The sequence below is a fragment of the Ranitomeya imitator genome, chromosome 4 (assembly GCF_032444005.1).
Source record: "Ranitomeya imitator isolate aRanImi1 chromosome 4, aRanImi1.pri, whole genome shotgun sequence".
NCBI lineage: Eukaryota > Metazoa > Chordata > Amphibia > Anura > Dendrobatidae > Ranitomeya > Ranitomeya imitator.
The window spans coordinates 687,671,505-687,743,593 of NC_091285.1; the positions used below are offsets into that span (position 1 = coordinate 687,671,505).

General features: G+C 44.7%; 1 long non-coding RNA gene across 1 annotated transcript; it reads left to right on the forward strand.

The window, feature by feature from the left end:
• Positions 1-16,339: 16,339 nt before the first annotated feature.
• Positions 16,340-36,154, forward strand: LOC138677356 (uncharacterized). Its single transcript, XR_011320879.1, has 3 exons — positions 16,340-16,561; positions 26,789-27,849; positions 34,192-36,154. It is a non-coding gene; the product is annotated as an uncharacterized lncRNA (long non-coding RNA).
• Positions 36,155-72,089: the final 35,935 nt, after the last annotated feature.

A 72,089-nucleotide genomic window follows, 5' to 3' on the forward strand; every position in this document is an offset into this window, starting at 1 on the left:
TAGTGGTCTACAAATATCTCAAGGGCTGTCACATTGTAGAATGATCATCTTTATTCTCATTTGCACAAGGAAAGACGAGAAGCAATGGAATGAAACTGAATGAGAGGAGACACAGATTAGATATTAGAAAAAACTTTTTGACAGTGAGGGTGATCAATGAGTGGAACAAGCTGCCATGAGAGGTGGCGAGTTCTCTTCAATGGAAGTCTTCAAACGGAGGCTGGACAGACATCTGTCTGGGATGATTTAGTGTATCCTGCTTTGAGCAGGGGGTTGGACCAGATGACCCAGGAGGTCCCTTCCAACTCTACCATTCTATGACTCTATGATTCTAACAGAGAATACTCTATACTCCTCCTTTTAGACTTGTCCTCTGCTTCCATACCTTTGACCACTGCCTCCTACTACAGATCCTCTCCTCCTTTGGCATAAAAGACCTCGCCCTATCCTGGATCTCCTCGTACCTTTCCAACCGCACATTCAGCGTCTCCCACTCACACTACCTCCTCATCTAACTCTCTCTCTGTTGGAGTCCCCCAAGGCTCGGTTCTAGGACCCCTACTCTTCTCAATCTTTACATTTGGCCTGGGACAATTCATAAAGTCCCATGGATTCCAGTACCACCTTTATGCTGATGACACCTCTCTGCTGTCCAGAATCCCGGAGTGTCTATCAGCCATATCCTCCTTCTTCTCTTCTCGCTTCCTCAAACTCACTGTGGACAAATCTGAACTCATCATCTTTCCTCTATCTCATAGATCTTCCTTATCTGACCTATCTATCTATCTATCGCAATTAATGACATCACGCTTTCCCCTATACCAGAAGTCCGCTGCCTCGGAGTAACTCTTGACTCTGCCCTGTCCTTCAAACCGCACATCCAAGCTCTTTCCACTTCCTGTCGCCTCCAGCTCAAAAATATCTCCAGAATCCATCCTTTCCTCAACCGTCAATCTACTAAAATGCTTGTCCATGTCCTCATCATCTCCCGCTTTGACTACTGCAACATCCTTTTCTGTGGCCTCCCTGCTAACACCCTTGCACCTCTCCCGTCCATCCTTGACTCTGCTGCCCAACTAATTCATCTCTTTCCTCGCTACTCCTCCGCTTCCCCTCTCTGCAAATCTCTTCACTGGCTCCCTTTCCCTCAGCGTATCCAGTTGAAATTGCAAATACTAACCTACAAAGCCATCCATAACCTGTCTTCTCCATTTTTCTCTGAACTAATCTCCCGATATCTTCCCTCGCGTAATCTCCGGTCTTCCCAGGACCTCCTTCTCTCCTCCACACTTATTCGCTCTTCACCCAACCACCTCCATGACTTCTCCTGAATATCCCCCATCCTCTGGAATTCTTTGCCCCAACACGTCCGACTATCAACCACATCCAGATCCTTCAGACGGAACTCAAAAACTAGTGTTGAGCGATACCGTCCGATACTTGAAAGTATCGGTATCGGATAGTATCGGCCGATACCCGAAAAATATCGGATATCGCCGATACCGATATCCGATACCAATACAAGTCAATGGGACATCAAGTATCGGAAGGTATTCTCATGGTTCCCAGGGTCTGAAGGAGAGGAAACTCTCCTTCAGGCCCTGGGATCCATAGGGATGTGTAAAATAAAGAATTAAAATAAAAAATATTGATATATTTACCTCTCCGGCGGCCCCTGGACTCAGCGCGGGTAACCGGCAGGCTTCGTTGTTCAAAATCAGCGCTTTTAGGACCTGAGAATCACGTCCCGGCTTCTGATTGGTTGCGGGCCGCCCATGTGACCGCCACGCGACCAATCACAAGCCGCGACGTCACCGCAAGCTATTAGCGCGCTCATTTTTAAAAATGAGCGCGTTAATAGCTTGCGGTGACGTCGCGGCTTGTGATTGGTCGCGTGGCCGCGACCAATCACAAGCCGCTACGTCTTTGAAAGTCATTAACGCGCTCATTTTTCAAAAATGAGCGCGCTAATAGCTTGCGGTGACGTCGCGGCTTGTGATTGGTCGCGGCCACGCGACCAATCACAAGCCGCTACGTCTTTGAAAGCCATTAACGCGCTCATTTTTAAAAATGAGCGCGTTAATAGCTTGCGGTGACGTCGCGGCTTGTGATTGGTCGCGTGGCCGCGACCAATCACAAGCCGCTACGTCTTTGAAAGTCATTAACGCGCTCATTTTTCAAAAATGAGCGCGCTAATAGCTTGCGGTGACGTCGCGGCTTGTGATTGGTCGCGTGGCGGTCACATGGGCGGCCCGCGACCAATCAGAAGCCGGGACGTGATTCTCAGGTCCTAAAAGCGCTGATTTTGAACAACGAAGCCTGCCGGTTACCCGCGCTGAGTCCAGGGGCCGCCGGAGAGGTAAATATATCAATATTTTTTATTTTAATTCTTTATTTTACACATCTCTATGTATCCGATACCGATACCCGATACCACAAAAGTATCGGATCTCGGTATCGGAATTCCGATACCGCAAGTATCGGCCGATACCCGATACTTGCGGTATCGGAATGCTCAACACTATCAAAAACCCATCTCTTCAGGAAAGCCTACAGCCTACACTGATCCCGCTGCCTCCTCATCACTACCGGAGCTACCGCCTCACCAACACCGGAGCTCCTGCAACCCTCTACCTATTGTCTCCTTCCCCACCATCCTGTAGAATGTAAGCCCGCAAGGGCAGGGTCCTCGCCCCTCTGTACCAGTCCGTCATTGTTAGTCTGCTTACTGTAAGTGATATCTGTAACTTGTATGTAACCCCTTCTCATGTACAGCACCATGGAATCAATGGTGCTATATAAATAAATAATAATAATTATTGCGGTTGGTGCCTTCTCTGTTACAGTATACACAGATGGCGTGTCCTTCCTCATGTGATCACTGTGTATAGGGAGGAAACCGGAACTACTGAATCATAGGAGATCCAGATAGCTCTGCTGTTCAGTCAAGCTGCTGCATTTCCTCTGTAACTGGGGCTAATATACCAGCCCCAGTTACAAAGAAACTAATACTAATACTAATTTCATCAGCTGACATGTGCCCCTAACAGCCGATTTAGTCAGCTGACATGTGCCCCTAACAGCCGTGGGTGGAATCACGATCCACCCGAGGCTGTTAACCTGTTAAATTTAGCTGTCAATCTCTGACAGCGGCATTTAACATGATCGCGCCAGAAGCACATCATTGGCTCCACCCTTTGGTGCCCTTGACACATGATAGCGGGTGCAATTGGGTTGGCATGACAATCCAGAGTCTGCAGGAGACCCTCGTATTTGTCATTGCCAATCTGCTATGAGTGCCACCCCATGACCAGCGTTCATAGCAGATGATCAATTCTGCTACACATAGCAGGGCCTAGGTCCTGCTCTATATAGCACAGGCAATGAGATGATTGCAACTTCAAGTCTCGCATGGAGACTGTTGTAGCAAGTGACAAGTAGAAAAAAACTGATTTTAAAAATACTAAAAAATTACAAAAATATGACAGTTCATGTCACCCCCCTTTTGCCCCATTCAAAATAAAATAAAAAAATAAACATATTTGGTATCATCGAGTTCAAAACCATCCGATCTATCAATATATAAAAAGAATAAATCCAATTGGAAAGTGGCGTAACAAGAAAAATATCAAAACGCCAGAATTACGTTTTTTTTTTCGTTGCGGCGACATTGCAATGAAATGCAATAATTGGTGATCAAATCATCGTATCTACCCAAAATAAAAACGCTTCAGGTCTTGGAAAATGGCGCAATTTTTTTTTTTTAAACAAACTTTGGATTTTTTTTCACCACTTTAATAAAAAAGAACCTCTACATATTTCGTATCTGCGAAGTCGTAATGACCTGGAGAACCAAAATGGCCGATCAGTTTTAACATTTAGTGAACATGGTTAAAAAAAATATAAACAACTGTGGAACTGCTCTTTTTTTTTACAGTTCCACCACACTTGGAATTTTTTTCCCATTTTTCCAATACATTATATGGTAAAGTCAATGATGCAGAGCTCAGAGGCGCGGCATTCTTGTAAGCAGTAATTTTTTTCCCCCTAACTTTATGTGTACACATTGTGGCTAGCCAATCAGGGCGCAGGAAACACCCACATTGCCCTGACACAACGGCGTGTATCATTGGCTGCTGAAATCACATGTCCCTCTCCATATAAATAGCGGACATCTTGTTTTAGCGCCATTTTCACACTGCAACAGCGCAGAGAGGCTGCTCCTGACGCCGGCATTGTTTGCAGCAAGATTTTAGCTAGTTAGCTAGGTGGTTGTATATCGGTCAGATAGGGTAGATAGATAGTGTCCAGCGTGGCTGTTAAATTTACCTTCCAGTACTTTTTTTTTGCCCATTACTGAGGTCCACAGACAAATCCAGCAGGGCACATGTCCTACAAGTGTGTTGTGCACTGCTTCTATTGTGCTCCATGCACCAGTATAGCATTCTAAATGATATTATTTTAGTAGCTAAATGTGAAACAGCTTGCTGTATCCCACCTTGTCATTTTGTTGTGTTGAAAATAAACTGTAGAGGCCTGATCCAGAGGCCACAAAACTTCTTCTGTTCCTAGTGTCATACAGTAAGGGACCAGATTTTCAAATTGTTTGTAACATAACTTCTTTGTCATACAGGCCTCATCCATGCTCAAACTATTATTTTTTCTGTGACTAACGCGATACAGCATGCCATATTTCACCTTGGAATTTACTGTCGCTGAAATTCAGCTGTTTGCAGAGGTGGTGCAGAGTTTAAAATCTAATATTTTTTTTCTAATACTGTGCTCCTACCACACTATCTGAGCAATATGACTGGGAATAAGTGAGGCCGTGGTGGAAGGGGAATAAGGCTTGAAATTCAAGGTATACATGAGGTAGGTGGTAATATTGATGAAAGCACTAGTGAAGCAACATCAGGTCCTATGCAAAGACAACTGACAACTTCTGTTACTGGACGGCTACTCCACTACTTTCTTTGGCAGAGGCACAGTGGTACGCCTTGTCGATGATGCCCAGAAAGAGCATGCACTCGAGTGGATTGCAAGTGCAGTTTCAAATGGAATCTCCTCACCTTCCTCCACCTCAACATCACACCCTGTACAGTCCACAGAGGTGGCACCCAAATTCCCCTTGCTTACCCCCAGTGTCCAAACTATCCAAACGTTCAACTGACTGTACAGAGCTACAAATGGGTGAGGTCTGAAGAGCTGTTCACACATTCTACGCCATGGTCATCAGAAGTGTACTCAAAAGCTTCACAGAGTCAATAGGAGGAAATCAGCACACATACCATTTTTTTTTTTAGCTTGGATCCGGGGCAGGACGTAGTATGGTCCGAACAGCATCCTGACCCTCATCATCGGATGTTAACCCCTGGTGGGAAGTGATCCTGAAGAGACTCAGATATCTAAGGCGGCTTTCACACATCAGGTTTTTTGTTTCAGGCTAAATCCGGCTCTCGGGAGAAAAACCGGAACCGGAAAAAATAAAAACCGGTTTTTCCCCCAGTGACTTGTATTAGCGCCGGATTGTGCCGGATGGCCCAGCGTTCCTTCCGGTTTGATGCCGCATCTGGCGTACACTCGATTCCGGTGTCTGGAAAAAAAGGCCAATGTAACGTTTTTTGTCTCCGGCGAAAAAGCCTGAAGCGCCGGATGCAGAAAATGGCGGATCCGGCGGCCTGATCTGGTTTTTTAAACTGAGCATGCTCCAATTTTTTTTTTTATCCAATAATCTAGATAGGCTAGCCGGATCCGTCAAAAAAATGGATCTGTCGCATCAGTTTTTCACAATCTGCACCGGATCCAGTTTTTCCAACATTCGCCGCATTTAGCCTGAAACAAAAAAAACCTGATGTGTGAAAGTAGCCTAAGGCTCACGTGGACTGTACTGTGCTGTCAGGACAAGAAGAGGAGGAGGGTGACTCCAAGGGTGAGGAATGTGATAACACAGAGGATGATGATGATGAGTTGTTAGATCCCAGTTGGCGTGAACATAAAGGCACACAGCTGAGTAGGTCATCTGCGGAGGAAGACAAGGAGATTACGTTGCGCCGTACATCGCAGACATGTAGTAATACAGCCACGATGAGCAATGCATCCTCAGCCACGATGGTGGCTGTGACTAGCAGCGTCCGTGGGTCTGCAGCTAACAGGGGTGGCAAGGGTTGCCTAGCCTGGGCCTTTTTTGACACTGCAAAGGATGAGCCATCTCACGTAATCTGCCAACTTTGCAAAATAGTCGAGGTAAAATGTGCAATAATTTGACTACTACATGAATGAACCTTTACATGTGCAATCAACATGCTTTAGTGTGGGAATCCCACTGCGCAAAAATGCAGACCAGCAGACCTCAACAACCATCAACTGCCCCATCAATCACATCGGCTGCCTCTTCCTCTGTTACCCTGCCAACTATTGAGACGCAGGTCTTCAACCACAGAACCTCGGGTTCTTTACCCGCTCCAGTCACGATGTCTGAGAGCCCGCTGTCAGCTGTAACAGAAGCGGACATGCCTGCTGTTTTTGTCCAATCTCAGAAAATGAGCACACCACAAGTTTTTTCGATCCACTGTAACATCTCCGTCTGCACCTCTTTCTTGGTCCAGCAGTCCAGAAGTTTGTCCGGTTCACCGTACTCCGCTCTCTCGGCACTGCAGCCATCCCACGGTCCCGAAGTTGTGGTCACATAACAGATTGATTCCTCCTACACATAACAAAGCTAAGAGGTTGAACTCCACCATCTCTAATCTGTTGGCCACGGAATTGCTGCTTTTCCACCTGGTAAACACAGACGGTTTCTGAAAGCTGATGGCCATCGCAGTCTCCAGTTCCAATTTCCCAGTTGTCATTACTTTTCTAAGAAAGCTGTGCCTGTGCTACACCAGTATGTAGCCGAGAACATCACCCGTTCCTTGACTAAATCTCTGTCTGCAAGGGTATATTTCACCACAGACACTTGGACGAATAAGCATGGCCAGGGGCGTGACATCTCGCTGACTGGGCACTGGGTGACTCTGGTGGCTGTGGGGACAGGCGCTGCTCCACAAGTCAGGGAATCCCCAAAGCTTGCAGGACAATACTCTACATTTAACACTTCCTCCACTGCTTCTGCCTCCTCCTCTATCTCCTCTAGGGCCTCCACCTATGCCCTCAACCTCTGCCTTATTGGGATACACTTTCCAACAGTGCAGAGCGATCTCCCACCACCTCTGTACTGTGCAGCCAGGGCTTACCGCAATCAGGCAGTCTTAAAATTGATATGCCTTGGATAGCGCAGCCATACAGCTGAAGAGTTGTGGACAGCTCTCCAGGCTGAGTTTGAGCAATGGTTGTCTCCCCTGAACCTACATCCTGGGAAGGCTGTGTCCGATAGCGATGCAAACCTGGTGACAGCCCTACGGCGAGGCAAGCTCTCACACGTTCTTGCTTGGCTCACGTCCTCAACCTGGTGGTACAGCATTTTCTCCGCCACTATCCTGGACTTTGTGAGCTGCTCCAGAAAGCACGTAAGCTGTGTGCTCACTTCCGCGTTCGCACCCCTCTGCTTATCGACTTGCATTGATACAGAGGTCTTTGTCCATGCCAGTTAACAGGTTGATATGCGATGTGCTGACATGGTGGAATTCCACTCTGCACATGTTGCAGCGACTGTGGCAGCAGCAACGAGCCCTGATGCAATATATTATGTCGTATAGCCTGGGCCAACGCAGTATGGACGTGGTGCCTATCACGTTTACAAAGTGGGTACAGATTAAGGACCTCTGCACCCTTCTGCAGTTTGGAAATGGCTACTAAGATGGTTAGCACTGACGACGCGGGCATCAGCATCACTATTCCGGTCATCTATATGCTGGAACAGACTTTGAATAGCCTGAGGGAGGAGATGGTGGTCCCAGAAGAAGAGGAGGAAGCAGGGGAGGATATGGAAGGGATATCATTGTCTCAAAGTTCAAGACTGTCGTCACCCAGGCGGGTGCCGAGGGTGGATTACTGCGATCGAGGGGGGCTGGTGATGATAACAGACAAACTGCTATTGAAGGCGCAAGGTCCGAGGAACAAATGGAGGAGGAAGAGGTGATGGGCGAGCAACTGTCAGATGAAGAGGATAATCCTTCCCTCTCTGTTGTTCGGGGTTGGCGGTAGGGGACGGAGGAAATGAGCCTCATTGTTACTCAGCCACCAACACCGCATGGGCTTGGACCTCATGGTAGATCCCGATGTATGAGTGCCTTCTTGCTGCACTATCTGCAACATGATCCCCGTAAAGTTATGATTAGGAATACTGCTGACTACTGGGTTGCCTACTTTGTTAGATCCACAATGTAAAACCAAAATTTGACAGATGATTCCCGCCCTGGAAAGGGACCCGTGAATGCTGGAGCATCAAAACACGCTTGTATACAACCTTAAGGGTATGTGCACACGTTGCAGATTTGACTGTGGAATTTTCTGTGTAGATTCTGCATTTCTTGGCAGAAAACGCAGGTCAGAATCTGCGCCTTTTTTTGGTGTGTGCACACGTTGCAGATTTTTGTGCAGATTTCTTCCTTTAGCAGATCTGCACAAAGAATTGACATGGTCCTTTTTATGAATCTGCTGCGTTTTCGGCGCAGATTTTTCCGCACCACTAGCACAGCATTTTTTTTTTTGCCATTGATTTACACTGTACTGTTGAATAACTTGCTGATCTGCAGCGTTTCTGCGTGGAAAAAAGTGCTGCAGAGCTGCAGGAAATCTGCAACTTGTGCACATACCCTTAGGCTATGTGCACACATTGCAGATTAGCCTTAGGAATTTCTGGTGCAGATTCTGCCTCACCTGGCAGAAAACGCACCTGCGGATTTGTCGCGTTTTTTGAGCGTTTTTGCTGCGGTTTTCTTGCGGATTTGCTGCATTTTTTACCCCTGCGGTTTTCTATAATGGAATGGGTACAAAAAAGCTGCAGATTCATGAAAAGAAGTGACACGCTACTTCTTTTAAACCGCAGCGTTTCCGCAGCAGATTTTCCGCAGCAGATTTTCCGCAAAGTGTGCACAGCATTTTTTTCTCATTGATTTACATTGTAATATAAACCAATTGTGGATATGCAGCGTTTCTGCACCGCAAAAAATGCTGCGGATCCGCAGAGAATCCGCAACGGTTGCGCATACCCTAAGAGGGCTTTTCCCAAAGACAGCAGTGAAGCACACAGTTTGCATCACAGCTGTAGACTTCCAACCTCAGGCACGTCAATTCATCAATGCCAAAACATTAGCAGCAGCAGCAGTGGTGGAAGGGGAAGAAGCAATTTCTGCGAGTCCTTTGACACTGTTTTTAGACCAACTCGTGCACCAGCACAACAGAGTCCAAGTCTTACAGGTGGTGGACGAACGGAGAGGATGGTGCAGGAGTATCTAGAGCTGAATATCAATTCCATCAGGGCGGGTTTGGACCGTTTCACACTTTGATCTTCCAAATCAGATAAGTGGCCTGAGCTCGCCTCACACGCCTTGGAGGTTTTATCTCTCAGAATATGTCCTCAGTAGGGTTGAGCGAAACAGATCGGCACTTTTTAAAAGTCGCCGACTTTTTGCAAAGTCGGATTTCGTGAAACCCGACCCAATCCCTCTCTGGGATCGGGTCGGCGGTCGGCGATCTCAAGTGAAAAGTCGGGTTTCGTTTTATATATATATATATATATATATATATATATATATATATATATATATGTCATTCAGACACATATATATATATAATATATATATATATATATATTTATATTAACTTCAGCGCGATATAGCAGAAAAGACGGTAATTCAATTACCGGCTTTTCATTTCTCCTGCCAAAACCCGACATGATATGAGACATGGTTTACATACAGTAAACCATCTCATATCCCCTTTTTTTTGCATATTCCACACTACTAATGTTAGTAGTGTGTATATGCAAAATTTCAGCGCTCTCTTAAATTTAAGGGTTAAATCGCGGAAAAAATTGGCGTGGGCTCCCGCGCAATTTTCTCCGCCAGAGTAGTAAAGCCAGTGACTGAGGGCAGATTTTAATAGCCTGGAGAGGGTCCACGGTTATTGGTACCCCCCCCCCCCCGGCTAAAAACACCTGCCCCCAGCCACCCCAGAAAAGGCACATCTGGAAGATGCGCCTATTCTGGCACTTGGCCACTCTCTTCCCATTCCCGTGTAGCGGTGGGATATGGGGTAATGAAGGGTTAATGTCACCTTGCTATTGTAAGGTGACATTAAGCCAAATTAATAATGGAGAGGCGTCAATTCTGACACCTATTCATTATTAATCCAATAGTAGTAAAGGGTTAAAAAAACCACATTATTAAAAAGTATTTTAATAAAATAAACACACCGTTTGTTTTAATATTTTATTGTATGCTCAATCCACTCGCTGAAGACCCTCGCTCTGTAACAAATAAAAAATAATAAACCAACAATATACATACCTTCCGTAGATCTGTAACGTCCCACGTTGTAAATCCATCTGAAGGGGTTAAAATATTTTACAGCCACGAGCTCTGCTAATGCAGCGCTGCTCGTGGCTGTAAACCCCAGCGAATGAAGGTAATGTAGGTCAATGACCTGTAGTTACCTTTATTCGCGGTGATGCGCCCCCTGCTGGATGTCCCTGGAGCGTGGGAAAAGTTCCCAGGCTCGAGGTCATATGAGGACATCCAGCAGGGGGCGCATCACCGCGAATGAAGGTAACTATAGGTCATTGACCTACTTTACCTTCATTCGCTGGGGTTTACAGCCACAAGCACAGCTGCATTAGCAGAGCTCCTGGCTGTAAAATATTTTAACCCCTACAGATGGATTTACAACGTGGGACGTTACAGATCCACGGAAGGTATGTATATTGTTGGTTTATTATTTTTTATTTTTTACAGAACGAGGGTCTTCAGCCAGTAGATTGAGCGTACAATAAAATATTACAACAAACGGTGTGTTTATTTCATTAAAATACTTTTTAATATTGTGTGTGTGTTTTTTTTTAACTCTTTCATACAATTGGATTAATAATGGATAGGTGTCATAATTGACGCCTCTCCATTATTAATTAGGCTTAATGTCACCTTACAATAGCAAGGTAACATTAACCCTTCATTACTCCATATCCCACCGCTACACGGGAATGGGAAGAGAGTGGCCAAGTGCCAGAATAGACGCATCTTCCAGATGTGCCTGTCCTGGGGTGGCTGAGGTCAGATGTTTTAAGCCAGGGGGGGGCAATAACCATGGACCCTCTCCAGGCTATTAATATCTGCCCTCAGTCACTGGCTTTACTACTCTGGCGGAGAAAATTGCGCAGGAGCCCACGCCAATTTTTTCCGCCATTTAACCCTTTAATTTAATAGCTAGAACGGCCAAATTTTGCATATACACACTACTAACATTAGTAGTGTGGAATATGCAAAAAAAAGGGGGATATGAGATGGTTTACTGTATGTAACCATGTCTCATATCATATCGGGTTTTGGCAGGAGAAATGAAAAGCCGGTAATTGAATTACCAGCTTTTCTGCTATATCGCCCTGAAGGAAATGTAAAAAAAAAAAAAAAAACCATAGACTTACATTGGGTTTCGAGTTTCGGCCGATCCCGACCCCGACTTTTCAATAGGATCGGCCAATTTCACTCGACCCGACTTTTGAGAAAGTCGGGTTTCGTGAAACCCGACTCGACCCTGAAAACCTAAAAGTTGCTCAACCCTAGTCCTCAGCACTGCTGGTGGTCTCCTTCTCCTGGTGGATATGTGCAGCCAGCTGCCTGACTTTCATCAACATGGACAAGTCATGGATCTCCAAGGACTTTTGCACCCCAATCGCAGACTGTGCAGACTAGGTGATATTGTTAGTGTGATGCATTAATGTCACGTAACTGCACTCTGTGATATCTTCAATGTCGCTTCTGTGCCTGCTGCTAACACAAATGTGAGGAAATGTGACAGCCATGGTTGGTGCCCATCTGCAGGGCTTGCTGGAGTGGAAGACCTGTTGGTCCCTATCAGGGGTGGATTAAGGGTAGCCAGGGCCCCGGGCTGTTCAGACACTGTGGGCCCCCCGGGTCATGTGACGGGGGTCATGTGACGGGCGTCATGTGACGGGTGACCGGGGTCATGTGACGGGGGTCATGTGCCATACCCGAGCCAGATTATTCCAGAAAAATGGCCGGGCCCTACTCTACTGTAACCTATTAAATATTTGTTAAAATCTGCAATACAATTTAGGTATATTTTGACCAATAATATCACATACAAGGAACAAATACCACCGTACCATGACCAGACCACAAATTACAACCACAGTGATCGAATAATATCACATACAAGGAACAAATACCACCGCACCATGACCAGACCACAAATTACAACCACAGTGATCGAATAATATCACATACAAGGAACAAATACCACCGCACCATGACCAGACCACAAATTACAACCACAGTGATCGAATAATATTACATACAAGGAACAAATACCACCGCACCATGACCAGACCACAAATTACAACCACAGTGATCGAATAATATCTTATACAAGGAACAAATACCACCGCACCATGACCAGACCACAAATTACAACCACAGTGATCGAATAATATCTTATACAAGGAACAAATACCACCGCACCATGACCAGACCACAAATTACAACCACAGTGATCGAATAATATCTTATACAAGGAACAAATACCACCGTACCATGACCAGACCACAAATTACAACCACAGTGATCGAATAATATCACATACAAGGAACAAATACCACCGCACCATGTCAATACCACATATTACCATTTGGTGACCAAATAGCACATACAAGGGACAAATACCACAACACCATTTCCAGACCACATATTACCACCACATAGTGACTGAATACTACAATACTGATCAGTAATAAAAAAGAAAACAAAAAACAAACAAACACAATACTATAACACTATAAGTGCCAGTATTCACAGGAGATCTGTACTTAGTATGCAGTGTCTGTGTAGAGGTAATACAGAGATCACTGGTGGTATTATACACAGGAGCTCTGTATATAATGTATATGGAATACAGTGATCACTGGTGACATAGTACACAGGAGCTCTGTATATAGTATACAGTGTATAGTGTCAGTGTATAGGTAACACCAGTGACGTCTCTAGGTGAAGTCCTTCATCTTTCATCCAGCAAAGACCGCCATCATTTTTTCTAGCCAGGACTCGTTTCTGCAGGAAATAACACAGTTATCTCGAGCTCCGCTTGCAGAACACATTACTTAATTTTTCACAACTTCTACATTACAACACGAAGAAAAAAAGGCGACAGTGTCACTCTGCACAGTAACAGGACCGCCCCCCCATTTAAAACAGTATACTCAAAAAAATAAAATAAATACATCACTGCAGTAATAATATCCCTTAATTAGCCCCTATGGTAATAATATTCCCCACCCTGGCCCCGTGTGTCTCATTCCTGGCTCCAGCCATATGTTCTCCCATCCTGCCCTCATGAGTATCCATTCTACACCATATGATCTCCCCATCCTGCCCCACCAGCCTCCATCGTATCCATCCTGCCCCATGATCCAATCCTGCCCCGTGTCTCCAATCATGCCCCGTGTCTACATTCTGCCCATGCCTCCAGTCCTGCCCCCAGTGTGTCCAGCAATCTGCCCCAGTGTGTCCAGCATATTACCCCTAGTGTGTCCAGCAATCTGCCCCAGTGTGTCCAGCAATCTGCCCCAGTGTGTCCAGCATATTACCCCCAGTGTGTCCAGCAATCTGCCCCAGTGTGTCCAGCATATTGCTCCAGTGTGTCCAGCATATTGCTCCAGTATGTCCAGCATTGCCCCCAGACAGTGTGTCCAGCAATCTGTCCCAGTGTCTCCAGTATTGCCCCCAGTGTGTCCAGCAATCTGCCACAGTATGTCCAGCATTGCCCCCAGACAGCGTCCAGCAATCTGCCCCAGTGTATCCAGCATATTACCCCCAGTGTGTCCAACATATTACCCCCAGTGTGTCCAGCATATTACCCCCAGTGTGTCCAGCATATTACCCCCAGTGTGTCCAGCATATTACCCCCAGTGTGTCCAGCAATCTGCCCCAGTATGTCCAGCATATTGCCCCAGTGTGTCCAGCATTGCCCCCAGACAGTGTGTCCAGCAATCTGCCCCAGTGTCCAGCATTGCCCCCAGTGTGTCCAGCAATCTGCCCCAGTGTGTCCAGCAATCTGCCCCAGTGTGTCCAGCAATCTGTCCCAGTGTCTGACTCCAGCATATTGCCCCCAGTGTGTCCAGCAATGTGCCCCAGTGTCCAGCAATCTGCCCCAGTGTGTCCGACAATCTGCCCCAGTGTGTCCAGCATATTACCCCCAGTGTGTCCAGCATATTACCCCCAGTGTGTCCAGCATATTACCCCCAGTGTGTCCAGCATATTACCCCCAGTGTGTCCAGCATATTACCCCCAGTGTGTCCAGCATATTGCCCCAGTGTGTCCAGCATTGCCCCCAGAAAGTGTGTCCAGCAATCTGCCCCAGTGTCTCCAGCAATCTGCCCCAGTGTCTCCAGCAATCTGCCCCAGTGTCTCCAGTATTGCCCCCAGTGTGTCCTCCAGCAATCTGCCCCAGTGTCTCCAGTATTCCCCCCAGTGTGTCCTCCAGCAATCTGCCCCAGTGTCTCCAGTATTGCCCCCAGTGTGTCCTCCAGCAATCTGCCCCAGTGTCTCCAGTATTGCCCCCAGTGTGTCCTCCAGCAATCTGCCCCAGTGTCTCCAGTATTGCCCCCAGTGTGTCCTCCAGCAATCTGCCCCAGTGTGTCCAGTATTGCCCCCAGTGTGTCCTCCAGCAATCTGCCCCAGTGTCTCCAGTATTGCCCCGTGTGTCCTCCAGCATTGCCCCAGTGTGTCCTCCAGCAATCTGCCCCAGTGTCTCCAGTATTGCCCCCAGTGTGTCCTCCAGCAATCTGCCCCAGTGTCTCCAGTATTGCCCCGTGTGTCCTCCAGCATTGCCCCAGTGTGTCCTCCAGCAATCTGCCCCAGTGTCTCCAGCATTGCCCCAGTGTCTCCAGCATTGCCCCCCAGTGTGTCCTCCAGCATTGCCCCCCAGTGTGTCCACCGTAACCGTTAGCTTATCAAAAAGACAAAACAAAAAAAAAAAACAGTCTCCTCACCTGTCCGCGCTCCAGGCGGCGAGCTCCTTCCAGCAGCGCACACTCGCTGGCGACTGACAATGACGTCAGACGCCGGCGACGTGTGCGCTGCGGCCGACATCAGCTGCCAGCCTCCAATTGTCTGGCGGCTGTTGTTGTTAACTATTGACGTGCGGGGGCGCGCCCGCACATCAATAGGAAACCGCCGCAGCGCAGGAAGGGGCCCGGTGAGCAGATGAGAAGGGGCCCAATGCGGGCCCCCTCTCTCTGCCCACCGGGTCCGGGGGCACATACATGCCGGCCCGGCGGTGGGCATTCACAGACGATTAGTGGAGGGTCAATCTGTGCGGCAGCCCAGGGCCCCCCCAGACCACTGGGCCCTGGGCTACCGCCCATATTGACCCTCTGCTAATCCGCCCCTGGTCCCTATTAGGCTATGTGCACACGTTCAGGATTTCTTGCAGAAATTTCCTGAGAAAAACCTGAAATTTTCTGCAAGAAATCTGCATGCGTTTTTTGCGCATTTTTGGTGTGTTTTTTTACGGATTTTTCCGGACATTTCCCAATGCATTTTATAGTGGGAAATCCGAAAAAAAAAAGCAAAATTAATGAACATGTATGCTTGTTTTTTTTTTAGGTTTTATAGCGTTTTTATCGTGAAAAACCGCGAAAAATCACCGTGTGCACTCAGCCTTAGACTATTTCTATTGTTGATGCCACTTTGATGGCGTCTGCCAGTAATTTTTGGAGACGTGAGCACTCATGGCTGATTTCTGCGGTGCCATGCTACAATCTGTACTGTGGGTGAACTGAGGCCACTTTCCTGGCGTCCGCCCCTCATCTGATGCGTTTTGCCAGCATTTGGGGCCGTTATAAGGTGTTGAAGAATTAATCTGCGACTATTGCAAATTCCGCGAACGTCATCCCAGCCGAACATTGCACTATCCGCTCATCTCATTCTAACGCATGCGCTCTAGTACACTGCAGCCGCGGTGCTGAGGCACGCCGCTATTTATACACTTGCAGGACCTTCGAGGTCACGTGTCTAAGGTCCTTGCAGGGTAAAAGTCATTTCAAAACGTTGCAGAGATAAGAATTAATTGCTGGCGCCGCAGGTCCTGGCAGATGCACGTTAAACGTGATGAAAGGAACTTTTATCTGCCAGGAGCTGCGATGCTAGGAATTCTCTGCACGTTTTTGAAGTGACTTTTACCCTGCAAGGACCTTAGACACGTGATCCGGAAGGTCCTGGACCTGCATGTGTTCTGTCTCTGCCCGTGTGAACAGCCGCCGCCATCACACAACTTGGAGAACCGTCAGTGGGACATACAGGAGGAGTGACGGCTGTGTGTGCGGTGGTACTACAAGTCCCAGCCTCACCTGGCCAGGCCCGGCTCTGTGGAGGGATGGGCGGAGCTGCAGGTGAGAACTCTGCTTGCTCATTAACCCTTGCCAGGTGTCATTGTCTTTTATCTCCTTCTTCCAGGATCTTTCACCTTTTTAGGGGGATTTTTTGCCTGACTGGTTGTGGTTTGTTTATTTTACTGTGCCATAAACAGGGAAAGACGGTGAAAAAGACCCCAGAATGCGGCTGCCGGGGGGTGATTGTGCTGCGCCTGTCATGCGTCGTCTCCGGGCAGATGATGGCTGTGATATGGCGCCATCATCTGCCTCTAACTGTGCCAGGGGGGGCGCCAATGGGTTACCATGACAGCCAGGTGTCTGCGGAAGCCCCCCGCGCTTGTCATCAGGGTCATCCTGTGAAGGCTGCCCTGTGGCCGACGTTCGTAGGGGATGATGATTGCTGCTGTGTACAGGATCGGTGATCGCAGCTTCAATCCCCCTAAGGGGACTATCGACTACTAAGAAAATTAAAAAAATTTACCAAAAAAATCTGAAGAAATTAAATAAAAATGTACAAAAGTTCAAATCATCCCCCGATTAAATAGTATAAAATAGAAAAAAAAAACACATTTGTTATCGCTGCGTTCATAAAAATCCTTTCTATCGAACTATACAATAAATCCGATCGTAAATAAAATCAAATCTCCAGCATTGGGTCACACAAATGTAGATAAAACATCGTCTCAGGGCGCAAAAAAAAAAAAACCCTCACAGCTCCAGAAAATCGGAAACGGTCCGGCTCTTGAAAAATGAAGTCACATATATATATATATATATATATATATATATATATATATATATATATATATATATATATATATATATATATATATATTTTTTTTTTTTTTTTTTTATTTTTTTTTTACAAATTTCAAAAAAAAATTTCACCCCCTAAATAAAACAAAACCTAGACCTGTTTGGTTTGAGGACTCGCCCTGAGCCGGGGAATCAGGCCGTCCGGTCGGGTTCATTGTAAAATCAATAATGTAAAGGAACAGAGAAACAATCGCTGAACGGCACGATTTTTTTTTTTTTTGCTGCACTTGTCATTTTTTTTTTCCGCTTTCCAGTATATGGTAAATGGTAAAATAAAACGGTGCCATTGGAAAGTACAACTCGCCCCGCCCCCAAAAAAAAAAAACACATCCAGGGACAGGTTATTAAAAATGCCACTTTTAGGTTATGTTCACATTATGTTTTTTTTTTTTTGTTGTTTTTTTTTAAGCAATTGGACAATCACAGGTTCAAGTCCCCAAAGGGAACTAAATAGATTTAAAAAAAAAAACATCAATATAAAAATTCTGACTCCCCTTACCCCAATTAAAACTAAATAAAATATATAAGCGTATTTGGTGTAACCTGTAAGCAGCGATCAAGACGTGGTATCTGCTCCAAAATGATTTCTGATAAAAACACATAAAAACGCCTGAGCCCTCGCACAGCGCTCTCAACAGAAAAAGTAAATTGTTACGGGTCTAGGAAAATGGCAACGGAAGGGAATTATGTCGCGTGTTTTATTATTATTTTTTTTTTTTTTTTTACAAACTTCCAGATCATTTTTTTTCACCACTTAGATAAAATAAAATGCTGTGATGATGCTGACCCGGAGTATTATGTTTCCTGGTAACTTTTTAAAAACATTTTTTAACATACAATAAGCGCTGTAAAAACAAAATAAAAACGACAGCGTTTTTTTAGCTCGATTTCAGGGTTTTTTTTCCCGGTAAAATGATTGGATTCAAAAGTACAATTCGACCTGCAAAAAATACAAAGCATTGTACGGCTGTGTGTTCAGAAGAATATAAACGTTGTGACTAGTGCTGGGTAAAGTTCGGGGTCCGTACCCAACAGCTGGTGTCCGTGCACAGACCCCCGATCACGGACTTATCCAGGATATCCATGTTACTGTTTAGGTCATCTGTGCGAGAAACATTGGCGATAAGTTCGTTACTGCCAGTTAGGCCGGGATCACACGTACGTGAGATACGGCCGAGTCTCGCAGGTGAAATCCCTCCTCTGGCGCCGGCACTCCGGAGCGGAGTGTGCAGCCGCACAGCAACACATGGAGCTGCCAAGTGCCGGCGCCAGAGGAGGGATTTCACCTGCGAGACTCGGCCGTATCTCACGTACGTGTGACCCCGGCCTTAGAGCGCTGCTGATCCTACACTGTCAGATGACTACTTCAGCTGTGACCAGCGGTAAAAAGGTTACCGCGGGTCACAGGCGTCTACGCTCAGTATCCTACACCCGGTCTCGCAGATCACCTCAATGACATCACAGGCAGCTTGTCGCGCTCTGCTCAGTGTGTTCCAGTTGGCGAGGAGAGCGGTCGTATCTTTGATGTCACTGCTCTCCACACCATCCGGATTGTCGTGGGACAGATATGGATTATGTTCTCGTCACACAGGTGAGGAATGTGGTGTTTTTCTGTTTTGTTTTTTTTATTTTACAATAATAAATAGGTCAAAGCAGGTGGGGAGTTTTATGTCATATAAAGGACTTTATTCTTGCTGCCTCCTTATTACAATCTTACTATGAGGTTCTTATAGTCGTCTCTCCATTACTTACCTGTGGGCTTGAGGTCGGCTGACAATACAAAGGTGACATCAACCCCACAACGATCACCCCATTTGCCACCGCACCAGAGCAGGTGAGAAGAGCGAGGCTAAGCGCCTAAACTGGTTCCTCTAATTGATGCGCCATTTCTGGGGCGGCTGAGAGCTGATGTTTTTAGTCTAAGAAGGGACCAATATCCATGGCCCCCTCCTACGCTGTTAATATTTGTCCACAGCTGTTTGCCTAGTCTTTGCTGGTTATTGATTAACTATAGTGGGGACCCCACATCATTTTTTTTTTTGGGGGGGTGGGGAGGTCTCCCCTATAATAATCAGAAAAGGCTAAGAAAATAGCTGTGAGCTTATGTTAATAACCTGGGAACCTTTTTGGCTATTGGCTCATTCCCAGAATATTAAAGGGAACCTGTCACCTGAATTTGGCGGGACTGGTTTTGGGTCATATGGGCGGAGTTTTCGGGTGTTTGATTCACCCTTTCCTTACCCGCTGGCTGCATGCTGGCTGCAATATTGAATTGAAGTTCATTCTCTGTCCTCCATAGTACACGCCTGCACAAGGCAAGATTGCTTTGTGCAGGCATGTACTATGGAGGACAGGAATGAACTTCAATCCAATATTGCAGCCGGCATGCAGCCAGCGGGTAAGGAAAGGGTGAATCAAACACCCGAAAACTCCGCCCATATGACCCAAAACCAGTCCCGCCAAATTCAGGTGACAGAGTCCCTTTAACATTATCCTCTAGAACAGTGTTCCCCAACTCCAGTCCTCAAGAGCCACCAACAGGTCATGTTTTCAGGATTTCCTTAGTATTACACAGGTGATGGAATTATTGCCTGTGCAGGTGATGCAATTATCAGCTGTGCAATACTAAGGAAATCCTGAAAACATGACCTGTTGGTGGCTCTTGAGGACCGGAGTTGGGGAACGCTGCTCTAGACGTTGGCTTTCCATCAGCTGGTTATGAAAATGTCGGGAGACCCCACACCGTTTTTTTTTTTCGTTTATTTTTTTTAAGTGCTCACGCACAGCTTGTGATGGCTATTCTTTAGTTTTCTGTGACATCATGTAGATAGAGCATTTCCTTCTTTTCCGCTCTGTCGATGGGGCATCTCTGCCAATGCCATGTCTCAGATTGACAGATTAATCTGCATATTTCAAGGGAACCTGTCAGCAGATTTTGCCGCTATAAGATGTGGCCACTGCCTTTCAGGGCTTGTCTACAGCATTCTATAACGCGGTATATAAGGCTACGTTCACATTTGCATTGTGCGTTGCGTCGGCGACGCAATGCACAACGCATGCAAAAACGCATTGTTTTGTGACGCATGCGTCCATTTTTGGCTTGATTTTGGACGCAAAAAAAGTAACATGCAGCGTCCTCTGCGCCCTGACGCTTGCGCCAAAAATGACGCATGCGTCACAAAACACAAGACAACACATGTCCATGCGCCCCCATGTTAAATATAGGGACGCATGCGTCGCTATGCGTCGCCGAACCTGCGCCCGACGCAACGCAAATGTGAACGTAGCCTAAGCCCCCGGTCCGACCTGTAAGTGAAGAAAAATAAGTTATATTATCCTCAACCGAGGGGGGGCGATTTGGTCCGATTGGTGTCGCAGGTCCGGGTCTGGCACCTCCCATCATCTTGCGACACCGCCTTCCTTCTTCCTTGCTCCCCGTCATCGGCGCTCTTGCGCAGGCGTACTTATCTGCCCTGTTGAGAGCAGAGCAAAGTACTGCAGTGCGCAGGCGCTGGTCCTCTCTGACCTTTCCCTGCACACTGCAGTACTTTGCTCTGCTCTCAACAGGGCAGATAAGTACGCCTGCGCAAGAGCGCCGATGACATGAAGCAAACAGGAGGGTGGCGGCGTAAGAAGATGGGGGGTGCCAGACCTGGACCTGCGAGACCCATCGGACTGGACAGCACAGGACCGCCTCCCAGATGAGTATAATAAAGCTTATTTTTCTTCTCTTGCAGGTCAGATCGGGGGTTTATATACAGTATTATAGAATGCTGTAGATAAGCACTGAAAGGCGGTGGTCGCAGCTTATAGTGGAAAAATCTCCTGACAGGTTCTCTTTAACATGGCATCGACAGAGCAGAAGAGAAGGAACTGCTCTGTCACCATGTTGTCAGAAGTGGTTCATGACTTCCCTGAGGCGAGAGAAATCGTCCCACCGCAGAACAGGCAGGTAGTTTGCAGCTACCTGGCAATACAGTGGGTACGGAAAGTATTCAGCCCCCTTTACATTTTTCACTCTTTGTTTCATTGCAGCCGTTTGGTAAATGCAAAAAAGTTCATTTTTTTTCTCATTAATGTTCACTCTGCACCCCATGTTGACTGAAAAAAAAACAAATGTAGACATTTTTGCAAATTTATTAAAAAAGACGCTTTGCTCAGCATTGAGTAGAATTTACCAAAGGGCTGCAATGAAACAAAGATTGAAACATTTAAAGGGGTCTGAATACTTTCCGTACCCACTGTGAGTGCTTTGCCCATATAAAAACAAAAGTCCCACGTGACCCCTTTAATAACCCCTCCTTTCTTGAGAGCAGAGAGGATTTTTACCAACGGCATGTTCACACTGAGCTTTTTTTAATTTTATTATTTTTAGCAGGAACACCCACAATTCTCCACAAATACTGAAACCTCCAACTTTCCGTACCAAAAAATCAAGTAAAGAGACGAAGTGTGAACGTAATCCAAGTGGTAAAGTTACTTGATTTTACTCTGTCTTGTGCTGATCTTTTCTCAGCTGATTTATGACCGCATCAAAGTTGAGCTGAACTTTTATGTGATGATAAATCGGCTAAGAAGAGCTCAGTATAAGATGGATAAGGGTAGAAAAAACTTGACCGCTATGAGCTGGGAAAGATGATCCAAGACAGTGCAGGCAGGTAGGGGCAGGGGAGTACCCGATAATCCCTTTAATTCTGTTGATTACATCTCAGGGGTGGCTAGTTTCTTTAACAAGGAGCGTACACTTATAAGCAATGCTCTGACGCTCCCTGGTTCCAGCCGGCTTCAGTGCTCCGCCAGAGGTAACGTCTCTGCCAGCGTCATGGGAGCAGAGGCCATCATCATCCCTCCATCATCATCATCCCTCCATCATCATCATCCCTCCATCATCATCATCCCACCATCATCATCATCCCTCCATCATCATCATCCCACCATCATCATCATCCCACCATCATCATCATCCCTCCATCATCATCATCCCTCCATCATCATCATCCCTCCATCATCATCATCCCTCCCTCATCATCATCCTTCCATCATCATCATCCCTCCCTCATCATCATCCTTCCATCATCATCATCCCTCCATCATCATCATCCCTCCATCATCATCATCCCTCCATCACCATCATCCCTCCATCATCATCATCCCTCCATCATCATCATCCCTCCATCATCATCATCCCTCCATCATCATCATCCCTCCATCATCATCATCATCCCTCCATCATCATCATCCCTCCCTCATCATCATCCCTCCATCATCATTATCCCTCCATCATCATCATCCCTCCATCATCATCATCCCTCCATCATCATCATCCCTCCATCATCATCATCCCTCCATCATCATCATCCCTCCATCATCATCATCCCTCCATCATCATCATCCCTCCATCATCATCATCCCTCCATCATCATCATCCCTCCATCATCATCATCCCTCCATCATCATCATCCCTCCATCATCATCATCCCTCCCTCATAGTAACATAGTTAGTAAGGCCGAAAAAAGACATTTGTCCATCCAGTTCAGCCTATATTCCATCATAATAAATCCCCAGATCTACGTCCTTCTACAGAACCTAATAATTGTATGATACAATATTGTTCTGCTCCAGGAAGACATCCAGGCCTCTCTTGAACCCCTCGACTGAGTTCGCCATCACCACCTCCTCAGGCAAGCAATTCCAGATTCTCACTGCCCTAACAGTAAAGAATCCTCTTCTATGTTGGTGGAAAAACCTTCTCTCCTCCAGACGCAAAGAATGCCCCCTTGTGCCCGTCACCTTCCTTGGTATAAACAGATCCTCAGCGAGATATTTGTATTGTCCCCTTATATACTTATACATGGTTATTAGATCGCCCCTCAGTCGTCTTTTTTCTAGACTAAATAATCCTAATTTCGCTAATCTATCTGGGTATTGTAGTTCTCCCATCCCCTTTATTAATTTTGTTGCCCTCCTTTGTACTCTCTCTAGTTCCATTATATCCTTCCTGAGCACCGGTGCCCAAAACTGGACACAGTACTCCATGTGCGGTCTAACTAGGGATTTGTACAGAGGCAGTATAATGCTCTCATCATGTGTATCCAGACCTCTTTTAATGCACCCCATGATCCTGTTTGCCTTGGCAGCTGCTGCCTGGCACTGGCTGCTCCAGGTAAGTTTATCATTAACTAGGATCCCCAAGTCCTTCTCCCTGTCAGATTTACCCAGTGGTTTCCCGTTCAGTGTGTAATGGTGATATTGATTCCCTCTTCCCATGTGTATAACCTTACATTTATCATTGTTAAACCTCATCTGCCACCTTTCAGCCCAAGTTTCCAACTTATCCAGATCCATCTGTAGCAGAATACTATCTTCTCTTGTATTAACTGCTTTACATAGTTTTGTATCATCTGCAAATATCGATATTTTACTGTGTAAACCTTCTACCAGATCATTAATGAATATGTTGAAGAGAACAGGTCCCAATACTGACCCCTGCGGTACCCCACTGGTCACAGCGACCCAGTTAGAGACTATACCATTTATAACCACCCTCTGCTTTCTATCACTAAGCCAGTTACTAACCCATTTACACACATTTTCCCCCAGACCAAGCATTCTCATTTTGTGTACCAACCTCTCGTGCGGCACGGTATCAAACGCATTGGAAAAATCGAGATATACCACGTCCAATGACTCACCGTGGTCCAGCCTATAGCTTACCTCTTCATAAAAACTGATTAGATTGGTTTGACAGGAGCGATTTCTCATAAACCCATGCAGATATGGAGTTAAACAGTTATTCTCATTGAGATAATCCAGAATAACATCCCTCAGAAACCCTTCAAATATTTTACCAACAATAGAGGTTAGACTTACTGGCCTATAATTTCCAGGTTCACTTTTAGAGCCCTTTTTGAATATTGGCACCACATTTGCTATGCGCCAGTCCTGCGGAACAGACCCTGTCGCTATAGAGTCCCTAAAAATAAGAAATAATGGTTTATCTATTACATTACTTAGTACTCGTGGGTGTATGCCATCCGGACCCGGAGATTTATCTATTTTAATCTTATTTAGCCGGTTTCGCACCTCTTCTTGGGTTAGATTGGTGACCCTTAATATAGGGTTTTCATTGTTTCTTGGGATTTCACCTAGCATTTCATTTTCCACCGTGAATACCGTGGAGAAGAAGGTGTTTAATATGTTAGCTTTTTCCTCGTCATCTACAACCATTCTTTCCTCACTATTTTTTAAGGGGCCTACATTTTCAGTTTTTATTCTTTTACTATTGATATAGTTGAAGAACAGTTTGGGATTAGTTTTACTCTCCTTAGCAATGTGCTTCTCTGTTTCCTTTTTGGCAGCTTTAATTAGTTTTTTAGATAAAGTATTTTTCTCCCTATAGTTTTTTAGAGCTTCAATGGTGCCATCCTGCTTTAGTAGTGCAAATGCTTTCTTTTTACTGTTAATTGCCTGTCTTACTTCTTTGTTTAGCCACATTGGGTTTTTCCTATTTCTAGTCCTTTTATTCCCACAAGGTATAAACCGCTTACACTGCCTATTTAGGATGTTCTTAAACATTTCCCATTTATTATCTGTATTCTCATTTCTGAGGATATTGTCCCAGTCTACCAGATTATCATCATCCCTCCATCATCATCATCCCTCCATCATCATCATCCCTCCATCATCATCATCCCTCCATCATCATCATCCCTCCATCATCATCATCCCTCCCTCATCATCATCCCTCCATCATCATCATCCCTCCATCATCATCATCCCTCCATCATCATCATCATCCCTCCATCATCATCATCCCTCCATCATCCCTCCCTCATCATCATCCCTCCCTCATCATCATCCCTCCCTCATCATCATCCCTCCCTCATCATCATCCCTCCCTCATCATCATCCCTCCATCATCATCATCCCTCCATCATCATCATCCCTCCATCATCATCATCCCTCCATCATCATCATCCCTCCATCATCATCATCCCTCCCTCATCATCATCCCTCCCTCATCATCATCCCTCCCTCATCATCATCCCTCCCTCATCATCATCCCTCCCTCATCATCATCCCTCCCTCATCATCATCCCTCCATCATCATCATCCCTCCATCATCATCATCCCTCCATCATCATCATCCCTCCATCATCATCATCCCTCCATCATCATCATCCCTCCATCATCATCATCCCTCCATCATCATCATCCCTCCATCATCATCATCCCTCCATCATCATCATCCCTCCCGAGCTCACACTGCAGTCAGCGGGCCATACGGTGGTAGAACAGTGCTGTCCTGGGTGTGTGTGTGTGGATCCGGGCTAAGGATGTGGAGTTTCAGCCTGAAATCATTATGTAGGTTTTTTTTTTTATTTCCACTTTTTAAAAGTCAGAACTTTTTTTTTTTAACATATTTGTCTTTCTTGCTTGATGAAGGCTTGTTTACTTTCAGAATAATAGGGTCTAGTGTAGAGTCGGTGTCGCTCAATTCACAAGGCCCGGTCCATTGGCCACGTTGGTAATCTGTGGCCTGTGGAAGGAGCAGTGAGAATCACCATGTTGACAATCTGTGGCCACAGGACCACAGCCGCCTCTTACCCGACGTCATCCGCGGCTCTTCTTTTGATTAGCCGGCCTGGCACGATGTTATGTTTGCGACTCATCTAACAGTGCGCCTGGCTTAATAATCAAAAAACGCTGCTTGTTGTTCACATGCACGGTTGACCAGTCATTTAGGTGACCGTACATCCAGTGGGGTTCAAGCTGCCATTATCCCCCACAGCAGCTTGATTGACATGCTTGCTCAACACTCACCTCTTCCGGGCACACTAATATACAAGTAGCTTTTTAACAGAGGAAGAGGACAGGATCTCCTGCAATTCAATATCGACCCTTTAAAGCACCTTGCTAGAAGACTTGGGTTATAAAGCCAAACCAGAAACCCATTTGCAGACGTGTTTCAGAGATTTACCCTTCATCAGTAGAAAGCAGGAGAATTGGCTGGCTGGGTATGATGCCTTTTCCAGGTGGCCTGAGGGATTTAGTTTCTACTTGTAGATAACATCAAGTTATAGGCAAGGCAATATTCTAAGTCACTTTTCACCAACTTGGATAAACTATACCCATCAGATCTGATGGGTGCACGGCACTAATGTCCGGTCAGGACACACCGGCACTGGACGCGCGTCGGGGCGTGTTTCTCAAAATGTGTTTTCTCTGAAATGTTGTAGCATTTCGAAGCAAAACACAGATGTTTGTAATGAGAGTGCCGGTCTCTGACTCATGTGACAAGTGACCTCTAAATATATGAAATATGATATTTCCAAAAAAAAACATACGTTTTATTGCCTATAAAAACAATATTTTTCCAGATTTGTGGACCAACATCAAGGCTTTTTTGTTGTTGTTTTTGATTCCAGATAATTGAACCGCCGATAAAGATGCCGAGTTGTCTGATAAACAGCTGCAATAGCAGCACGGGAAGAGACGACCATGTCATCCTGCATTCTTTTCCGTCAGACATTGCCAAAATTAAACTTTGGCTCCTGCAAACCGGTCAACAATTTAACAACGTGGATGAAATCGCTCGAAAGATCCACCAGGATAATAAAACGAGGAAATTTCGTTTCTGCTCCAAACACTTCAGCGGAGACTCCTACATAATAAACCATGGAACTCGCATCTTACGAAGCGACGCCTGCCCTTCCATCTTCCCTGAATTAGAAGAGGGCGAACTCCACGTAGAAGAGTCACTAAAGAAGGCGAGACCCAAGAAACAAAAAAAGCCCTGCGATAAGATTAAGATCGCCAACGTCAAAAGTATTTCTGCAGAAGAGTTCAATGTTTCCAAAGCCGAAGTCGTACGTGCAAATTATTGCAGCGTAGGAACTCAGACCATCGCCAATCTCTTGAACTCTGACCTGATATATTAAGATGCGCGTCGTACCTGTTCATCAACTCCAAGCTTGGATGTCCAATAAAAATTTACGCGACTTCTCAAAATCTATTTTACAAGTGTGCGTTTAATTAGTTCTCTATGCTTGGACCCGTCCTCCACTGTATTTCTAGACGACTCGCACTTAATAAATGTGATTCACCAATGAAAAGCTTCAGCCATGACGCTCAAGATTTCTTGTGCTTCCTTGGACATCCTAAAACTCTACTCTGTTCATTTGGTGATAAGCAAATCTGATGAAATTTGCTGAAATTGGCCAAGACATTAGAATTCGCATGGTAGTTACTCTATGAGAATGAAATGTTTCTTGGTATGATCCGAGCTCAGTCGGCTCCGGATGTCGTGACGCGCGTCGCTGCTTAGGCCTCAGACGATGCACGCTGCGACATTGGTGGTCTATTCTCCACCAGAAGCCCAGCCACTGAGGGAAGATGCTGGAAAAGCCGAAGAGGACATCATGGATGCTGTGCCGAAAGACGGAGGAGGTCAGAGGGGGATGTGCAGAGGACCGGCTGGAGGAGACAGGTGAGCAGTGAAGTGTTGAGGTTCTTACCCCTTTCCCGACCCTTTACAAATCGGATAAAATGGCAGCCAGTCAAGTTGCTGAATTTGTGCAAAAAAAAAGAAAATTTGGATCCATGGAAATATAACTTTTTTTTTTTTTAAATTTTGAAGCCTTTAATTAACAATCAGTCTCAAACCGATTTGCTCATCTGTAGTTCCACAGTCCTTATTTAATTTATTTAAAGGGAACCTGTCAGCAGGATTGTGCACAGTAACCTACAGATGGGGGTCTTCATGTGGTGCTCTGATTAGGTGTTCATAATGCAGACTGCTGACAGGTCACTAATCCCTCACTGACCTGCTCCCTAGTTTACATAGTTTTTATCGCCAGGTATCATTGTAATCCGTATAACGGCGCCGACCTGACACTGTCTGTAGGTTACTGTTCACAATCCTGCTGACAGGTTCCCTTTAATGCTACTGTAAATTTTTATCAGAATCAACAATGTTGTGCGAAATGGAATTCACTGTCAAAAATAGTTGATATAAATTCCACTTCCCACACGAGTTGTCATGCTATCACTTTGGTTAAACAGCTTAGAGCAAGTTTCTCAATGTGAGATGTATGACAGAGAGCTCTGATCTCCTGGTCTAATCGCCCACATGATTAACACCTTTCAGATAAGGTTCTTGTGGTAGAGGGGCAGCACAGCTGAGTTTAGATGTGTCGCATAAGAAGCACAGTTGTGCTCAAAAGTTTACATACCCCGGCAGAGAATATGAATGATAACACCAAAACTTTTTCTCCACTCATGGTTAGTGATTGGGTGAAGCCATTTATTGTCAAACTACTGTGATTTCTCTTTTTAAAATTATAATGACAACCCAAAACATCCAATGACCCTCATCAAAAGTTCACATACCCCATTTCTTAATACCGTGTATTGCCCCCTCTAACATCAATGACAGCTTGAAGTCTTTTGTGGTAGTTGTGGATGAGGTTCTTTATTTTTTCAGATGGTAAAGCTACCCACTCTTCTTGGCAAAAAGCCTCCAGTTCCTGTAAATTCCTGGGCTGTCTAGCATAAACTGCACGCTTGAGATCTCCCCAGAGTGGATCAATGATACTGAGGTCAGCAGACTGAGATGGCCACTCCAGAACCTTCACTTTGTTCTGCTGTAGCCAATGACAGGTGGACTTGGCCTTGTGTTTTAGATCATTGTCATGTTGGAACATCCAAGTACGTCCCATGCACATCAAATACTAATCGCTCTCTGCTCCAGCTTTCCAGCAAGCGTGAGCTGAGCGTCATACTATTGTGCTCTGATTCTCTCTCATGATAGGTGCAGAGGACAATATACAATAGTATGATTATGACACATCTGTGGACAGGCAGTGCGGAGGAGGGGGAACTTACAGTTCTGACAGTACTATAAGAGGAAGTGACCTAATAAAAAAGGTTTGTAATGTGACACAGCTAAACTCAGCTCTGCTTCCTCTCTCCCACACAAGGACCTTATCTGAAAGGTGATAGTCATCTTTGCTGTCTAATCATGCAGGAGGTGAGACCAGGAGATCAGGGCTGTATCATTACATCTCACACTGAGAAACCTAAGCTATGTTCGTCTTTTCTTCCTGTGTTGCTGCCTGCTAATGATTGGTCAGCATCAAAACAGGGACGAAGTACACACCCCCAGTGAAAACGGTCTGTTAAAACCCACCTGGAATTATTAAAAGTTAACTCATTGGGAGCCAAATACTTTGATTGCTAATCTCTGCAACAGAGAGGCGAAATTTGAAACAAAAAGCATGAAATCTGTGGTGAAAGTTCGTCTATAAAGAATGCAATGCCTTGTTTGTTCTATACATAAACTGTGTGATGTTGCTGCAGTGCAGTGTAGTGCAGTGAAGCGAGGCCGCACACTCACATCACAGCAGCACTGAGCAGCCGCACAGGTGTCAAAGGTAACGAAAGAGTGGTCAGACGGGCTAAGTCAGAACCTGTCAGGAGCAGAAGTAACATAGTAACATAGTTAGTAAGGCCGAAAAAAGACATTTGTCCATCCAGTTCAGCCTATATTCCATCATAATAAATCCCCAGATCTACGTCCTTCTACAGAACCTAATTGTATGATACAATATTGTTCTGCTCCAGGAAGACATCCAGGCCTCTCTTGAACCCCTCGACTGAGTTCGCCATCACCACCTACTCAGGAAAGCAATTCCAGATTCTCACTGCCCTAACAGTAAAGAATCATCTTCTATGTTGGTGGAAAAACCTTCTCTCCTCCAGACGCAAAGAATGCCCCCTTGTGCCCGTCACCTTCCTTGGTATAAACAGATCCTCAGCGAGATATTTGTATTGTCCCCTTATATACTTATACATGGTTATTAGATCGCCCCTCAGTCGTCTTTTTTCTAGACTAAATAATCCTAATTTCGCTAATCTATCTGGGTATTGTAGTTCTCCCATCCCCTTTATTAATTTTGTTGCCCTCCTTTGTACTCTCTCTAGTTCCATTATATCCTTCCTGAGCACCGGTGCCCAAAACTGGACACAGTACTCCATGTGCGGTCTAACTAGGGATTTGTACAGAGGCAGTATAATGCTCTCATCATGTGTATCCAGACCTCTTTTAATGCACCCCATGATCCTGTTTGCCTTGGCAGCTGCTGCCTGGCACTGGCTGCTCCAGGTAAGTTTATCATTAACTAGGATCCCCAAGTCCTTCTCCCTTTCAGATTTACCCAGTGGTTTCCCGTTCAGTGTGTAATGGTGATATTGATTCCTTCTTCCCATGTGTATAACCTTACATTTATCATTGTTAAACCTCATCTGCCACCTTTCAGCCCAAGTTTCCAACTTATCCAGATCCATCTGTAGCAGAATACTATCTTCTCTTGTATTAACTGCTTTACATAGTTTTGTATCATCTGCAAATATCGATATTTTACTGTGTAAACCTTCTACCAGATCATTAATGAATATGTTGAAGAGAACAGGTCCCAATACCGACCCCTGCGGTACCCCACTGGTCACAGCGACCCAGTTAGAGACTATACCATTTATAACCACCCTCTGCTTTCTATCACTAAGCCAGTTACTAACCCATTTACACACATTTTCCCCCAGACCAAGCATTCTCATTTTGTGTACCAACCTCTTGTGCGGCACGGTATCAAACGCTTTGGAAGAATCGAGATATACCACGTCCAATGACTCACCGTGGTCCAGCCTATAGCTTACCTCTTCATAAAAACTGATTAGATTGGTTTGACAGGAGCGATTTCTCATAAACCCATGCTGATATGGAGTTAAACAGTTATTCTCATTGAGATAATCCAGAATAACATCCCTCAGAAACCCTTCAAATATTTTACCAACAATAGAGGTTAGACTTACTGGCCTATAATTCCCAGGGTCACTTTTACAGCCCTTTTTGAATATTGGCACCACATTTGCTATGCGCCAGTCCTGCGGAACAGACCCCGTCGCTATAGAGTCCCTAAAAATAAGAAATAATGGTTTATCTATTACATTACTTAGTTCTCTTAGTACTCGTGGGTGTATGCCATCCGGACCCGGAGATTTATCTATTTTAATCTTATTTAGCCGGTTTCGCACCTCTTCTTGGGTTAGATTGGTGACCCTTAATATAGGGTTTTCATTGTTTCTTGGGATTTCACCTAGCATTTCATTTTCCACCGTGAATACCGTGGAGAAGAAGGTGTTTAATATGTTAGCTTTTTCCTCGTCATCTACAACCATTCTTTCCTCACTATTTTTTAAGGGGCCTACATTTTCAGTTTTTATTCTTTTACTATTGATATAGTTGAAGAACAGTTTGGGATTAGTTTTACTCTCCTTAGCAATGTGCTTCTCTGTTTCCTTTTTGGCAGCTTTAATTAGTTTTTTAGATAAAGTATTTTTCTCCCTATAGTTTTTTAGAGCTTCAATGGTGCCATCCTGCTTTAGTAGTGCAAATGCTTTCTTTTTACTGTTAATTGCCTGTCTTACGACTTTGTTTAGCCACATTGGGTTTTTCCTATTTCTGGTCCTTTTATTCCCACAAGGTATAAACCGCTTACAGTGCCTATTTAGGATGTTCTTAAACATTTTCCATTTATTGTCTGTATTCTTATTTCTGAGAATATTGTCTGTTGTGAATTCTGTGGCAGAGCTCCCTCCTGTGGTCACAAGTGGTACTTCGGCTGGTTCTCTCTGTGAGCTTCCGTTAGTGGAGGAGAGTGGTACTGCGGCTTCTGAGTTTCCTTCCTCAGGTGATGTGGTGAAGTCGTTAGGTGCTGCTCTATTTAACTCCACCTAGTGCTTTGATCCTGGCCTCCAGTCAATGTTCTAGTATTGGACCTGTTTCCTCCTGGATCGTTCCTGTGGCCTGCTGCTCTGCATAGCTAAGTTCCTCTTTGCTATTTGTTTGCTGTTTTTTTCTGTCCAGCTTGTCATTTTGTTTTTTTCTGCTTGCTGGAAGCTCTGGGACGCAGAGGGTGTACCTCCGTGCCGTTAGTTCGGTACGGAGGGTCTTTTTGCCCCCTTTGCGTGGTCTTTGTAGGGTTTTGTGTTGACCGCAAAGTTACCTTTCCTATCCTCGCTCTGTTCAGAAAGTTGGGCCTCACTTTGCTAAATCTATTTCATCTCTACGTTTGTCTTTTCATCTTACTCACAGTCATTATATGTGGGGGCTGCCTTTTCCTTTGGGGTATTTCTCTGAGGCAAGGTAGGCTTATTTTCTATCTTCAGGCTAGCTAGTTTCTCAGGCTGTGCCGAGTTGCATAGGGAGCGTCAGGCGCAATCCACGGCTGCCTTTAGTGTGGTTGGAGAGGATTAGGAATTGCGGTCAACAGAGTTCCCACGTCTCAGAGCTCGTTCTTGTTTTTTGGGTTATTGCCACGTATGTGCGCTGACCTCTATGTCCATTGTGGTACTGAATTACCTTTCATAACAATTGTCCCAGTCTACCAGATTAAGGGCATCTCTAAGCTGGTCAAACTTTGCCTTCCTAAAGTTCAGTGTTTTTGTGACTTCCTGACAAGTTCCCCTAGTGAAAGACAGGTGAAACTGTACAATATTGTGGTCGCTATTTCCTAGATGCCCGATCACCTGCAGATTTGTTATTCTGTCAGGTATATTAGATAGTATTAGGTCTAAAAGTGCTGCTCCTCTGGTTGGATTCTGCACCAATTGTGAAAGATAATTTTTCTTGGTTATTAGCAGAAACCTGTTGCCTTTATGGGTTTCACAGGTTTCTGTTTCCCAGTTAATATCCGGGTAGTTAAAGTCCCCCATAACCAGGACCTCATTATGGGTTGCAGCTTCATCTATCTGCTTTAGAAGTAGACTTTCCATGATTTCTGTTATATTTGGGGGTTTGTAACAGACCCCAATGAGAATTTTGTTACCATTTTTCCCTCCATGAATTTCGACCCATATGGACTCGACATCCTCATTCCCTTCGCTATTATCCTCACTTAAAGGGGACTTTAGACAAGACTTTACATAGAGACAAACCCGTCCTCCTCTCCGATTTTTACGATCCTTTCTAAACAGACTGTAACCCTGTAAGTTAACTGCCAAGTCATAGCTTTCATCTAACCATGTCTCGGTCATTCCCACTATGTCAAAGTTACCTGTAGATATTTCTGCTTCTAGTTCTTCCATCTTGTTTGAAAGGCTTCTGGCGTTTGCGAGCATGCAGTTTAGAGGATTTTGTTTTGTTCCAGCAAAGCAACAGCAAAGTAACAGCAAAGCACGTAGTCAGAGACAAGCCAGAAGTCAGAGCCAAGCGGGAGTTTGGTATCCAAATAGTGAGACGTACGACAAAGTCAGGGTACAAGCCAGAGAGTCAAAGCCAGTCGGGAAACGTGGTATCAGAGACAGGAAAAAAAGAGGCAGGGTTCAGAGATCAGGCCGAGTCATACACGGTAGGGAAACAACCAGACGAACACTGAATCAGGGATAGGGAACGGGTCTCGCACAAATACTGGAAGTCAGAGGCAAAAGTATCGCCAGGGTATACGGGTCAGCTGCTCTAGCCTGGAAGCATGAACTATCACTGACACTGGCCAGCAGACTGCAGAGGACTGAAAAAGCCCAGCCAGCTCCAAAACGAGGCCGATGGGATTAACCCCCGCATGACCAGTCCAGAGAGAGGAAAGCAGAAAACAAACACCGAACTGGATCATGACAAACCGGTTTTAACCAGATTCACTGTATCACACTTTCCAATCTTTCTCTAACTCTAAAACACTTAATTAAATATCAAAGTGGTCATCCTTCATAAAGAACGATTCTATATTTTATTCATATAATTAACATCGTCGTCATGTCTTCATCTTTTTCTCAGGTAATCTGGTGACCTGTATCGGCATAACAGAAAAGTCGAATCATGGAAATCTTCATACCCTGCAGCACAATGGCTACATTCCAAGATTTAGTAATCCACCAAAATTAGCATATTGCCTTGTAAACCTTTCACTACTCAACAGGAGAGAATGGGATCAGTTATCCACTTAAAGCGTGATTCCTCCTATATTTTATTTTCAAGGATAATTTTATCGTAAATTTGCACAGGTTACAGTGGGGGGAAATAAGTATTTGATCCTTTGCAGATTTTGTAAGTTTGCCCACTGACAAAGATATGAACAGTCTATAATTTTAAAGGTAGGTTAATTTTAACATAGATAGAATATAAAAAAAATCCAGAAAATCACATTGTATACATTCTATATATTTATTTGCATTTTGCAGTGAGAAATAAGTATTTGATCCCCTACCAACCATTAGTTCTGGCTCCTACAGACCAGTTAGATGCTCCTAATCAACTCATTACCTGCATTAAAGACAGCTGTCTTACATAGTCACCTTTATAAAAGACTCCTGTCCACAGACTCAATCAGTCAGACTCTAACCTCTACAACATGGGCAAGGCCAAAGAGCTTTATAAGGCTGTCAGGGAGAAGATCATAGACCTGCACAAAGCTGGAATGGGCTGCAAAACCATAAGTAAGACGCTGGGTAAGAAGAAGACAACTGGTGCAATAGTAAGAAAATGGAAGAAATACAAAATGACTGTCAATCGACATCAATCTGGGGCACCATGCAAAATCTCACCTTGTGGGGTATCCTTGATCATGAGGAAGGTGACAGATCAGCCTAAAACTGCACAGGGGGAACTTGTTAATGATCTTAAGGCAGCTGGGACCACAGTCACCAAGAAAACCATTGGTAACACATTACACCGTAAAGGTTTAAAATCCTGCAGTGCCCACAAGGTCCCCCTGCTCAAGAAGCTGAAGTTTGCCAATGAACACTTGGATGATTCTGTGCGAGATTGGGAGAAGGTTCTGTGGTCAGGTGAGACAAAAATTGAGGTCTTTGGCATTAACTCAACTCACAGTGTTTGGAGGAAGAGAAATGCCTATGACCCAAAGAACACCATCCCCACTGTCAAGCATGGAGGGGGAAATGTTATGTTTTGGGGGTGTTTCTCTGCTAAGGGCACAGGACTACTTCACCGCATCATGGGAGAATGGATGGAGCCACGTACCGTAAAATCCTGAGTGATAAACTCCTCTCCACCAGGACATTAAATATGGGTCGTGGCTGGGTCTTCCAGCAAAACAATGACTCAAAACATACAGCCAAGGCAACAAAGGAGTGGCTCAAAAAGAAGCACATTAAGGTCATGGATTGGCCTCGTCAGTCTCCAGACCTTTATCCCATAGAAAACTTATGGAGGGAGGTGAAGCTCCGAGTTCCCAAGCGACAGCCTCCAAATCTTAATGATTTAGAGATAATCTGCAAAGAGGAGTGGACCAAAATTCCTCCTTACATGTGCGCAAACCTCATCATCAACTACAAAGAACGTCTGACTGCTGTGCTTGCCAACAAGGGTTTTATCACCAAGTATTAAGTTTTGTTTGCCAGAGGGATCAAATACTTATTTCTCACTGCAAAATGCAAATTTATGTAATGTATACAATGTGATTTTCTGGATTTTATTTCTGATATTGTATCTCACAATGTTGAAATTAACCTACCCTTAAAATTATAGACTGTTCATGTCTTTGTCAGTGGGCAAACTTACAAAATCAGCAAGGGATCAAATACTTATTTCCCCCACTGTATATTTTGCCCTTATTGCTGAACTTGGGCATTTTATGAGTATCCGGTGAGGTTTTGATGTTTCAGTTGTTTTACAGCATTTCTGAATCTATTAGTTAAATTAGGTTACTCATGATTTTATCGTCTTGTTATTTTTTCTATCTTTGAATGTCATGTTTTAAATAAAGCTGTTTTGTTTTTGATACTTTGTGATATTTGGCTTTGTAAAAACTCTAGTCATACAGCGAATTAAATGGTTTTTTTTACCTGCAGATTTTCTTCATCTAATACAATTTTTTGTGGGAAAATTTGCACAAATCTCAATGTAGCCACAGATCAGTTTACACAGTGAAAAAAAAAAACAGCGGGCGTGATATTTTTTTTTAGAAATCCCATCCACTTTGCTGGAACTGTAAGATACCGCATTTAATGCACTGCGAAATTACTCAGCATCAAAAACTCATCTTGGGAACGTAACTAAGTTTATACCCTGCACACAGAATAACTATTACTTATAATTTCAAGTGTCTGAAGCAGGAGAACAGAAAAATAATAATAATTTACAGATGTGCATGCACGTCTACAGACCTTCATGTGCTTGGGTACACACACATATAAACTATAAATAAATAAAAAAAATGGTCTACAAAAGATACCCCTCAACAATGTCAGCTCCTGTTATAAAAAGCTAGATGGTGGCCCGATTGTAACGCATCGGGTATTCTAGAATATGTATGTAGTTTATTTATGAAGATTTCAGAATAATGCAATTTATACAAAGGATTCGGCCGGCCGCACCCAATCAGCGAAACGTGGTTCAAATTCCACGCCAATTCGCGGCCGGACTGCGCCTGTCGCTGATTGTTCGCGGCCGGGCGTGAACAATCAGTGAAGCCAGGGCCGGCTCCAGGTTTTTGAGGGCCCCGGGCGAAAGAGTCTCAGTGGGCCCCCCTCTTTAACACATACCACGACTCATGATGCACGGATACAGCAGAGAAATATAGCACAGCCAAGTAGCGTATAACACAGCCCACGTAGCATATAACACAGCCCACGTAGAATATAACACAACCCATGTAGTATATAACAGCCCACGTAGTATATAACACAACCCACGTAGTATATAACGCAGCCCATGCAGTATATTGCCTAGCCACGTAGTATATAGCACAGCCCCTGCAGTATATAGCACAGCCCACGCAGTGTATAGCACAGCCCTAGTAGTATATTGACCAGCAACGTAGTATATAGCACAGCCCCCGTAGTATATAGCACAGCCACGTAGTATATAGAACAGACGTAGTATATAACAGCCCATGCAGTATATAACACAGGCCACGTAGTATAGAGCACAGCGATGTGGTATATTGCCCAGCCACATAATATATACCACAGCCACGTAGTATATAGCACAGAGGCGTATGTTGTGAATTCTGTGGCAGAGCTCCCTCCTGTGGTCACAAGTGGTACTTCGGCTGATTCTCTCTGTGAGCTTCCGTTAGTGGAGGAGAGTGGTACTGCGGCTTCTGAGTTTCCTTCCTCAGGTGATGTGGTGAAGTCGTTAGGTGCTGCTCTATTTAACTCCACCTAGTGCTTTGATCCTGGCCTCCAGTCAATGTTCTAGTATTGGACCTGTTTCCTCCTGGATCGTTCCTGTGGCCTGCTGCTCTGCATAGCTAAGTTCTACTTTGCTATTTTGTTTGCTGTTTTTTCTTTCCAGCTTGTCTTTTTGTTTTTTCCTGCTTGCTGGAAGCTCTGGGACGCAGAGGGTGTACCTCCGTGCCGTTAGTTCGGTACGGAGGGTCTTTTTGCCCCCTTTGCGTGGTTTTTGTAGGGTTTTGTGTTGACCACAAAGTTACCTTTCCTATCCTCGCTCTGTTCAGAAAGTCGGGCCTCACTTTGCTTAATCTATTTCATCTCTACGTTTGTCTTTTCATCTTAACTCACAGTCATTATATGTGGGGGGCTGCCTTTTCCTTTGGGGTATTTCTCTGAGGCAAGGTAGGCTTATTTTCTATCTTCAGGCTAGCTAGTTTCTCAGGCTGTGCCGAGTTGCATAGGGAGCGTTAGGCGCAATCCACGGCTGCCTCTAGTGTGGTTGGAGAGGATTAGGGATTGCGGTCAGCAGAGTTCCCACGTCTCAGAGCTCGTTCAATGTTTTTTGGTTATTGTCAGGTCACTGTATGTGCTCTGACCTCTATGTCCATTGTGGTACTGAATTACCTCATCATAACAGGCGTAGTTTATAACAGAGCCCACGCAGTATATAACACAGCCCATGCAGTATATAACACAGCCCACGTAGTATATTGCCCAGCCACGTAATATATTGCACAGCCACATAATATATAGCACAGCCACGTAGTATATAACACAGCCCACGTAGTAAATAGCACAGCCTACGCAGTGTATAGCCAGCCCACGTAGTATATTGCACAGAGACGTAGTATATTACACAGCCCATGGAGTATACAGTTGTGGCCAAAAGTATTGACACCCCTGCAATTCTAGTATCAAATATTAATAGTAAAGCCGCACCCTATAATGGCAATGTCTCTATGGACAGCAGAGTGCACGTCCTCACCAGGGGATCCATCCCAGTAGGTAAATCCAGAAGCACATGAAGAGAAGGACAGCACCACAGCAATTGTGAAAAAACAGCTCCCGTGGCAGAATAAATACGGGAGCTGTTTTTTCACAATTGCTGTGGTGCTGTCCTTCTCTTCATGTACCCCTGCAATTCTGTCAGATGATACTCAGTTTCTTCCTGAAAATGATTGCAAACACAAATTCTTTGGTATTATTATCTTCATTTATTTTTGTCTTAAATGAAAAAACACAAAAGAAAATGAAGCAAAAAACAAAACATTGCTTTTTGAAGTGTGGTTTGGGTCATTGTCCTGCTGGAAGACCCATGACCTCAGGGAGACCCAGCTTTCTCACTCTGGGCCCTACATTATGCTGCGATATTTGTTGGTAGTCTTCAGACTTCATAATACCATGCACACGGTCAAGCAGTCCAGAGGCAGCAAAGCAACCCCAAAACATCAGGGAACCTCCACCATGTTTGACTGTAGGGACCATGTTCTGTTCTTTGAATGCCTCTTTTTTTCTCCTGTAAACTCTATGTTGATGCCTTTGCCCAAAAAGCTCTACTTTTGTCTCTTCTGACCAGAGAACAATCTTCCAAAACGTTTTAGGCTTTTTCAGGTAAGTTTTGGCAAAATCCATCCTGGCTTTTTTATGTCTTGGGGTAAGAAGTGGGGTCTTCCTGGGTCTTCTACCATATAGTCCCTTTTCATTCAGACGCCGACGGATAGTACGGGTTGACACTGTTGTACCCTCGGACTGCCTATGCAGCCTCAATAGTAAAAAGATCTAATGTTAAAAATAATAATAAAAAAATCATCATACACTCACCCTCCGGCACCTTTCCCGCTCCTCGCGACGCTCCGGTGACCGCTCCATGCAAGCGGCAGGTTCCAGGGCCAAGGATGGTGTGCGACAAGGACCTGCCATGACGTCACGGTCATGTCACCGCGACCTCATCACAGGTCCTGCGCTCATCCAACCCTGGGACAGGAAGCTGCCACCTGCACCGCACACAGGTGACAGGATTACAAGGGGCCCTCGGAAGGTGATTATATGTTTCTTTTTTATTTTAAGTCTTTTTTAACCTGTTGCATACATGTCTGGGCAATATACTACGTGACTGGCCAATATACTACATGACTGCTGTGTACTACGTGACCGGGCAATATACTAGGTGACTGGGCTATATACTAGGTGGCTGGGCAATATACTACGTGGCTGGGCAATATACTACGTGGCTGGGCAATATACTACGTGGCTGGGCAATATACTATGTGACTGGGCATTATACTACGTCGCTGGGCAATATAGTACGTGGCTGGGCAATATACTACGTAGCTGGGCAATATAGTACGAGACTGGGCAATATACTACGTGGCTGGGCAATATACTACGTGGCTGGGCAATATACTACGTAACTGGGCAATATACTATGTGGCTGGGCATTATACTATGTGACTGGGCAATATACTACATGACTGCTGTGTACTACGTGACCGGGCAATATACTACGTGACTGGGCTATATACTAGGTGGCTGGGCAATATACTATGTGACTGGGCAATATACTACGTGGTTGGGCATTATACTACGTCGCTGGGCAATATAGTACGTGGCTGGGCAATATACTACGTAGCTGGGCAATATAGTACGAGACTGGGCAATATACTACGTGGCTGGGCAATATACTACGTGGCTGGGCAATATACTACGTAACTGGGCAATATACTATGTGACTGGGCAATATACTACGTGGCTGGGCAATATACTACGTAACTGGGCAATATACTATGTGGCTGGGCAATATACTACGTGGCTGGGCAATATACTACGTGGCTGGGCAATATACTACGTGGACATGCACATTCTAGAATACCCGATGCGTTAGAATCGGGCCACCATCTAGTATTATATAACAGCCCATGCAGTACATAACACAGGCCACGTAGTATAGAGCACAGCGATTGTAGTATATTGCCCAGCCACGTAATATGTACCACAGCCACGTAGTATATAGCACAGAGACGTAGTATATAACAGCCCATGCAGTATTTAACACAGCCCACGTAGTATATAGCAATGTGGGCATCATATCCCTGTTAAAAAAAGAATTAAAATAAATAGTTATATACTCACCTTCTGTCGGCCCCCGGATCCAGCCCAGGCGTTTACCAATTCTCCTCGCGACGCTCCAGTCCCAAGAATGCATTGCACTACGTCATCATCTCGCGAGACCGCAATGCATGAACCGGAGCATCGCGAGGAGCAGCGGGAAAGGCAATGGAAGGTGAGACTATAATGATTTTTTGTTTTGTTTATTATTTTTAACATTAGATCTTTTTACTATTGATGCTGCATAGGCAGCATCAATAGTAAAAAGTTGGTCACACAGGGTTACACCGCGACATAACGTGGTGTAACGCAGCCATTAACCTTGTGTGAGCGCTGACTGGAGGGGGCACTGACCGAGAGAAGGAAGGGACAAATTCGCGGCCGGACTGTGCCCGTCGCTGCTGCCTGGTGGCTGCGACCAATCAGGGACGCGGGATTTCCTAGACAGACGGAAGTGACCCTTAGACGATAATATATATAGATATGGTGTAGAATTGTAGAGTTTATAACAATAAGGTAAAGATCTGACCAAGTGCTTGGTTTGTGGACCGCTGTGTTCTTAAGGATTGCAATTGGAATCGCTGCTCCGTTGCTAAAGATACAGAGAGTTACGAGAACTTGATGCAGAGCTAGTGCGGGCAGCTGATACCTTGCTATCCAGGCTGCAAAATCAACATTTTCTCCAGGAATTTTATTGCCATGTTTCACACATTCAGGAATAGAGCAGTCAAGACTGTGATCTCCCACAGTAATTGGGAGCTTATGAAAAGGTGTTTGGTGGACTGTGCAGTGGTAACATGACAGGAAAAAGAAAATAATTTGAGAATGTGCCTCTTACCAGACAAAGTGTAACGAGAAGGATTGAGGTCATTACGGGGAATCTGGAGAAAACAACAGAGTGGACTATTTAGACTTTTTCTCCTTGGCATTGGATGAGAGGCCGGCCGGGAGCGCTAGTTAAATGCCGTTGTCAGCGCTTGACGGCGGCATTTAACTAGTTAATGGGCGCGAGCGGATCGCGATTCCACTCGCGCTCATTGCGTGCACATGTCAGCTGTACAAAACATTTCAAAAACCTGACCGTCACATCCAAACATCGACTAAGTGTGAACAGGTGCTGAACCTACCAGGCAAGTTTAGGACCTGGTGTAAGAGAGATGCCCTAATGTGGCTACCAGGTACACATAAAATTGGCCATTTTTATGCGCTAAACGCTCTCATTTTTCATATTTCTAGTGCAGTAATGCAGTTCAATTTTCGTATTTCATGTTTGCATGTTCTAGCGCTGCAGTGTGCTGCCTTATTTACTTAGCTGTACAAAACAGCTGACATGTCGCGGCATTGAGGTGGGCTCACCGCCGGAGCCCACCTCAAAGCGGGGGATCTGCCAGCTGACATACTATTCCATCAGCTGGCAGAAAGGGGTTAAACATGGACCATGCGTGTGACTTGCGAGCAATACCACAGACATCTCCAGGTGCAAGGAATTGTGCCAAGCCCTCAATCTGGAAGCTCAGACATGCTAATTAGCTGAAAAAGCCAGACAGACATCCCGGTAGTCTGCCGCACGCCTCCACGGAGTTGCAAGCAGCATGGCCAGCATCATATATGTGGATATGCTCCTGGTCCATGAAAGGCCCGAAATCTGGGACCAATGTGATTCCAACTACGCTATCCGGGCCAGGAAAGAGGCTGCCTGGAGGAACATCTGTGGGATCCTTTTCCCAGATTATGAGCAGCGGCCACGTGAGGGACAGAGGCAAATAAGTAAGTACACTCATGTTTATCAATTAATATTGTAAACTGCAGTAAGAACAATATTTTGACACTATTATTATCTTATTCTGATTTTGTATGTATATTGCACCATTTATTTAATGGTGGTGGACATGAGAAAGGGGTTACGTAGAGCATTTATAGATGTCGCTTACAGTAAGCAAATTCCCAGTGACAGACTGGTAGAGAGGGGAGAGGACCCTGTCCTTGCGGACTTACATTCTATGTGGTTCCCCTTATATCCTATTATGCTATTTGTGTGTTCAATTTGATTACTGAAGATAATTATTAAGAAATGCAGCTTACTATGGCACATTAAAATCTGTTCTATCACTGACACCTTGTGGGTGGTACCACTGTGCACAATGGCCTTATACATTATTTGCTTCTCTGTCATCACAGTGGAAGATGTTATGAGACGTTGGCGCAGCATACGCGACCAATACAGGAGGGAAAGGCAGCAGCGGGCAAGGAGTGGGTCATCGGCTCCAGCAAAACGAAAGTATATATTCTTTGACCGGCTATCCTTTCTGGATCCCAGTATGGATCTCAGACCGTAAGTACAAACCTCACACCACATTACACATATGTTTGGAATGCTCATAGATGACTTATCAAATTACATTTTTCAATTTTCGTAACAGAACACAATCCAACCTCACTGAGAGGGAGACAGGGTCCGAATCAGAGCCATTGATCGGTCCTGTTGTGGAAGGAGAAGAGGTGGCTGGCCAATCTACGGCTCCTACCATGTTTATCCCTCCGGATCCATCTTCAGCTGCCCCTCATGTTCAAAATCCAACTGGAACAGATGATGCAGCCCCACACACAGATGCACCAGCTTCAGGGATGCCTGAAGATCCTGGCCACAGCAGCAGCCTCACTGTTCCGCTGGAGGCCTTCCCACAGCCTGCTGTGACCTCACGCCGTGGCCGCAGAAGGAGAGAGCTAATGGAAATCCAAAGGAATGTGGACACTGGTGTCTTCAATTATTTGGCCAGGGCTGCTCAGGATGATGGTGAGGAGGCATTTTCTTAAAGCATTATCTCCGTACCATACCCCATGAGGTGAGGCTACGTGTGAGAGGGTGCTTTCAAATCCTTCTTGATGCATGCACCCCCCCAAATAGCCCTTATGATTTGTTTCAGTATATCTAGAGGTGGCAGCTGTCAACATGTAATGTCCTGCGTATGCCAACAAATCAACCAGTGCATGCTCAAGAAGAATTTGAAGCACCTCCTCCATGTATGCCTAAACCTCAACCCCTTCCCCAACATAACCCACCAATGCCCACACCTCAACCTTTTCCCCAACATAACCCATCAATGCCTACACCATACCAAATGGCTCCCTTCCAGCAACCTTACCAATATGGCCACTTGTCTAGACCCAGTGTTGGAGGCTGGTCCCAACCTGCTACAGATGGATCTGGATAAGGTGGAAACTTGGGCTGAAAGGTGGCAGATGAGGTTTAACAATGATAAATGTAAGGTTATACACATGGGAAGAAGGAATCAATATCACCATTACACACTGAACGGGAAACCACTGGGTAAATCTGACAGGGAGAAGGACTTGGGGATCCTAGTTAATGATAAACTTACCTGGAGCAGCCAGTGCCAGGCAGCAGCTGCCAAGGCAAAAAGGATCATGGGGTGCATTAAAAGAGGTCTGGATACACATGATGAGAGCATTATACTGCCTCTGTACAAATCCCTAGTTAGACCTCACATGGAGTACTGTGTCCAGTTTTGGGCACCGGTGCTCAGGAAGGATATAATGGAACTAGAGAGAGTACAAAGGAGGGCAACAAAATTAATAAAGGGGATGGGAGAACTACAATACCCAGATAGATTAGCGAAATTAGAATTATTTAGTCTAGAAAAAAGACGACTGAGGGGCGATCTAATAACCATGTATAAGTGTATAAGGGGACAATACAAATATCTCGCTGAGGATCTGTTTATACCAAGGAAGGTGACGGGCACAAGGGGGCATTCTTTGCGTCTGGAGGAGAGAAGGTTTTTCCACCAACATAGAAGAGGATTCTTTACTGTTAGGGCAGTGAGAATCTGGAATTGCTTGCCTGAGGAGGTGGTGATGGCGAACTCAGTCGAGGGGTTCAAGAGAGGCCTGGATGTCTTCCTGGAGCAGAACAATATTGTATCATACAATTATTAGGTTCTGTAGAAGGACGTAGATCTGGGGATTTATTATGATGGCCTTCTAACTATGTTACTATGTTACACGCTTACACCTCAACCTTCTGGCACCTCATCTACCTCCTGGCTTGATTTTGGCTTGTTCAGACTACTCTCCAGCTTCGCCAGTCACCGCCGCTACTCAGCATCTGGCCCTGCCTCCGTCCACTCCCTCGGAGGTCACATGTTTTAGGTCCTGCGCTCCGGCAGGTAAGCTCACTACAGTGCTCCTCAGGCTATGTGCACACGTTCAGGTTTTTTCGTTATAAAAACTCATTAAAAACGCATACATTATGCATCCTTTCATTTAGAATGCATTCTGCATGTTTTGTGCACATGATGCGTTTTTTTTCCGCAAAAAAAACGCATCGCGGTAAAAAAAGCAGCATGTTCATTAATTTTGCGGATTTTCTGCGTTTTTCCCACTGTTCTATGCATTTGGGAAAAAACGCATAAAAACGCGTTAAAATCGCAGTAAAAACGCATGCAAATTTCTGGCAGAAATGTCCAGTTTTTGTCAGGAAAATTTCTGCAAGAAATCCTGACGTGTGCACATACCCTCATTCTCACTCTCTGTCCTTCTGTAACAAGTGAGCAGATTCCTGCTGTAAGTCTGCAGCAGGGCTTTTGACACCTCTTCAGCGATGAGTTCCGCTTTTCCTTGGATGAAATGAGAGACGGGGATTGGTCCAGAGACCACTTGGGCAATGCCTTGAAGAAGTTGTGGAACTGGAGGTAAGGCTTTTTCTCCGCCGTGAGCCATTTTTCAACACCAAGCTGTATTGTTCAGCAAGTGCAAAGGAAGCTGCCTGCAATGAATCTTGATAAATTGCATGCCTGTCATGCGTCTGGTTTTGAACCTTTTGACCCTGTGCTATGTGGTCGACTTCTCCATACTGCCAAGCCACAGCAGATACACCTTTTCTCTGGGTGTTAGTCTGTTTTCCTTTCTTCAGTTTTTTTTTTCGGTAACAGGTGTTTTCATTTACTAATTTGTCTACTCTATCATCTTTCGGATGCGGCTTGATATATTTTCCCCCCTGCTGGTATTTCCTGCTGGTGATAGTCTCATTCAGGAAATCCAGCCATACTGCTGTAGTTTAAGCCAGTCAGTGAAAGACCAGCTAGGGTTTATCTCTTTCTGTTTATGTTCTTTACCCTGCATCTATCTTGTGTTTCTTTTTAGGAAGTAGTCAGCATATTTTGTAACAGTATGTACTTAATCTTTTATTTCATACCTCGTGGTTTGTTTTACTCACTCTGGGATCTCTTTCTGTTTCAGCACACTTTCCCTTTTGTAGGTAATTTACACTCTCCTCTGCCCTCAGATTCTTTAGGAGGAACGTGAAGCGCTTGACAGCCTTTCAGTCAGCATAGGTTCTAGTTGCTATCATCTTGTATGTGGTTAGGGCTCTCTCAGCTCACACAGAAACCCACTAGAGACTGCAGGGTCAGGATCTCTAGTCAGTACAGGAACCAACAGGGTAGCTTGCATTATTTAGTGTGTTATCTATTTTCCCGAGTGAGTTGCTACACTGTCATAACAATGCCCAATTGTATTCAGCGTGGCAGAACAGTCCACAGACAACCTCATTAGTCATGCCAAGGTGTATAAGTATGCACAACGGGTGAAATAAGTATTTAACACATCAATTTTATACGTAAACTAGATGGTGGCCCGATTCTAACGCATCAGGTATTCTAGAATATTAATGTCCTCGTTGTATATTGCCCAGCCACGTAGTATATTGCCCACCGACATAGTATGTATCCCAGCGACGTAGTATACAGCACAGCGCCACGTAGTATATTGCACAGCCCACGTGGTATATTGCCCAGTCACGTACTATATTGCCCAGCCATGTAGTATATTGTCCAGTCACGTAGTATATTGCGCAGTCACATAGTATATTGCCCAGCCACGTGGTATATTGCCCAGCGACGTAGTATACAGCACAGAGCATATTGCCCAGCCATGTAGTATATTGCCCAGCGACGTAGTATATTGCCCAGCGACGTAGTATACAGCACAGAGCCACATAGTATATTGCACAGCCCACGTGGTATATTGCCCAGTCACGTAGTATATTGCCCAGCCACGTAGTATACTGCCCAGCCATGTAGTATATTGCCCTGCGATGTAGTATATTGCCCAGCGACGTAGTATACAGCACAGAGCCACGTAGTATATTGCACAGCCCACGAGGTATATTGCCCAGTCACGTACTATATTGCACAGCCACGTAGTATATTACCCAGTCACGTAGTATATTGCCCAGCCACGTAGTATATTTCCCAGTCAAGTAGTATATTGCCCAGTCACGTAGTATATTGCTCAGTCACGTAGTATATTGCCCAGCCACGTAGTATATTACCCAGTCACGTAGTATATTGCCCAGTCATGTAGTATATTGCCCAATCGCGTAGTATATTGCCCAGTCACGTAGTATATTGCCCAGCCACGTGGTATATTGCCCAGTCACGTAGTATATTGCCCAGCCACGTAGTATATTACCCAGCCACGTAGTATATTACCCAGCCACGCAGTATATTACCCAGTCACGTAGTATATTGCCCAGTCATGTAGTATATTGCCCAGCCACGTAGTATATTGACCAGTCACATAGTATATTGCCCAGTCACGTAGTATATTGCACAGGCCACGTGGTATATTGCCCAGTCATGTAGTATATTGCCCAGCCACGTAGTATATTGCCCAGTCAAGTAGTATATTGCCCAGTCACGTAGTATATTGCCCAGTCACGTAGTATATTGCCCAGGCCACGTGGTATATTGCCCAGTCAAGTAGTATATTGCCCAGTCACGTAGTATATTGCCCAGTCACGTAGTATATTGCCCAGTCACGTAGTATATTGCCCAGTCACGTAGTATATTGCCCAGGCCACGTGGTATATTGCCCAGTCACGTAGTATATTGCCCAGCCACGTAGTATATTGCCCAGTCACGTAGTATATTGCCCAGTCACGTAGTATATTGCCCAGCCACGTAGTATATTACCCAGTCACGTAGTATATTGCCCAGCCACGTAGTATATTACCCAGTCACGTAGTATATTGCCCAGTCACGTAGTATATTGCCCAGCGACGTAGTATATTGCCCAGTCACGTAGTATATTGCCCAGTCATGTAGTATACAACACAGAGCCACGTAGTATATTGCCCAGTGATGTAGTATACAGAACAGAGCATATTGCCAAGCCACGTTTTATATTGCCTAGTCACGTAGTATACTGCTCAGTCATGTACTATATTGCCCAGTCACGCAGTATGTTGCCCAGCGACGTAGTATACAGCACAGAGCCACGTAGTATATTGCACAGCGACGTAGTATACAGCACAGAGCCACGTAGTATACAGCACAGCCACGTAGTATATTGCCCAGTCACGTAGTATATTGCCCAGTCACGTAGTATATTGCCCAGCTACATAGTATATTGGCCAGCTACGTATGTCACAGGTTAATAAATAAACATATACTCACCTTCCGATCCGAGGGCCCATTGTAGTTCTGTCGCCAGCTTCCGGTCCCAGGGTGTGATGACTTCGTGGTCACATGACCGTGACGTCATAGCAGGTCCTTCACGTGCAGGACCTGTGATGACGTCGCGGTCACATGACTGTGACGTCATGGAAGGTCCTTGTCGCATACCATCCTTAGCACCGGAGCATCGCGAGGAGCGGGAAAGGCGCCGGAGGGTGAGTATATGATGATTTTTTATTTTTTTAATTATTTTTAACATTAGATCTTTTTACTATTGACGCTGCATAGGCAGCATCAATAGTAAAAACTTGGTCACACAGGGTTAATAGCGGCGGTAACGGAGTGAGTTACCCGCGGCATAACGTGGTCCGTTACCGCTGGCATTAACCCTGTGTGAGCGGTGACTGCAGAGAGTATGGAGCGGGTGCTGATTGCAGGGGAGTAGGGAGGGACTAATCAGACTGTGGCTGTCGCTGATTGGTCGCGGCAGCCATGACAGGCAGCTGGCAAGACCAATCAGCGACTTGGATTCCATGACAGACAGAGGCCGCGACCAATGAATATTCGTGACAGACAGAAGGACAGACAGAAAGACGGAAGTGACCCTTAGACAATTATATAGTAGATATATTTCTAAAGGTTCTATTGATATGATATTCTCACCAGATGTCAATAACAACCCATCCATTCCACACAAGCAAAGAAATGAAACCATAAATTACTTTAAGTTATGTGTAATAATGAAAAATTACACAGGAAAAAAAGGTATTGAACAGCCTTACTGAAGTTTATTTAATACTTTGTCCTCTATGGAGAAACTAGTTACAGGCATTGCTGAGGTGCGATTTTTGGTACTTTTTCCCACACAAACACCATTCAAATCCTGAAAGTTTTGTGGCCTCCGTCTATGTACTCTGAGCATTAGTTCCTACCATATATTTTCTATAGAATTTAGGTCATGTAATTGGCTTTATTTTCTTTCTCTGAAACCAATTGATAGTGTTCTTCTATATGTATTTGGGATCATTGTATTGCTGAAATGCCTTCCCTCATTACATCATCCTGGTAGATTGCAGCAGATTTTTTTCAAGAATGTCTCTGCACATTTGTTTATTCATCCTTCCTTCAATTAAATGAAGTTCGCCAGTGCCGTATGCTGAAAAACAGCCTCGGATCACGGTTTTCATACCTCCAAACTTCACTTGTGGTCTGTTTGGGGAAAATATTCAGTGTCTATTGACCTCTAAACATGACCTGTATTATGGCATCCAAAGAGTTAAATTTTGATCTCATCTGAGAGCCTATATCCTCCTAGTATTTCACAGGTTTGATTAAATGTTGTTGAGCAAACTGTAAACGTGCTCGATTATGCTTTTTGTTCAGCAATGGAGTTTTGTGTGGTGAGCGTGCATACAGGTCATGGATGTTGTTTGGTGAGCATGCATACAAGACATGGAGGTTGCCTAGTGAGTGTGCATACAGGCCATGGAGGTTGAGTGCATTACTTATTGTTTTCTTTGAAACAATTGAACCTGCTTATTTGGGAAGTTTCAGATGGTCCTTGGCTCTTGGAGAACTCTTCCTTCTGCTTATTGTTTTCACTCCTCTGTATGAATTTTGCAGGGAGCACCTGATCGAGGCCGGTTTATGGTGAAATTATGGTCTTTCCACTTCTGGATTATGGCCCCAACAGTGCTCACTGGAAACTGCAGTAGTTTAGAAATTCTACTGTAACCAATGCCATCACGATGTTTTGCAATAATAAGGTTGTGAAGGTCTTGTGACAGTTCACTGGTTTTACTCATCATGAGATGTTTCTTGTGTGGTACATTGCTAATGAGACACCTGTTTATAGACCAGCTGATTTTATTTGTCACTAAGTGGCAGGATTGCTTTCTAATTACTTATAGATTTCAGCTGGGGTCAGGACTTTCCATTGTTTTTTTCTCCTCTTTTACTTCATGTGTTCACTACTTTTCCCCTGTGTCGTTTCTTATTTTTACACATAACTTAATTTATGGACATCTATGGTTTTATTTCTTTTCCTTTGTGGATTGCATGAGTTGTTATTGACATCTGGTGAGAATTTCATATCAATAGCACTTTTAGAAATAGGTGACATGTTCAATAATTGTTTCACCCGCTGTGTACATTTTTGCGTGTGGCACTCATACATTTCGTTCTGAAAAAAATAAAGATGTTTTTAAAATTTTGTTTTCTATTTTTTCATCATTGCATATGACTGACATGTCCATCCGTGATTTTCATAATTGTTATTTTGGAAAGAATTGAGACAAGAGGCCAACCAACCATCAGGGTATTTGGTATCAAAGCATTGTTTTTTAATGAAATGAAGCATTACTTACTGTGAGAAGTCTGCATTGGGGAGAGGTAATGGGGACAGTTTGTAAAGTAACCCATTTCCATTATTTTATGGGCTTTTCTGAGCAGGTGAGTGGGAGGAACATGGTGATCAGGAATGACCTTCCAGGAAAAGTTGGAAAGGCGATCACATACCAGGACTTTGAGCGTTTAAATGTTAAATGTCTACAGGTGCAAGAGTGCTCAGCCACATCACTCTGCAGAGTAAGATGGCTGAGGAACCCCTATCAGGAGCAAGCGACAGTGCTAAGGGAGATGCACGGAAACCGTGAGGAAGGTGATGCCAAGCAACTAACTAGTACCACAGAGGAAGGTAACTGCCCCATATATAGCACTGCTCATGAGATGTTGGGGGTGGATGGGGAAGTAGAACCCATAGCAGGGCCAGCTGATGTGTCTGTGGAAATCTCTGGGTAGACAGCTTACATAGCTGCTGTCACCCATAGTCAGAGTGCCCATAATGTAGATAACGTCCTGCCTTCTGGACCCTCCTCGGTTACAGGGGTGACTGAACCAGAAATGGACCCAGAGCAGGTCCCAGAGGGTTCTCGTGAGGAAAGGACCCTGATGTCACTTCTGGCTGCCTCCACCCAGGAGTTCCAGGCTGCTCTGCACTCAGATGTGAGCCGGGAGACCTTGAAACACCTCGCCGAGTCGCCCACCTCCATGACTGATAAGGAGAGAGTGTTCTGGGAATGAGGGAGGTTGTACCGGGAGACAGTTCCCGGTAAATCCTAAAAGGAGTGGATGAGGGAAAGACAGCTGGTCACCCTGTTCCAATTTAGGGGTGAGTTGTTTCGGATTGCCCATGAGATCCCACTCGTTGTACATTTGGGAATCAGCAAAACTAAGGCCCGGCTGTCTCAACACTTCTATTGGCCAAAGATGAGGACAGATGTAACAAACTACTGCCGCTCCTGTACCACCTTCCAGAGAGTGGGGAAGTCAGGGCCTGTTCCCTAGGCTCCCCTTATCTCTCTGCCAGTGATAGAGGAGCCTTTCCAGAGGATCACTGTGGACATTGTGGGTCCGCTGGCTGTCCCAAGCAGCTATGGAAAGCAATACCTCCTCACTGTGGTAGACTACACTGCCTGGTACCCGGAGGCAATAGCTTTGTCCTCAACTAGGGCGGATAAGGTGGTGGATGCACTGTTGGCCATCTTTTCACAGGTAGGATTTCCCAAGGAGATGCTTACCAACCAGAGGACCCAATTCATGTCTCGCCTAATAGAGGATCTCTGTAAGAAAATGCAGGTGGAGCGTCTGGTATAGAGTGCGTATCACCCCCAAACCAATGGCTTGTGTGAGCACTTCAACGTTCCCTCAAACAGATGCTAAGAATGCTGGTTGAGACCCAAGGGCGTGACTGGGAGAGGTACCTCCCACACCTGCTATTCACTTACCGAGAGGTTCTACAGGCCTTGACGGGGTTCTCCCCCGAGCGGACCTACAAGGTGGGTCAGAAGGTGTTGGTGCTGGTCCCAGTACCAAATGATAAGCTTCAGGCAGTCTGGGAAGGCACGTACTGTACGTCGTACACCAACAGCTCAACCCAGTCACCTACGGGGTCACTCTTGATGACGCCCGGGGTAGGTGAAAAGCTTTTCACATCAATATGAAGGCTCATCAAGAATGGGAAGCCTGCGTCCTACCAGTCTGTAACCTGTCCGAGAACGGGGAGGAAGTCCCCTCCTAGACATACTGGCCCAAGCCAAGGCCCGTTGGTTCATCGAGGATGTGGAGGTAAACTCCTTGCTAAACAAACCCCAGCGGTCGCATCTGCGAGCGGTGCTGGAACACTTTCGGGCCATGTTTACCAGCAGACCCAGAAGTACTGAGTTAGCGGTCCACGAGGTGGACACCAGGAATCATGCCCCACTACGGCGGACACCCTATAAGATCTCAGACGAGGTTCGGCATGTTATGCACCAGGAGATCGATGAGATGTTACAGCGGGGGTGATTCAACGGTCAAGCAGCATGTGGGCCTCACATGTAGTCTTGGTGCCAAAGAAGGATCGGACCACCCAGTTCTGTGTGAACTACAGGGGCTTGAAAAACATCACCGCCTCTGATACGCACCCAATGCCGCGCATTGAGGAGCTGCTTGAGCGGTTAGCAAATGTGAAATACCTATCCATCATGGATTTGAGTCGGCGATACTGGCAGATTCCTCTGAACCCCGAGGCGCAGGAGAAGTCCCCCTTTATCACCCCATTCGGACTGCACGAGTCCACGGTAATGCCGTTCAGCATGAAGAATGCCCCTGCCACTTTCCAGTGGATGGTCAACCACTTGCTTCAGGGAATGGAGAGGTAGGCAGTAGCATACCTGGATGACATTGCGGTCTTCAGTTTCTCCTGGAGCATCTCCAGGAGGTGCTCTGGCACATCCACCAAGCAGGCCTGATCATCAAGCCACGAAAGTGGACCAAGCCACCCCAGGACCAAGAAGCAGGTGATGTCCTTCCTGGGCACTGCCGGGTACTATAATTGCTTTGTTCAGAACTATAGCAGCCTTGCAAAGCCCCTGACGGACCTCACCAGGAAGAAGCTACTCCAAACAGTTGACTGGACAGACGGCTGCGAGCTGGCTTTCCCAGCTTTGAAAAGAGCCCTGAGCAGTTCTCCAATGCTAAAAGCCATCGACAGCTTTGGCCGTTCCTGGTACAGACTGATGCCAGCGAGTTTGGCCTCGGTGCTGTGCTCAGCTAGATGGACTCAGGGAACCAAGAGAACTCCGTGTTGTACCTGAGTAGGAAGCTTCTGCTGAGGGAAGTGGCCTATTCCACCATAGAGGAGTGCCTGGCCATGATTTGGGCCCTGCAACGTTTGCACCCCTACCTGTGCGGAGCACCTTCACTGTGGTGACCGACCACAGTGAGGTGGCTGCACACCATGTCTGGTACCAATAGAAGGTTGCTACGCTGGAACCTTGCCCTCCAGCAGTATGACTTTACCGTGAAACACAAAAAGGTCAGCAAGCATGGCAATGCAGATGAGTTGTCCCGCTGATGTGAAACTGCCGAGGTACGCATGGAGGAGTACCGAGAGGTCCTGCCTCCAAAGCGCAATCCAAAAGGGGAGGTGTAATGATATTACAAACATGCTCATATTCAAAGTACACTTCTAGAACTTTCCATTGCTTTACTAGTACATCTAGCTCTGCTACACCTTTTGGATTTGCAAATGACATACACCAAGCTGCAGCTGTAATCCCCCTCATCCTTCCTTCTCTCTCTCTTTAGGAGAGAGTCTTTGCCCAGGAGGTCAGCTACCAGAGGCTGTCCTGATGCATTGGGATGTCTCTCCCTCCCCCACCACATGGCTTACCATTGTCTGAGATAACTGTAAGAGTCTTTCATCTTTAATACCTTTTTATTTGTAATTGCCTGTACATACTATAATTGTCTCATTTTTGTAACATCTTTTTATATACTTTTGTAAACACTGCCAACTCTTTTTTTGGAGTAAAAGATATAATATTTACTAGTTTTATTTTCCTTGATCTAAAATGTATCCAAACGTCCTTCGAACTAAGTCATCGCTACAGATTGGGTTGCCTCCTGATCCATTATTAATCATAAGAAATAAAAGCTGGTGGCAGTGAAGTGTCCTGAGCTTTTGGGGAGACTGACAGCGATGGACGACATTTGATAATTGTATTTAACGCCGGAGCGGGACGAGTTATATCGCCCTCACTGCAGCATGGTCAATAGCCAATACATAGCAAGGCAGCCTTCCTGGTGACTAATTATCCTAGGTGCAGTTCTCTGACTAACCTGAGGGTAAGGGGGGCACCAGAGAGCTGCAAGTTCCAAACCGGAACTGGGAAATGGGATATAATAAATCCCTGATGAAGAATGGGGGCAGCCAAACACTCCAGGTTTTCTTAATATTTCAGAAACAATTTTTGAGGAGGACTTTTAAGAAGATACATCCCTGAAAAAACTCTATGTGAACATTCCCTTAGACTTGTATGACATTCCCTATGGAGGCTTCACCTCTCCAAGATTCACCAAGGGAACATTGATTGCTTCGTACAATTATTCTCATTATGTTTTCTCAATTACTTGTGATTTTGATGTTAGTGGCCAGGGACAGAAGTAGTTAATAATAACTGTGGAGGATAATTTACGGGAAGGAGATCGGGGTGGGGGCAGCTATGTCTCTCACTCTTATATATAGGCCATGTTCTCCATACAGGGCATTTCTGAAGGACAGAATGAGGTAGGTGAGATGGTGACGGAGGACTGACGGAGAAAACATTGATTAACTCATGATTTCTAAGGTCTCACTCAGACATCAGTGATTTTTCTTGTACACAATAAAACTGAACGATTTTCACCGGCGTTTTGAATCAGATCCGAGTGTTATCCGATCTTTACACAGTTCCAAAGACTTGAATTAGCGCGTTGGATTCATGACATGTCTCGATATTTTGGTGTTGAGTAATGATGAGCAATTGTTCTCAGATTAGGTGTTCTCCTAGCATGCTCATGTAACAATCGAGTATTTTCAGCGTGCTCAGAAAAAAATGCTTGAGTCCCAGCAGCTGCTTGTTCCGCATCTGTTCAACAAACGAAACACATGCAGGGAGTACCAATTTGTCAGCCAATTCTTTCAATTGTTGCGGGTGTCCAACAGCCACAGGACATGCAACCACATCGATTCCAGCATTTTATTCAAGCACGCTGAAAATACTGGATTAGGGCAAGAGCATGCTTAAATATCAACTTATCCGGGCACGCTCGCTCATCACTAGTTTTGACCACTCGGTCTACAAAAACCTATGGACATGCGAATGGCCCAACAGGCTATAAGGTTGTGTGCCCACAATGAGCTTTTGGTGAGTTCCATAATTTTGCTGGATCAAAAACGTAGCATCTTACAGTTCCAGGAAATTGGATGGGATGTCATCAAAAACATCCAAACTCTCCAAACCCTAAAAGGTACGAGTTCTATCTATGAAAAACGGATGTCCAGATGAGCCCTCGTAGATATATTTGGTGCTGTTGTAGAATGGCTAGTGGTAGACAAGAGTCGTACTGGGCTTTATTCAGACATCTGTGTTTCATGTGTGTTCTTTACATGTTTAATGGTAGAGGAAGCTTGAAATTTTTTTTTCGTATGCTGGAGAATCAGATATCAAACTGAAGGTAAAAAAGGACACATGACCAAAAATGGATGAAAATTGGATTCACTATACTACTACATTTTTGTCGCTTACAAAAAAGAAAAAAAAAACGGATGTCGGAATGAGGCCAAGGTAGCAGAACATTCCTGGGTTATACCGGCCCTGTACTGTCACTTTACTGCAGAGTTACACTGGGCTCATCCAAAGTTTAAACTAGGCCTACATTAGACATATCAATTTTTATGGTTTTAGTATAGTTAGAGATGAGCAAATCTTTTGAAATTCAAATTCAACAGATTCAATGAATTTTCTATTTGCGGCCAATTGATTGAAAGTACTCTAAATCCTCCAACTGGACCAACTGACCTGAAAAACACGTACGACACTATTCTCTTTTCCTCATACACTAATTTTTTTGTCAATACTTTGTTGTATAATGTCTTTATGTTTCTCCCTATATCTATGGCTTAAGCTGTGAACTATAACATTTATCAAAAAATTGCTGCTGCTTTCCTTGCTTCTGCTTTTATACTGGCTATCATAGTTTCTCCTGGCCTGGCTGTGCTATGTTATGTAATGAGATAGTTTCATAATTTCAGTTTTCAGGCTACGTTCACACGTTCAGTATTTGGTCAGTATTTTACATCAGTAATTGTAAGCCATAACCAGGAGTAGAACAACCAGAGAAGAAGTATAATAGAAACAAGTCACCATTTCTGTATTTTAGCCACTCCTTGTTTGGGCTTACAAATACTGATGCAAAATAGTGATTTAAATATTGAATGTGTGAACTTGGCCTTCTGGTTGAAAGTTGAAACAAGTTGATTGAGTTCAAACTGTACCCTAACTTGTTGATCGAGAGGAAGGCAAAAACTCCACAAGGCAAATTCTTTAGGAAGAGGCCTGTCCAAGGTGCTGTGTGGTCCTTATGTGGCTGATGCGATTTTCTGCTGTGTATAAAATAATGGCGGTCATTTTAAGAGATTTGTGCAAAGCAAATTCTAAATTGTTTAAATTCCCCATGTTCAGAAAATTGCTAAAAATTCTATCTAAATTAGATTTGCACATCTCTAACTAAAGCTGTTGTATGGTTAGACTAAGGTTGTGTTACCGATTTACTGTGTATTAACGCTTTCAGCAGAATTATCAATGCTTTTTATCCTTGTGGTTGGAATGTTTTACTTTGGTCTTACAGCAACCATCGTCTGTATCTGAAACCTGCGCTGTTTTTCTTCATCTGGGACTTTATATTGGTCGCCTTAACAGCGATTCCACTGTCACCTACTGCGGAGTCCTGCAACTTGTCCTTCCTTTTCTGGTTTAATAGTGGAATCGCTCTAAAAGCGACAGATACAAGGTCCCACAAGAAGGAAACTAGAGTAAGTTTCAGATGCAGCTGGTGATTGCTGAATTTCCGAAATAAGCCAGTTCATTCTCCCGTAATGTCTGAGATGATGATTCTGCTGAAAGCTGAAATTCCGCAACAAGTTATAGGCACAGTAAAAAGTAAGTGTTTAGGCTGTGTGCACACATTGTGTTTTTGCTGTGTTTTTTCAGTACAGATTTGTCACAAAACCTGAATGATTTCCAGATGCCAGAAAAGTGAGTGAGCACACATTGCTTATTTGTGACTTGCTGATATAAAACTGTAGCATGTTAATTCTTTTATTGTTTTTTGCTGTAGATTTCACCCATACTAATGAGTGGTGAAAAGTTTGCAACAAAAACGCAAGTGAGAAATAAATGCAGCAAAAACACACATTTTTGACGCTGCTTTTTTTTTCCTGCCAAGAGATGCAGAAATGTTGCAGGAAATTCTGCATAAAATACTTAACGTGTGCACAGACCCCAATAGTGCAATTGACCCTATACACTTTTACAGCTCTATGTGCACAGTACTGTGCAAAGTTTAAAGCTCAGGGTTGAAATTGTAAAAAGTAAGAAACTTTCAAAAATAGAAGTGTTAACAGTTTATTTTTTTCAATTAATAAGATGCAAAGTGAAGGAACAAAAGCGAAATAATAATATTTGATGTGATCAACATTTGCCTTCATCAGTTCTTCTTGGCCACTTGTCACTTGCATAAAGTTTTCGAAAGATCTCAGTAGGAGAATTCTCCAAACATCTTGAAGAACTGACCATAGATCTCCATGTATGAGCCTTGTGCAGATCCTTCTGTCTCCTTACGGGACCCCAGACAGACTGGATAATGTGAGATCAGGGCTCAGTGGGGGCTGGATCATCAATTCCAGGACTCATTGTTCTTCTTTACACTGAAGATAGTTGTTGACATTGGCTGTATGTTTGGGGTCGTTCACCAGCTGTAGAATAATTTTTGAGCCAGTCAGATGGCTCCTTGATGGTTTTAGATGATGGCGAAGATCTGGGGTCAGTTCTCCAAGATATTTGGACCAACTCACTGCCAAGTTCCTTCGAATAATGTATTCAAGTGGTAAGTTTCGAGAACAAATGATGAAGGCGACGATCGGTCATCAGATACTAATGTGATTTAGATTTCTCTTTTGTTCATTCATTTTGAGTTTTGATAATTGCTAAAAAACATTTCTATTTTTAAAAGCATTCTTATATTACAGCATTTTTTCCATGCCTGCCTAAAACTTTTACAAAGTTCTGTATATATTAGTGTATATTTATATAAAAACTCTTCAGCATTAAAATTACAACACCAAGATGGAAAAGTTAAAGAATTCTGGAAATCACGAGTTCAGTAGACATTTTAGCAAATTATGCAATCAATGGGGTTATTAATGGTCAACTGATGGGCAGCACGGTGGCTCGGTGATTAGCACTGCAGCCTTGCAGCGCTGGAGTCCTGGGTTCTAATCCCACCTTGGACAACATCTGCAAGGAGTTTGTATGTTCTCCCCGTATTTGCGTGGGTTTCCTCCGGGTTCTCTGGTTTCCTCCCACATTCCAAAGACATACAGATAGGGAATCTAGATTGTGAGCCCCATCGGGGACAGTGATGATAATGTGTGCAACCTGTAAAGCGCTGTGGAATATGTTAGCGCTATATAAAAATAAAGATTATTATTATTATTATGACTGATGAAGGTTCATGGACAAATCATTCAAGATCCAGTAATGGTAGACCCTGTGTAATCACCGACCAATGATGTCTCCTATGTATTTGATGGGAGACAAGTCTGGAGACGCTGCAGCCATGGCAGTACATTTAGGCCATGGAGCCAAGCTCCTGGGACACTTTAAAGGGAACCTGTCACCTGAATTTGGCGGGACTGGTTTTGGGTCATATGGGCGGAGTTTTCGGGTGTTTGATTCACCCTTTCCTTACCCGCTGGCTGCATGCTGGCTGCAATATTGGATTGAAGTTCATTCTATGTCCTCCATAGTACACGCCTGCACAAGGCAAGATTGTTTTGCGCAGGCATGTACTACGGAGGACAGAGAATGAACTTCAATCCAATATTGCAGCCAGCATGCAGCCAGCGGGTAAGGAAAGGGTGAATCAAACACCCGAAAACTCCGCCCATATGACCCAAAACCAGTCCCGCCAAATTCAGGTGACAGAGTCCCTTTAAAGAAATCACAGTACTGCTGGTTGCACAATCCATGTAGTGCTAAGCTGTGCTTGTACCTGGAATGAAGTCTAGAGGGGCACGGCTACCATACATTGTGCTATCCCTCACCATAATCTTGGGAGTAGCACTGGTGGGACATTTCCTAGTGAAAACCTCTTGATAGTGTTCCCCACGTGGTCTTGTAACATTCAAAGAATGGCGCAATTGAAATTAGATGTCACATACCAAGTCTAAAATGTAAGTGTCTACTAAAACCATCAGAAACTACTGGCCAGACATCCAGGTATAGGTGTCCATTCACCTCACACCACCGCGTTAAAAGGTTATCACAGTGCAGAGCAAGATGGCAATGGAGGTTGTAATGGAGATCTACGTATCCATCTCAACAATAAGTACCTGTTTTGTCTTGGATGCAATGATAGCCAGAGATTGGTCTGGAGACCATGTGGCCAATGCTGCAACACCATGAAGAGGGCTTCACGAGAGAACATGAAAGTGTCCACTTAGATGTTATTCAACACGACATTGCCAGGCCACATCTTGCTTGTGCACCTGTGAGAAACCTGCATGGCCTAAATGCGCAGCGTCTCCAGACTTGTCTCCCATTGAGCACCTCTGGGATGTCATTGGTCAGAGATTACACAGGAGCTGCCCGCAGAGGATCCCGATGATTTGCCAAAGTGAATTCAGCAGTAGAACCTTCCTCAGACGACCATTAATAACCTCAGTGATAGCAGCCAAGGATGGAAGTACCAAGATTTCTGCATAGTTAAAACTGAATAAATCAACTTTTTTTTCTAAATTTTGTTTTGTTTTTTTCATCATTTGCTTATCATTACCATGTCTATCCATCGTGTGATTTCCATAATTCCACGACTTTTCTCCTTTGACTTTACTGGTCCCATTGCCTGTTGCAGATTCCAGCTTTCAGTAGAATCATCAGCATTATGAGACTGCGGGACAATCAACTTTTCTACTTGGGACATACAGCAACCATTATCTTCATCATCACAACATGGAGGATTGCAGAGGAGAATCACACTAGAATTTGTGACGTTCTCTCCTTTTAGTGTGATGATGTAGGCAGTGATTCCTAGATTACAGTAGTTATATTAGAGCCATAGTATGGTTTTACTAGGTTTACATTAGGGTTATATTACGGATGTACATGCGTCATACTATGGCTATACCAGAGCTCTGTCATGGTTGTACCGGGAATACTCCAGTAATATTGTGCTTGTGTTAGGTTACCATTAGAGTTCTTTACCATTATACTACTAGATACTTCCGTACTACGGTTAATGTATTCACATATTGTCAAAATACTGAATTACTAGCTGACCAAACACATCTGATTTTGTGATGGACACCAAGATGATCTCTCATCATCCAGAAAGTAGTGATATACCATACATCTACACAAAGCCGGGTATATCACAATGGAGGGGATAATACAAGTCAGTGACATATTTAATTCCAGGGGTTTCTAACTTGTAGCTGTTGAGAAATGACAACTCTCGTCATGCCAGGAGTTGCAGTTTTCAAACTTTGGGGAATCCAGGTCGGTGCACTATACTGTTATAATTGAGGACATATTCTCCTTCTTCCTCTCTTTAGGTTCTTTTTACATCTATATAGAACATTATGGCACCTTCTTCTGATTTTCCCCATCTTATACTCTGAAGGTAATACAGCGTCCATGGACCTCAGTGGAATTTTAATAAATGGAGATGTCCTTATCGGAGCAGTAATACCCCTTTACATTAATAAATTGTACCCCACGGTGACCTTCCAGGAGAAGCCTCCAGCAGATATCTGCACAATGTAAGGTTAAGAATAATCACATGTATTAACTTCATACTTGCAAACTCTCGCGGAACGTCTGAAAATTCTCTCAGAAAAAGAGGGCATCTCCCGAACTCCTGGAGGAGTGGTCAAATCTTACATTCACCACCTAACTCCTCATACCGCCAAAACTAAATGGAAACCAGCTTTTCTGGTATGCTTGGATCATCCATCCTTGCATTGAGCTAGTGTGTAGAATAGTCCTTGTAGGAGACCTGGTGTCAAAAATGTAGAAGGGCTACTAGTGAAAAATGTCCTTACTTAGGATTTTCCCGGAGAGCTAACTCAAAAATTACATTATGACATGACTTTATGTGTTGTGTCTGTTAGAATCTCTCCACTTAGTAACACCATGCCACTTACTGTACTCCTCGGGCCATTAAGAACTTCAGATTTTGCCAATTGTCTCTTTTCTCCTTTTGACTTTGTACATTGAACGTTGCTCCCAATCAACTCTCCAGCAGTTTACAGACTGCTGCACACTTTTTCTTCTGCATCTTTCCTTTGCTGCGTTGTACATTTGCCAGGCTCTAAGGCCTCTTTCACAGTTGCATCTTTTAGCCTCCGTCGCAATGCGTCGTTTTGGGAAAAAAGCGCATTCTGCAAATGTGCCCGCAGGATGCGTTCTTTTCCCATAGACTTGTATTGCCGACGGATCGCGACATATGGCCATACGTCGCGTCCGTCGTGCACTGGATGCGTCGTGTTTTGGCGGAATGTCGTCACGAAAAAACGTTCAAGGGAACGTTTTTTCGTACGTCAGGCCCGCCATTTCCTACCGCGCATGCGCGGCCGAAACTCCTCCCCCTCCTCCCCGGGACTTTAGAATGGGCAGCGGATGCATTGATAAACTGCATCCGCTGCCCACGTTGTGCCGAATTTTCACAACGTGCGCCGGTACGTCGCGCAGACGCTTAGCGACGGGCCCGTACCGACACAAGTGTGAAAGAGGCCTAAGTTGCCTTGGCTGAGTCACCTTTCAGTGTATGTGTTACCATTTATGAGAAAAGGGCCAAAAAATTTTCTCAGTTGTCATCCTAGCTGCTTCTCAATTTTGTTTTCTCATCCACTTCACTGAAACAGGAGGGAATGGATGAGTTAAAAATGGAGGAAACTCTGATGGAAAACTGTCAAAGTCTGTCGTCTATGCTTCATTTGTTTTACATTGATCGCCATAGACATTAATGGCTGGTCAGATCCACAAAACCGGTGAGAGTAGGACCTGCTTTGAGATCAGTGACACGGAAGCATTTTTAGAAATCATCAATTAAATTCTATGGGTCAGTGCGCTGTCAGAGAAAAATCACAAATGTGTGAATGTAGCCCTCAGTGAATAAAAAGAGTCAGATTTTCATCCTGAAAAAATGACAATTTTTCATCCCTTTTGTCATCCTTACGTCATCTGTATGTAAATTTAGAAGACCAAATACAGTTTCCTATGTTAACGACAACAAAGCATCTGTGAAAATCGAAGACTTTCAGATGGTACGTATGGGTTTAGATTATTTTAGCCACCCCTAGGCTTTAATAGGTGAAATACTGAAGAGAGTAGTGCAGGTTGCGATTTATTTCACTAGGACATTTGAGTTGGGTGAAAAAGTTATGTGATGCTAGCAGTTGATTTCAGCATGTAAGAACGCATGACATCATTGCCATGCACTCTCACATGCTGAGATCAGCTGCCAGAACAATCACTGCGCTCCACCCCCTGGACTACAGGCGTGGAGAGCAGTGAATAATTATTTTCTCTAATGTGAAGTGTTAGCTGCAGCCGCCAGGCAATCACATGTGCCTGATATTAGAGAGAATGAATATTCATTACTCACCACTCCTATGTAAAAGCCATTTTTTTTCTCACCAGTGAAATGTTCCTCGATTTGAAGACCTTGTCCAGTGATTTCATTGTTGATTTTCCCATAGCTATTCTCCTATTGAACCAATTTGCAATAAGATGATGTTCAAATTAAAACTGTGCTAAGATGAATTATTTGAAAGTGACATAAACTGGTGACTTGCGTTAGTATCAGGCATACTTGGGCAGATACCAGGGCCCAATGGTCCTTTGGCATCTCAAACCAAGATTAAAGAAGACACAGGATCCACTGTAACTGTTGGCCAAGGACCAAGGATACACATACACTAGAGCTGGCCCTGGAAATTATTTTTTGTGGTCCCCACTCTTTGGGCTCCAGTCCCCTTTGCTGGAGAAAAGCTTTCATATTTTCCAAGCATTAACCCAACACTGCTATATAGGAAACGCCTATAATCTGACTCCAAAAAAATGTGTTAAAGTCCATCCATGACCACAGAGGGTTCCTTTTTCATATGACTGTCTAAGCTTTTGAGTGCCAATCCATATTCATTTCTCCATCAAATGCTCTTGCAAAAGGTCTCACTGTCAAGTCCCTCATGACCAGGGTCTACTTACTAAAGTTCTCAATGTACTTATGTGGGAATAAATTATTCACAGTTTCAATTTCATTGAGTCCATTATTTACTTGTTTCAGGTTCCGGTTTGAACACTACCAACAGTTCCAGGCTATGAGGTTTGCCGTTGATGAAATTAATAGAAGCCCTGATCTTCTCCCCAATGTCACTCTGGGCTTCTATGCTTATGACTCCTGTGCTGTACTACAAAAGGAATTAGAGGGTACCTTATGGATGCTGTCTGGAACTGGTCAGGCCATACCCAATTACTGCTGTCGTGAAAGCCCACCTCTGGCTGCCATCATTGGACACTCATCATCCACCTATTCAATTTTAATGGCTCATGTTTTAGGATTGTACAGATACCCGCAGGTGACGTTACTAAATACACATTGATTGTAATGTACTATAGTCTCAGGCAGATGTGTGCATGTAATAATGAGGACATTTAGATTCCCTTTTCTTAGACTTTTTTATAGATACAGTGTTTTATAGATCACACTTTACATCTAGTCATGTTTGTTTTCTATAGATGTCCATTGCTGGTCTCAGGTCTTGGGTTCAAGTTGGTTTTGCTCCATTAAAAAATGTTGAAGGAAAGGACTAAACAGGAATGAGTGGTTGCCCGTGTAGATTCATGGATGGCACTGATCTGCCCACCGACATCCTTTATTAATTTGATTAAGGGCTCTCATTTCTCACATTGCAAGTTAAGACAACACGGTGGTAAAATGCTTCACATTTTCCATTTCACATCACAACCACTCGTGGTGACTAGTGATGAGCAAATGTGCTCGTTACTCGAGTTTTCTGAGCATGCTCGGGTGTTCTCCAAGTATCTTGGGCGTGCTTATATATTATGTTTGAGTCCCCGCAGCTGCATGATTTGCAGCTGCTATAGAGACTGAACACATGTGGAGATTCCCTAACAAACAGGCAGTCCCTGCATGTGTTCAGGTTGTCTAACAACAGCAAATCAAGCAGCTGCGGGGATACAAACATAATCTACGAGCCTGCCAAAGATACTCGGAGAATACCCGAGCATGCTCAGAAAACTCGAGTAATGAGCACTCTCGCTCATCACTATTGGCGATATATTGACACATATAGTATAAAGAGCTCCTTGCCGAGTATCACAAAATCATGTTTTTACCCTTCGCCATGACAGCACCCACTTTGAGAGAGGGACCCACCCATAGGAACAGGAAACCTACAGAGATAAAAAGGGTGTTCCCCCCCTCCTCCTCAGTTGGTTTCCAGTTCCTATCGGAATCCCCCAGTTATACCTATATCATGATGGATCCTGGGCTGTGCATCTGCCTGGGTGGTTGCTGCGGGAACACCAGGAGCTGCGGCATCAGGAGCAGCGTCAGGGGAGCCACTGCATGCAGCCTACCCCCTCATTTGTACGATTTCCGGCAGGGTCTGGGCAGCAGGCCTAGCCGAAGGAGGGGAGCACGCGGGAGTGCGGGCCGGCGGCGTCACACCGCTAAGGAGCGGCGGCGGCAGTATGGCTGGGGTAAGTGCGCTCTGCCGCGCCGACTCGGACGTAGTCGGAGTACTTCCGATGCGCGGTCGGCAGGGAACGCCGCAGATTCAAAAAGGCGCTGGGGTTAAGAGCAGATGTGCTCATAATGTCGTCCCCACATGAGGGGCACCCACCAGCGGTGGAGCAAGATAGCGCTAGCAAGGGCAGCAGCACTAGAAGCACCAAATCCACTGGCAAAAGAAGTGGCCGCCCTAATGAGAGATCTGCCACTCAGATGAAACCAAGGAGTAGAGAAACAGATCTACCCAGAGGCCGCACAGCGTCACCTCCTCCTAAACCGATACTGTCATTTCTTCACTGGGTGAGTGTATATAATCCTCTACCTATTAAGCTGACCCCTTCCTTCTCTATACTCTCCCTCATAGGCTAAGAAAACCAGTAAATCAAAGCATGTGGAATGTGCCCTGTGTATGCAACCCCTTCCTGATGCATATGCCAAGAGGTTGTGTCCCAGTTACATTAATCAGACCTTACAGGAGAAGTCTGCAGTAACAACTACCAATATCAGAGCCATAATTAGGCAAGAGATCCAATCTCTGGGGTCCAGAAGCTCAAAGAAGCAGGGAGGCAGAAGCCTTTCCCCATCTCCAGTTCAGAATCAGAAGAAGGCTTAGGGTACCGTCACACAGTGGCATTTTGATCGCTACGACGGCACGATTTGTGACGTTCCAGCGATATATCCATGACGTTCCAGCGATCTCGCTGTGTCTGACACGCTCCTGCAATCAGGGACCCCGCTGAGAATCATACGTCGTAGCAGATCGTTTGAAACTTTCTTTCGTCGTCTAGTGTCCCGCTGTGGCGGCATGATCGCATGGTGTAACAAAGGTGTGCACGATATTGTATACGATGTGCGCATAGTAACCAACGGCTTCTACATCGCACATACTTCATGAAATTATCGCTCCAGCGTCGTACATTGCAAAGTGTGACAGCAGTCTAATATTGTTACGATGCTGGAGCGTCACGGATCGTGCCGTCGTAGCGATCAAAATGCCACTGTGTGACGGTACCCTTAATCCGATCATCTAATACCTCAGGGTCGTCATCTAGTTCTTCTGATGATGAGGGCCGAGCATGCTTTCCAATTGATAGCATAGATAATCTCGTGCCCAGAAAAAATGACGAGCTTTCCCAGTTGTTTCCGCTATTAAGGATCTGGCCAAAAAAGAGTGGGACAAACAGGGTAATGGATTTCTCCCATACTTTTCCAAAAGACGCTACCCTTTCGGTGATGAGGAGCTGAAAGTATGGTCTAAGGTCCCAAAAGTGGAAGCGGCGGTGGCATCCACCTCTAAACAATCGTCTCTTCCTGTAGAAGATGCAAGAGTTTTGTTAGACCCACTAGACCGTAAAACTGAAGCTCTACTTAAAAGGTCTTGGGAGACGAATACGGGAGCCTTTGAGCCTGCCATATCAGGTACATGCACAGCGAGATCACTTTTGGTATGGATAGATCAGCTGGAGCAGCAGGTCAAAGGCAAAGTAACGAGAGAAAAAATCCTACAGGCAGTTCCGTTGATCAGAAGTGCTGCAACATTCTTGGCTGATGCATCAGCAGATTCTCTCCGTTTAGCGGCCAGATCAGCGGGCCTAGTGAATGCGGCTCGTCGAGCCCTCTGGCTAAAAGGATGGAAAGGGGATGCACAGTCCAAATCTAGACTTTGTACAATCCCATGCCAGGGTGTGTTTCTGTTTGGAAAAGTTCTTGATAACCTACTCAACAAAGCAGGAGACAGAAGGAAGGGTTTTCCTAAACAATTTCTTCCTTCTTATAGGAGAGCCTTTAGAAGACGGCCATTTAACAGAAGGAAGCCGTTTGAGCCACAAAAAGATCACTGGAATACGAAGGAAACAAAGCAGAAAGGTGCCTTGTTTAGTGGCTCCGATTCAACTAAACGTAGTAGATATCGTCAGTAAGGAAATCCCAGTAGGTGGAAGACTAAAATTTTTTCACCATAAGTGGGAACATATAACATCAAGTCAGTGGATCCTCCACCTAATAAAAACAGGATTAAAATTAGAATTTTTTCAACTCCCACAAGATAATTTCATTGTAACATCTCTGAGAGCTCCGGAACAGCAAGAGGCGCTCCAGTCAGAAATATTCAGTCTTTTGGCTAAAAATGTTCTCATAGAAGTACCAAAGAATCAGGAAGGAAGGGGATTTTATTCCCCTTTATTTCTGATTCCAAAACCTGATGGTTCTTTCCGTACTATAATAAACCTTAAAAAATGGAATTCTTTTTTGTATGATCGCACCTTTAAGATGGAATCAATCAGGTCTACTATTAAACTTTTATTTCCTAGATGTTTTATGACAGGATTAGACTTGAAGGATGCGTACTACCATCTTCCTATCCATGTACAGCATCAACAATACCTCAGAGTGGCAGTCAGCCTGGGAGGCCGGATCCGTCACTTCCAGTTTACAGCAATGCCATTCGGCCTTTCAATGGCTCCTCATGGTTTCACGAAGGTTATATTCGAGGTTATGGCCTATCTACGGCAACAGGATACATTAATTGTGCCCTACCTGGATGATTTTTTAATAATTGCAAACTCTGCCTCACAGTGTAAAGAGCTCTTGGCTAATGCCATTTAATCTTTACAGGTGTTAGGATGGATTGTGAACTTCGAGAAATCCAGACTTCAATACAAAAATTACCCTTTATAAAGAGGTGCTTAATTCTTTGTTTTGGTGGTTAGATAAAAACCATTTCTCCAGGGGGTCCCATGGATGATAAAACCCTCTAAAATAATTACCACTGACACAAGCCCAGAAGGGTGGGGGGCCCATTTAGGTCAGGATATAGCTCAAGGCCGCTGGAACACTGTGGAATTACAGCAGTCCTCCAATTGGAAGGAACTGAATGCAGTTAATTATGCTTTATTATTATACATTTTTATAGCGCCATTTATTCCATGGCGCTTTACATGTGAATACGGGGAAAATATAGACAAATACATTAAACATGAGCAGATAACAAGGCACACGGGTACATAAGGAGGGAGGACCCTGCCCGCGAGGGCTCACAGTCTGCAGGGGGTGGGTGAGGATACACTAGGAGAGGGAAGAGCTGGCTGTGCGGCTGTTCAGTAGGTTGAGGATCACTGCAGGCTGTAGGCTTGTCGGAAGAGATGAGTCTTCAGGTTCTTTTTGAAGGTTTCTATGGTAGGCGAGTCTGATGTGTTGGGGTAGAGAGAAACAATGCTTTGAATTGTTTCCTTCCCTAGCTCCGAGGATCTCATGTCAGAATCCTATCGGACAATATGACAGTCGTCGCATATTTAAATCGTCAAGGCGGAACACAATCAGGAAGTCTAATGTCTTCAGCAACAAATATCTTCGATCTAGTGGAAGTGAACCTCTTATCACTCACGGCTCTTCATATCAGAGGAGTAGAAAACTCAAAAGCCGACTTCCTCAGTCACCACAAGCTTCGCCAAGGGGAATGGACTCTCAATGCTCAGGTATTCAGGAAGATAGTTGAGATATGGGGACTTCCACAAATAGATTTATTTGTGACCACGGAAAACAGACAGGTGCAAATATTCACCTCCCTAAGCGCAGCGGATCATCCAGACATAATAGACTCGCTCCAGTATCCCTGGAAATTCAACCTAGCTTATGCCTTCCCACCAATGATGTTAATTCCATTAGTGATCAAAAAGATAAGAAAAGAAGAAGCAAGGGTGATTCTAATAGCACCCTTCTGGCCAAGAAGACCTTGGTTCTCATGCCTTCAAGCAATGTCAGTTTGCGATCCCTGGGTACTGCCAACAATCCCAGACTTGCTGTCTCAAGGTCCATTTCATAACCCACAGGTGAAGGGACTCCACTTAATGACGTGGAACTTGAGAGGCAAATACTAACTTCAAGAGGCTTTTCCCAAAATTTGATTAATACACTACTACTAAGTAGGAAAAAACCTACAACTATAATTTACAGTAGAGTATGGAGGAAGTTTTTGAGCTATTATGCAAACCCCTCTCTAATACAGTTCCAATTAAGACCATCCTAGAGTTCTTACAAAGGGGTCATGAACTAGGACTCTCAGTGAATACAATAAGAGTTCAGGTCTCTGCTTTAGGAGGCCTTTATGGTGCTAATATAGCTGGCATCAGGTGGATAGCAAGATTCATTAAAGCGTGTGAAAGGAGTACCCCAGTTCATATTCCACGTCTACCACCCTGGGACTTGAATCTAGTCCTTGATGCTTTAACTGAACCCCCCTTTGAGCCATTATAGTGTATTCCTCTAAAGATTATGTCATACAGGGTAGCCTTACTGATAGCCTTAACATCTGTCAGAAGAGTCGGAGACATCCAGGCACTTTCTGTAGACCCTCCCTTCCTATTGACATACCAGGATAGGGTAGTTCTCCATCCAGATCCATCATATTTCCCGAAGGTAGCAAAAAATTATCATATATCTCAAGAGATTTTCCTTCCTTCCTTTCATGACAATCCATCAAGTCCAGAGGAAGAGAAGCTACACATGTTGGATGTGAAAAGAGCAGTCTTGACCTATATAGAGAGAGCCCAGTCCTGGAGACAGAGTAGGGCTCTGTTTATATCTTTTCAGGGTCACAGAAAAAGTCACGGAGTCACAAAGGCTACCTTGTCCCGATGGATTAGAGAGGCCATCTGTCTAGTCTACTCGGCAAAAGGCAAGGCTCCTCCAGAAGGTGTGATGGCTCATTCGGCTTGAGCTGTATCATCCTCTTGGGCAGAGAAAGCAGACATCTCTATTGAGCTGATATGTAAGACCGCAACTTGGTCGTCACCCTCAACCTTTTATAAACATTATAGGCTTGTCCTATCTTCTTTGTCTGGCTTAGCCTTTGGGAGAGCTGTCCTCAGCACGGTGATCCCACCCAGGTGAAGGTTCTCTGTAAGTCTCTCAAAGTGGGTGCTGTCGTGGCGAAGGGTAAAAAACCGGATTACTTACCGGTAATGCTCTTTTAATGAGTCCACGACAGCACCCTCTCACTTCCCACCCTAGTTAGTTATGTATAGTTATTCACACTGTAATATACTCTTCATGGGTGAATATAAATAAGCAGAACGTGTAAAATATTACGCGCATTTATTAATTTAACAACGGCGGTTCCTCTCGTACTCTGAAAAACAACTGAGGAGGAGAGGCGGACCGCCCTTTTTATCTCTGTAGGTTTCCTGTTCCTATGGGCGGGTCTCTCTCTCAAAGTGGGTGCTGTTGTGGACTCATTAAAAGAGCATTACCGGTAAGTAATCCGGCTTTTTTCATTTTTTTAAGGGGGTCATCTCTAGTTTTCTTGGGATGTGTTAAGACTAGAACAAATGTAAGGGCACATCTATTGGCTAGTTTGGACAGGCCAAGTTGTCAGTGTCATGATTCTGGATATCAGTGTGTCTAGACTCAGTGAATGACAGTTCTGCCATAAAATCTATGACAGGGGCATGCTGAGCTGTCAGTATGGTGATGGATAGCTTAGCCATTCCAACGGATGCTGGGGCGTGCTGAGCTGTCAGTGTCTTGAGTGACAGTCTAGCTGACCATTCAGGGCCCGGACATACCCTCCTCGCTTTTGACCTCAGACCTCTTGATTAACAATCCTTGTGGCTTGTCCCTGAGTAGTGATGAACGTCTGTCACATTTTCATCACTCACTGGAGTGTGATAGTCCATCTGTATTGTGACAGCCCAGTCATACAATCTGAGGCTGGGAAATGCTGTGCTGTCAGTATTTTGCCCTGCTGCTCAATCTGTCCTTGCCTGCGGCATGACCTCCAGGTGTCTCCCCTTCTGGATAATTCAATAGCTGTCTAGCTGACTAGCTTTGAATAGCCCATTGTCAGATGTAGTTTTTTTCAGTGAAATCTGTGCTGTCTGATTTCCTGATCTTGTTGCCAGGGTTTGGGTTTGTCTTGATTCTTCATGGAAAAAAAACTTAGACAGGATCTTGGACTCTGTTTCTACTGTGTCTCGCATAACATTTTTTTAAAGGACTGTTCAACTCTGCCTCAAGCAAACGTCTAAGTCTGGGTGATAGTTGAGGAAGTCACCCAGACGTCCAAGTACCCTGCTTAAAACAGTTTAGGCTACGTTCACATTTGCGGTGCGTCGGGCGCAACCGCGGCGATGCATGCGCCATGCGCCCCTATATGGGGGGCGCATGGACATGCGTTTTGTTGCGTTTTGTGACGCATGCGTTTTTTGGGCGCAAGCGTCGGGGCGCAGAGGACGCAGCTTGTTGCATTTTTTTTGCGCTATAAAAATGAACGCATGCGTCACAAAATGCAGCGTTTTGCTGCGTTTTGCATGCGTTTTTGCGTGTGTTGTGCGTTGCGTCGCCGACGCAGTACACAACAACGCAAATGTGAACGTAGCCTTAAGGACCAGGTATTGTCAGCACTGGCTTTCATTGCAGCTTGCTTTATTGATTCTGGACTGGTATGGAAACTAGAATTAGGGCCAGTTAGTCTGGAAAAACCCATTCAAATTTTTTGCTAATGACAAAACTCCACTAGTTCAGAACTTTGTCAAATTGGTAATAGTGGAATACACACAACAAGTAGGAGCATTTCACTCTCAATCCATTCATTTCATGTTTTGTCTTGGATAAATTACTTGTTGTGGTGGTTTTGGGGCTTCCATGGTTCTATTCACAATCTTGTTTTTGATTGGTGTCAGAAGGAAATTGTTAAATGGAGCCTAACTTGTCAAAAGAAATGTCTAAGTTCTGGGCAAGTTTGTTCTCCCAGGCTGTAGGGCTGCAGGGGTACCTGAAATACTTCGGAGATGTATTTTCTGAAAATTGTGCATTTGATCTTTTCCCTGGTGTTAAATTAACTAAAGCTCGCCTTTACAATTTATCTTGACTTCAAAGTTCCGCCATGAAAAATTATGTGAATGAAAGTTTACAGAAGAATCATATCCATCCGTCTTCCTCCCCTGAGGTTGCTGGATTTTTCTTTTTAAAAGAAAAGATGATGGCCTCCATCCTTGCTTCGATTTCTGAGAACAGAACAAAATCACAGTTAAGAATACTTACCCATTTCCACTCAAAC